Source organism: Oryza sativa, chromosome 9, assembly GCF_034140825.1.
Source record: "Oryza sativa Japonica Group chromosome 9, ASM3414082v1".
Classification (NCBI taxonomy): Eukaryota; Viridiplantae; Streptophyta; class Magnoliopsida; order Poales; family Poaceae; genus Oryza; species Oryza sativa.
Window position 1 is genome coordinate 5,982,621 of NC_089043.1, and position 72,089 is coordinate 6,054,709.

At 41.6% G+C, this 72,089-nt stretch overlaps 2 protein-coding genes, 1 long non-coding RNA gene and 1 pseudogene across 5 annotated transcripts in view; 2 read left to right on the plus strand and 2 right to left on the minus strand.

The window, feature by feature from the left end:
• The first annotated feature begins 628 nt into the window (after positions 1 to 628).
• LOC136351847 (uncharacterized) lies at positions 629 to 16,389 on the plus strand (annotated as a pseudogene).
• A 7,233-nt stretch (positions 16,390 to 23,622) lies between these two features.
• Positions 23,623 to 28,986, plus strand: LOC9268907 (HSP-interacting protein). 2 transcript variants are annotated; one of them, XM_066304405.1, is made up of 4 exons: positions 23,742 to 26,570; positions 27,092 to 27,182; positions 27,488 to 27,721; positions 28,653 to 28,986. In XM_066304405.1, exons 1-3 carry the CDS (start codon positions 24,110 to 24,112, stop codon positions 27,504 to 27,506), a joined length of 2,571 nt encoding a protein of 856 aa, XP_066160502.1. In that variant the 5' UTR covers positions 23,742 to 24,109; the 3' UTR covers positions 27,507 to 27,721; positions 28,653 to 28,986. The 2 variants fall into 2 exon arrangements, with proteins under 2 accessions (XP_015611526.1, XP_066160502.1); XM_015756040.3 differs by lacking the exon at positions 27,092 to 27,182 and having other exon boundaries at positions 23,623 to 26,570.
• A 16,749-nt stretch (positions 28,987 to 45,735) lies between these two features.
• Positions 45,736 to 59,403, minus strand: LOC4346436 (ABC transporter G family member 1). Of its 2 annotated transcripts, XM_015755262.3 has the most exons (8): positions 58,858 to 59,403; positions 51,233 to 51,312; positions 48,961 to 49,425; positions 48,775 to 48,861; positions 48,161 to 48,289; positions 47,864 to 48,052; positions 47,674 to 47,760; positions 45,736 to 46,518 (listed from the first exon to the last, which is right to left on the minus strand). In XM_015755262.3, exons 1-8 carry the CDS (start codon positions 59,288 to 59,290, stop codon positions 45,859 to 45,861), a joined length of 2,130 nt encoding a protein of 709 aa, XP_015610748.1. In that variant the 5' UTR covers positions 59,291 to 59,403; the 3' UTR covers positions 45,736 to 45,858. The 2 variants fall into 2 exon arrangements, with proteins under 2 accessions (XP_015610748.1, XP_015610749.1); XM_015755263.3 differs by lacking the exon at positions 48,775 to 48,861 and having other exon boundaries at positions 58,858 to 59,398.
• A 7,650-nt stretch (positions 59,404 to 67,053) lies between these two features.
• Positions 67,054 to 72,089, minus strand: part of LOC136351672 (uncharacterized) — a 7,011-nt gene continuing 1,975 nt past the window's right edge. The window contains exon 3 of the long non-coding RNA XR_010734857.1: positions 67,054 to 67,624. This is a non-coding gene — a long non-coding RNA (uncharacterized lncRNA). The remainder of the gene's footprint in view (positions 67,625 to 72,089) is intronic.

The following is a 72,089-nucleotide window of genomic DNA, read 5'->3' on the forward strand; positions in this document are numbered from 1 at the left end:
CTATAATTTTGCACAAGTTGCATCTAAGTTACCATTCTATGATGGAAAGTATGATTCCGCTGCATACATTAATTGGGAGCTAGCAGTAGAAAAACAATTTGATGAGTATGATTTTTCTAATGCTCAAATGATTAAGGCTGCTAGTAATAAGTGTACCGGTTCTGCATCTTTTTGGTGGCATACTGTGGGGAATAAGCTTGAAACTTGGGATGAATGCAAAATACTGATGAGAAAAAGATTTGTGTTTTCATACTATAGACGTGCTCTCCTTGAGAAATGGGAACATCTAAAATAAGGTGACAAAACTGTTAGGGAGTACTTTCATGATTTTAAAATTTGTATCACTTATAGTGGTTTACAAGAATCTAATGAGAACACAATGACTAGATTTTTCAGAGGGCTTAATTTCAATATTCAGGCTGGGCTTGTTAATGTGACATATAATCATATAGGCCAATTGTTCATGCTTGCTTGCATTGTTGAGTGCAAAATTTTGGAGAATCCAACGGAGCAACAAGATATGCTTGTGCCTCCTATCACTGATGTTTTGCAGGAAGTTCAGAAAAGTCTCCAAAATGAGAAGAACGATATGTTTGAGATGTCACTTCCATCACTCGCGAATGAGGAGATGGCTGATGCAGCTACATTATCTGAAGAGGGCATAAAAGGTAAATTAAATGGTGCAGAAATTACTCAAGGTGAGTATGCTTCTGATGAATTACATTTTTCCACTTTCCATGCTGACCTAGAGCAAACTTTAGTGGAACCTACTTCTGAATTGCCTTTGTCACAAGTTGATTTGTATTCTGTTCCTTGTGATAAAGAAGAGTTGTGCGATAGTACTTCACTTATATCCATGCCACAACTAGTGAATGAACATACTATATCTAGTGTTTCATTGTGTGCTGATTTTAAACATGTTGTTCACATTGATGATGAAGTAGAGGAGAGTGAATTGAGATCTTCTTTCAATATTTTGGGCTATATTCATTTTGATGATTTTTGTGAGCTCGATAATTTGAAGGAGAAATTATATGCTAAGTCTGATTTGCCATGTCCAACTAATGCTATTTTCCATATCTTTGGCGAATATAATGATAGAGGAATATATTTGGTGCATAGAGTTTTCATTTGTTCGGATTTAGAGAAACATGTTATTGCTAATCACACAACATCGAGTTTCTCTAGTTTTGATTGGATGAAATAGGTTATTTTGAATGGACTATGTGGCGAGCACCATATGGAAAAGCCGAGGATGGTTTTCCGTGAAGAAGGGGAGGATGATGTGACCATGGCTACTACAGATACAACCATAGCTCACATCATGGATGAACAAGATGATATCAAGATCAAGTCCTCTAAGTGCTGGAATCCGATTCGGCCACCTGCTACACTGCTGACTTCAAACGGCTACCGAATCTGCATACGACCTCCGTTTTCGGCCCATGAGTACTTGATGGAAAGTTCTCGGAGTCCTCTTTCCAACAGATCTGGCTTTATCAGCAGACTCCATCTTGTTTGGCCGCAAATACAAAAACAAGTTGTTGCGTCACCTGTCATGGGCCAATGGGCTTGTAACTTTGTTTGGGACCCCGGCCCAAGTGGGGCCCATGTGGGGTGCGCCCCAACTAGGTGGAGGACGACCTAGAGGTCCTCCCACCTCCTTAAATAGCTAGGTAGCCTTTAGAGTTTCTTGGGTTTTGATAGATTAAAATTTTGCCATTGCTACTTGCTTGCAGCGCGCGTGTCGGCTAGACCGTCCGTTTGCTTGTTCTTCGGAACCCCAACTTATCATTTGTATTAAATTCCTATTTGCAATATAAGATTGCTTTTATCTTGTTCTTGCTTGTTTCTTCGATTTGCTTGCAGGAATAGGGTTGATCTGCACCGGCAAGATCAACAACCCACGGAGAGGTGTATCGATTGCTAAGGCGCAACACAACGTCTCGTACGGTTGTAGTCGGATCGTCAACGTTTCTCCCAAATCGTAGTTATCACAACTCACCAAAAGATCGGGCCAACAACAGCCTTGAGTGTCGAGAGGAACTCAGGGTTCATCACCATAAATCTAATTCATAGTTTTGCTAAAATAATATAAAAAATCTTGGCAAATAGACTAGCACCAATATTACAAGAGATGGTTTCCACTAATCAGAGTGCTTTCATAAGGAAGAGAGCTATACATGACAACTTCATGTATGTGCAAAACCCGGTCAAGAGACTGCATAGAAGGAAAACACCCACCTTGTTGCTCAAACTTGACATCTCAAAGGCATTCGACTCTGTAAGTTGGCAATACATAATAGAGGTGCTAACAACTTTTGGCTTTGGGCTGAGATGGAGAAACTGGATGTATTCACTCTTTAACTTCAACCTCTAAGATCATCCTAAATGGATGCCCAGGCCAAGCAATTCAACGTGCAAAGGGGTTAAGACAGGGAGATCCTCTCTCACCATTACTATTTTTATTAGCAATGGAGCCCCTTAACTTCATTATAAAACAAGCTGAGCATCACGGAATCTTATCCCCACTCAATGGTGGACCTTTGAGGTTTAGAACCTCTCTCTTTGCAGATGATGTAGCTTTCTTCTTGCACCCAACAGCCCAGGAATTATCCAATCTAAAAACCATTATGGAACACTTTGGCATAGCAACTAGTCTCAAGAACAATGCGCACAAAACTCAAATTCTCTCAATTGCTTGTGAAAACATTGATGTGCAACAGTTGTTGCTGGATTTCCTAGGAGCTGTTCAAGGCTTCCCAACCAGTTACTTAGCCTACCTCTTCACCTTAGAAAACTATGGAAGGTAGATTTCTGTCACGCCCAGAAATTCACTAGTAATTTCCGAACTAAGTTGTGCATAGAATCCTCGTCCAGGAATCAGCCGAGGTACACAAACTGACAATTTAATATACAAATCCATCATAATAATAACGTTACATACTTACAAACCAAAAGAAAAACAGCAGCCGAATAACGGTCTAGCGATTGCTTCAGCTCCACTCCCATAGGCAGCTCAATTGGGGTATAAGCCAAACGTCTTCTCCTTCTGGATCCTTTTTCTTCAACTGAGGTTGATTGATTATTGCAAGGTGAGCATATGACATACTCCGCAAGCCACACAGCAAATATGCAAGTGCACAAGGATACCAAAGAATGGCGTAATATAGGCTCATTTGCAAAAGCAGCATTTAACAAGCATTTGAGAATTGAAAAACAGTAGAGTAATTAATCAATGTTATTCAACACTGAACAACACACCCATGCTGCTCAGGCCCAACCATCCTGAACAACCATACCCGGCTGTACAGATCTAACTCCAAACCAGGAGTTAAGTAAATTATTACCAGTTATAGCATCAATAATTATTGTGAGAGGTGTGAGACTAATCACGAAAAACATTGCTCAACTTGTCCATGACCGCGGGCACGGCTATTCGAATAGTTTTACTCTGGCCTGAGGTGTACCACTGTACCCACAAGACACAGCTCCACGACATGTCACCATGCGCCTCAATACCACCACGATACCTCGGAAAGGAACTGTGACAATACCCCTCGCACAACACAACTCACCACAGTGCACCATTCCTGCATCATAATCACCCCCTCTATAAATATAACCAGAGGCATGGACTCCCCAGCGACCCCCATGAACTTCTCGCCGCTTCTCAGTCTAGCACCCCGTAATGAACCATGCTATACAAAAGGTAAAGCCGTTGCCCACGCTGGCTTGTGGTTGGTACGGTTAATGTCTCACAACAGTAGCTCGCGAACCGGTCCTTAATTGTCATGAGCACGACCTACAAAACCATGTGCTCACAACCCACCATTGACAAGTTTTAATTATCAATTAATTATCATAACACGATTAACTATCGTGAGATACCATTAAATATAATCATAAATAATAATGTAGTATGATTCATCCCATTAATGAGCTAATGTTTCTAAGCATGGCTAAGCAATTATATATATATATATATATATATATATATATATATATATATATAGCATTTAGCTGAACCAAACTAATATATAAGGTTCAAGCTAATCAATTTATTACCCGAGGTATCAAGGAATAGAGTAATCAATGCAAAGTGGCCATAACAAAGGAATAGGTTCACACCACCCGGTGACATTCGAAAATAAATGCACAGTTGAAATAAATAGAGAATTTAAATATAGGATCAACATGCTCAAAGGATTTTGTTTGGGATCTGTGTGACTTGCCTTGCAATAATCGGTCTTCAATTAATCTTCTTGAATACTTCCGACGCATTCACAAACCTTCGCAACGACGGAAACGACAAGCTAACACGCAAAACAGAGAAAAAGACTAATAAAAACCAAATAAATAATACATAAAAAGTAAACAAACATGTAGATCATGATTTTAGATGAATTTAGAGACTTGAACGGCCTCATTCTGACTTCATATGAATTAGTTATGAATTTTACAAGATTAATTCCAATTAAACCTATTAAAGAAAAGACTATTCCAAATTAATTAAACAATTTACAAATAATTTATAACTGAGATATAAGACTAAAGCATCCTCCGAAAATTATTGGAATGAATTTAGTAGACGATATATAGTAAAAAGAACTAATATGCCATTGAAAAGGGATAACAGGATTTATATTGATTTTAGACGGCTGAGATCAACTTTGGCCTGACCAAAATTGGATGGCTCGGATTGATCTGATCTAACATTTTAGATGGCAGCCCCGTGGGATCTGAGAGATGACGTGACACTTAGATGGCAAGGACGGCAGCTGAAAAGGCGATGATATGGCAACCACGTGGGATCGACGCCGGCGGTGGCGCTAGGGTGGAGGCGGTTAGGGTGCTACGGGCGACGGCGAGCTCGGGCGAGGGTAGCAAACGAAAGAGGAGAGGGAGGAGACTCTATTTATAGCCACGAGAGCTAGAGATTGACCCTACAACGAGAGAATCGGAGCCGGGATTTTCTAGGGTTTGGTTTGGAGAGATAAACACGAATCGAGCTCGATTCCGCGTTGATTTTTTCGGGATAAAGTCCGATTCTTGGGGGAAAAGATAGAGGAGGATAAGTGAAACAAATCCCCTCAACAAATTTCGGAAAAGATCGAAAGGAGAGGCCGGATTTGTGGAGAAAACGGCGTCGGCTTCACAGGCACAGGACGGGCTCGGGCTCTGTCTGGAGCTGGAAGATGAACAGTATCTGAGGAGCTAAAGTAGACTTTCGCTGGGCTTCCTTTTCCTCGGCCCGATTGAACGAAGGATAGAAAATGGACTTCGGGAAAGAGAGGGAGAGCAGGCTGAGAGGAGACTGGGCCGAGAGTGAGAGGACTTTTCCTAATTCGGCCCGAAAAGGAAAAGGGGGAATTTAATTACTTTTTCCAATTAAATTAATCACCAAAATGATCTTTGAATTGTTAAAAAATACTTCCAATGCTCGAATAATTTCAAGAAAAATCATGAAAGTACTTGAACACCATAAATATTTAGCAAAATTATAAGAGGGCCATTTTATGATTAATTTAATATATGATTAATTACTGAAATGTTCTGTGTATCATTAAAATTAGGAATTGAGCTCCGAAAAATCCAGGAAAATTTCAGAGAGTATAATTAACCATGGAGAAGTTAATGAAAATTAAATCCAGCCATGCTTTATATTTAGGAAATTTTATTTCCCACATTTAACATCACTTGTAAATTAATGAACATTTAATATAAATTCTAATAATAATTTATTAAATAATTTATAAATCATAAGAAGAAAATCAAGATGTGACAATTTCATCCCTCTCATTGAAAAAATTGGCTCCAGAATTCCAGGTTAGAAAGGAAAATATTTCAGCTCAACTAGCAGAGAAACCTTAGTGAAATTTGTCCTAACCTCTATTCCAATATACCACCTGTCAGCCTTACCATGTTAGGAAAGTGATGCGGACATCAACACAATCGATACATCCACGTTCCCCCCATATACACCATCGATACATCCACGTCCCCCCATGTACAGCATGATGATCCTATTACCCGCGCTCGTGCACGTCAACTAAATTATCAGGTGAGTTCTTTCTTGAGTTCATATTCCTCTTCTTTATACCCCGGAGACGCGTGCACTCGTGTCTTACTCAGGAACGATGGAGAGGATCCAAAGGGAAGAGGATTCGCGCGGGGTGGATTCGGACTGCAGGGCAGCACCAACTTCTGACGGCCGCCATGACTTCATGCGAACTCCGATTTGGGCGTGCAAGTACTTCATGGAAAGCTTATCAAGTCTACTTTCAAATGGATCCAGCTACATTTCCATATCTGTTCTGGAGCGGCCGCAATTGTCATTTTACTCCCGACTGTTTTCTGTCCATGGTGCTGCATCACCTCTTTTGGCCCAATGGGCTGTGTATCCAAGTTGGGCCCATTAGGGGCGCGTCCTAGGGTTGGAGCACGACCCTATGGTCGTTCTTCCCCTCTTCTTATACCTCTAGTCGCCGCCAAGAACATTCGGGTTTTGATGATAGAGATAGCTACTTGCTATTGGCTCGCAGCGCGCGTGTTGGCTAAACCGCCCGTCTGCCTGTAATCGGAACCCCACCATATTGTGTTTGATAGTGAAACTTTCATCTTTATCTAGCAATTTCAGTGCTTGTTCTACTTGTTCTTGCTTGTTCTTCGATTGCTTGCAGGACGAGTGCCCTCGTGGCCGGGTTGACGCGCACCACAAGTTCGCGGCGACCATTGGAGACGGTGTATCGGTTGCTAAGGCGCAGCGTCTTTGGACGGTTGTAGTCGGGCCGTGAACGTCGTCTTCATCCAATCGAGTTATCCCTTACCTCTCATCGAAAGATCGGGCCACAAACCCTAGCGGGTTCGCATCAGATGGTATCAGAGCGTGGTTCATCGGTGAGAGAATTTACCCTTCCCTTCGTCATTAATTTTTTTTTCCTATAGTCCAGAAAAGGCCAACAAAAAAAAATAGTAGATTAGTTTTCCCGTGATCCTATAGACCATTGTGCTTTTTTTTACTAGTACTGCTTAGTTAAGGCTTGTTGAGTTTTCGATTGCATCGGTTGTGTTAATTTGCTGGTCTTAGTGTTAGGCGATTAGAGTTTCGAGTTCTTGCCACCACCGCACATCGCCACCTTCATCAATTTTTCCGTCATCACCACCGTCATTGCCGTCGCAGTCACCCACCAAATCACTTTCTATTTGTGTTTGATCTGTTGCCGATAGCTTTTGTGAGTTGTCTTGTATCTTGCCGCCACTAGAAAAGAAATAGAACACTGATTCGAGTGACCTTCCTTAAAACAGTCATATCTTTTTCAGACGGACTCGAAATTAGGCTTATAATATATCCACGGACATCTAAAAAAAAAGTTACATCCGATTCTCCCCCACTTCGCCGGGTTCGGCAAATTTAAAATTGCCAAATTCCTCTTGCAAAATTTTGTTTTTGTGGCGAGAAGCTTCGGGACCTATTCGCATAGAACTTTGAAAAAATTCTACAAGCTTCATACTTTGTCCGTTTGAGATAAGATTTTCTGTGGTTGGTTCCAGTGTGCTCCTGGTTGTGAAAAAAATATCAGAAAAATAAAATAAAAATAAAAAAAAAGTTGTGTCTCTCTCCTCAGCACTAGAGAGAGCAAGCAAAAAAAAAAGAGGATCCAGCGAGCACACCCCACCATTCCCCCTTTGTCACCACCTTCCACCACCGTTTCTTGTTTTCGTTGCTGTTTGGGTTTGTGTTTTGTGGCGTCCTTTGTGGTTAGGCTCGCGTCTCTACTTCGACTAGCCTAGGACCAGCACTGTACACTATACCCTTGAGCGATTATTCAATTTGCTTTGGCTAACGTGGTTTCTAGTTTTCTCTTGAGCATTGCTTTCAGCCCACCAACAGCTCCACCACAAACCCGACTACAGCTTGACAGGTCTTGTTGCTACAGCACCGATACACCTCGTTCCACGGTTGCTAACTTATGGGTTGCTGTCCCCCTCCTGTGGGCAAGGTAAGAACTGGTAAGAGCTTGTGAGACAAGTTGCGAGTGAAGTGAGAGTGAGCATCTTGCAAAAGCTAAATCCCAATAGTTGTGTAGGGCTTACATTACATACTCCATTGTTTTGTTGTCCTTCATTTCTAAATCATGGCAGGTCCAGAGAATAAAGATGAGGAGGGTGCATCTCATTCCCCACGCACCAAAGGCACCATCCAATACTTTACAAGGAAAGTGAAGCAGCACACAGAAAGACTTGAGACAGATTTGCAGGTGACAAATGAGAAGATTGGACAATTGGAGTCCACGCAGATCTTCACCAACACTAAGCTTACAGGGCTGGAGACAGCGGTCGCCCGCATTGACACTAGCCTTGCTGCACTTGTGAGGCATTTTGATGCTCTCAATGCTGGAGGCAATGGTGGGGGTAATGACGATGACATTGACGGAGAGTACGTCGAGGATAATTTGGAGGATGAATATATTGCTGACACTGAGCAAGATGATCGAGATGCTCGAGATCATCGACGGCTACACAACAATCGACGAGGTATGGGTGGTCGCCGTCGACGCGAGGTACGCAACAATGATGATGCTTTTTCTAAAATTAAATTTAAGTTTCCTCCTTTTGATGGAAAATATGATCCTGATGCGTACCTCTCTTGGGAGATTGCTGTTGACCAAAAATTTACATGATATGAGTTTCCTGAGAACACTAGAGTTAGAGCTGCTACTAGTGAGTTCACCGATTTTGCTTTGGTTTGATGGATAGAACATGGCAAGAAAAATCCTAATAACATGCCACAAACCTGGGATGCTTTGAAACGGGTCATGCGGGCTAGATTTGTTCCTTCTTACTATGCACGTGACTTGCTGAATAGGTTGCAACAATTGAGACAGTGTAGAGGAATATTATCAGGAGTTACAAATGGGCTTTCTTCGTTGTAATTTAGAGGAAACTGAGGATGCTGCCATGGCTAGATTTTTGGGTGGGTTAAACCGCGAGATTTATGACATCGTAGACTATAAAGATTACACTAATATGACCCGATTGTTTCATCTTGCTTGTAAGGCTGAAAGGGAAGTGCAGGGACGACGTGCTAGTGCCAAGGCTATTTTTTCTGCAGGTAAAACTTCATCATGGCAGACACGCACCACTCCTCCGGCCGGCCGTACTGCTTCTCCATCTTCCACACCCGCAACCAGTCGGGCAGCACCTCCTCCATCTAGTGACAAGTCAGCGACAAAGGCTGCTCAGCCAGCACTGAGTGCTTCTTCAGTGGCATCCACAGGCCGAACGAGAGATGTTCAGTGCCACCGTTGCAAGGGCTTTGGGCATGTGCAGCGTGACTGCCCTAGCAAGCGAGTTTTGGTAGTCAAAAACGATGGTGAGTACTCCTCTGCTAGTGATTTCGATGATGATACACTTGCTTTGCTTGCGGCTGACCATGCAGATAATGACCACCGGAAGAGCGCATTGGGGCTGCATTTGCGGATCACTATGAGAGCCTCATTGTGCAGCGTGTCCTTAGCGCACAAATGGAGAAGGCGGAGCAAAATCAGCGACACACGTTGTTCCAAACAAAGTGTGTCGTCAAAGAGCGTTGTTGCCGCATGATCATTGATGGAGGTAGCTGTAACAACTTGGCTAGCAGCGAGATGGTGGAGAAGCTTTCACTTAGCACGAAACCGCACCCACATCCATACTACATCCAATGGCTGAACAACAGTGGTAAGGCTTAGGTAACAAAACTGGTGCACATTAATTTTGCAATTGGAAATTACCATGATGTTGTTGAATGTGATGTTGTGCCCATGCAAGCATGTAATATTCTGCTAGGTAGACCATGGCAATTTGATAGGGATTCTATGCATCATGGTAGGTCAAACCAGTACTCTTTTCTGTACCATGATAAGAAAATTGTGTTGCATCCCATGTCTCCTGAAGATATTTTGCGTGATGATGTTGCTAAGGCTGCCAAATCCAAATGTGAGAGTGATAAAAAAGCCCAATCTAATGGCAAGAAACCTGAGACAATCAATTTGAAACCCAAATGCTTACTTGCTACTAAATCTGATATTAATGAGTTGATTGCATCACCTTCAGTTGTCTATGCTTTGGTATGCAAAGATGCTTTGATTTCACTTCACGATATGCAGCATTCTTTGCCCCCTGCTGTTGCTAACATTTTGCAGGAGTACTCTGATGTGTTTCCCAAGGAAGTGCCACCGGGGCTGCCACCGGTGCGCGGCATTGAGCATCAAATCGACTTAATCCCAGGTGCTTCCCTACCCAACCGTGCGCCATACCGAACCAACCCTGAGGAAACCAAGGAGATTCAGCGTCAAGTTCATGAGTTGCTTGATAAAAGGTATGTACGCGAGTCTCTTAGTCCATGTGCGGTTCTGGTAATTTTGGTACCAAAGAAAGATGGTTCATGGCGTATGTGTGTTGATTGTAGAGCTATTAATAACATTACCATTTGATATCGTCATCCTATTCCTAGGTTAGATGATATGCTTGATGAATTGAGTGGCTCTATTGTGTTCTCCAAAGTTGATTTGCGTAGTGGTTACCACCAGATTCGTATGAAGTTGGGTGATGAATGGAAAACAGCATTTAAAACGAAGTTTGGGTTGTATGAGTGGTTAGTGATGCCTTTTGGTTTAACTAATGCACCCAGCACTTTCATGAGGTTGATGAATGAGGTTTTGCGTCCTTTCATTGGAAAATTTGTGGTGGTCTACTTTGATGATATCTTGATTTACAGTAAGTCTATGGGTGAACATTTTAATCATTTACGTGCTGTTTTTAATGCTCTTCGTGATGCACGTTTATTTGGTAACCTTGAGAAGTGCACCTTTTGCACAGATCGAGTTTCTTTTCTTGGCTATGTTGTAACTCTGCAGGGGATTGAGGTTGATCAAGCCAAGGTTGAGGCAATTCAGAGTTGGCCGACTCCTAAAACGGTCTCACAAGTGCGGAGTTTTCTAGGACTCGCGGGGTTCTATCGCCGCTTTGTGCAGGATTTCAGCACCATTGCTACACCATTGAATGCGCTTACAAAGAAGGGAGTGCCTTTCACTTGGGGCACATCACAAGAGAACGCCTTCCACATGTTGAAAGATAAGTTGACCCATGCACCTCTCCTCCAACTTCCCGATTTTAATAAGACTTTTGAACTTGAATGTGATGCTAGTGGGATTGGATTGGGTGGTATTTTGCTACAAGAAGGAAAACCTGTTGCATATTTTAGTGAAAAGTTGAGTGGGCCTGTTCTGAATTATTCTACTTATGATAAGGAATTGTATGCTCTTGTGCGAACTTTAGAAACATGGCAGCATTATTTGTGGCCCAAGGAATTTGTCATACATTCTGATCATGAGTCTTTGAAGCATATTCGTAGTCAAGGGAAACTAAACTGTAGACATGCTAAATGGGTTGAATTTATTGAATCTTTTCCTTATGTTATCAAACACAAGAAAGGGAAGGAGAACATCATTGCTGATGCTTTGTCTAGGAGATACACTTTGTTGACACAACTTGACTATAAGATTTTTGGCCTGGAAACAATCAAAGACCAATATGCGCATGATGCTGATTTTAATGATGTGTTGCTGCATTGTAAGGATGGAAGAATATGGAACAAATTCGTCATCAATGGTGGGTTTGTTTTCAGAGCTAACAAGCTATGCATTCCAGCTAGCTCCGTTCGCTTGTTGTTGTTGCAGGAAGCGCATGGAGGCGGTTTGATGGCACATTTTGGTGCCAAGAAGACACATGACATCCTTGCTAGTCATTTCTTTTGGCCACAGATGCGAAGAGATGTTGGCAGGTTCGTTGCTCGCTGCACTACATGTCAAAAGGCTAAGTCACGCTTACATCCACATGGTTTGTATATGACTTTTCCTGTTCCTACTGTTCCTTGGGAAGATATTTCAATGGATTTTGTGTTAGGATTGCCTAGGACCAAGAGGGGGCGTGATAGCATTTTTGTGGTTGTGGATAGATTTTCTAAAATGGCACATTTCATACCATGTCATAAAACTGATGATGCTTCTCATATCGCTGATTTGTTCTTTCGAGAAATTGTTCGCTTGCATGGTGTGCCAAACACAATTGTTTCTGATCGTGACACAAAATTTCTTAGCCATTTTTGGAGAACTTTGTGGGCTAAATTGGGGACTAAACTTTTGTTTTCTACTACTTGTCATCCCCAAACTGATGGACAAACTGAAGTGGTGAATAGAACCTTGTCTACTATGCTTAGGGCTGTTTTGAAGAAAAATATCAAGATGTGGGAAGAATGCTTGCCTCATATTGAATTTGCTTATAATCGTTCCTTGCATTCTACTACAAAAATGTGCCCATTTCAGATTGTGTATGGTTTGTTGCCTCGTCCTCCAATTGATTTGATGCCTTTACCATCTTCTGAAAAACTGAATTTTGATGCTAAGCAACATGCTGAGTTGATGTTAAAACTGCATGAGACAACTAAAGAAAACATAGAGCGCATGAATGCTAAGTATAAGTTTGCTGGTGACAAAGGTAGAAGGGAATTGAATTTTGAACCTGGAGATTTGGTTTGGTTGCATTTGCGAAAAGAATGATTTCCTAATTTGAGAAAGTCTAAATTGATGCCTAGAGCTGATGGACCATTTAAAGTGTTAGCAAAGATTAATGAGAATGCATATAAGCTTGATTTGCCTGCAGATTTCAGGGTTAGTCCCACATTTAACATTGCAGATTTGAAGCTGTATTTGGGAGAAGAAGATGAGCTTGAGTCGAGGACGACTCAAATGCAAGAAGGGGAGGATGATGAGGACATCAACACCATCGATACATCCACGTTCCCCCCATGTACACCATCGATACATCCACGCCGCCTCCATGTACAGCATGATGGTCCTATTACCCGCGCTCGTGCACGTCAACTAAATTATCAGGTGAGTTCTTTCTTGAGTTCATATTCCTCTTCTTTATACCCCGGAGACGCGTGCACTCGTGTCTTACTCAGGAACGATGGAGAGGATCCAAAGGGAAGAGGATTCGCGCGGGGTGGATTCGGACTGCAGGGCAGCGCCAACTTCTGACGGCCGCCACGACTTCATGCGAACTCTGATTTGGGCGTGCAAGTACTTCATGGAAAGCTTATCAAGTCTACTTTCAAATGGATCCAGCCACATTTCCATATCTGTTCTGGAGCGGCCGCAATTGTCATTTTACTCCCAACTGTTTTCTGTCCATGGTGCTGCGTCACCTCTTTTGGCCCAATGGGCTGTGTATCCAAGTTGGGCCCATTAGGGGCGCGTCCTAGGGTTGGAGCACGACCCTATGGTCGTTCTTCCCCTCTTCTTATACCTCTAGTCGCCGCCAAGAACATTCGGGTTTTGATGATAGAGATAGCTACTTGCTACTGGCTCGTAGCGCGCGTGTTGGCTAAACCGCCCGTCTGCCTGTAATCGGAACCCCACCATATTGTGTTTGATAGTGAAACTTTCATTTTTATCTAGCAATTTCAGTGCTTGTTCTACTTGTTCTTGCTTGTTCTTCGATTGCTTGCAGGACGAGTGCCCTCGTGGCCGGGTTGACGCGCACCACAAGTTCGCGGCGACCATTGGAGACGGTGTATCGGTTGCTAAGGCGCAGCGTCTTTGGACGGTTGTAGTCGGGCCCTGAACGTCGTCTTCATCCAATCGAGTTATCCCTTACCTCTCATCGAAAGATCGGGCCACAAACCCTAGCGGGTTCGCATCAGAAAGTATATCTCTCGGCATGGAAATCGAGAGGAAATCTCGGATGGCGGTTTTCCACCCGTTGCCAAAATCTCGGACGCCGTTTTCCATCCGGGATTAACGCGATTCAATTTCCATAACTACATGATTACGCGCATTGATCGGTAGCGCTAAATCCTTCCATAATTTGGATTGCCCTCGATCTCCCTTAGCGCTATACTAATAGGAGAGGCCGGTGTCGTGGTTAGGTGACGATCTCTCCACGACCTTCTTCTCCCCGAAAATCCCAAAACCCTATCCGATCAACTAAGCGCTGGAGGGAGAACGTGTGGTGGTTCCGGGACAGTGTAGGTGGCGACCGGAAGGCCGTCGCTACCCCGCAAGTGATCGCCGGCAACCCCTTTGGGATCAAGCCGGCGTACCTACTGCTACCACTACTTCGTCTACACCGACAAGGACAAGGACCGCATCAATGGCTTCAAACAACGGTCAGTAATCTAAGAATTCCGCATTAGGGTGATCATGTTAGGCTTATCACTCATGTCAGTAGATCGCATAATCTACATTTGGTATCAGAGCCACTGCTATAGCCTAATGATCCCATCATTCCGTTTAGAAGCCATAAAATGCATCTAAGCCCTCGTTCTCATGTCGGTTTTGATGCAATCACATTCTGGTTCATGTTGATTAATCATGTTTTATTCGGATTAAGTTTCGATTAAGCGCTGCTCAAGGCTCGCCGCCATGGCCCCGGCTGCGCGCGGAGGAGAACCGGGGACGGTGGGCACCGGCACGGCATCAGACCGTGCGGCATCAGCCTGCCACACGGGGCGCCGCCGGCCGCAGCCCTCTCCGCTGCGCGTTGTCACCGCGCCGCTCCGCCACCTATCGCCTGCGCCGCCCCCTTGTGCGCACCGCCGCATCACGCGCCGTTGCGGCGCCGCCTCGCGCGCGCGCCGCCGCCGCAAAATCGCCGCCGCCGCCGCCGCATATTGACGAGAAAGAAGGGGATCGGGGAAATGAAGTAAAGTAGGGTTAGGGTTAGAACCGGCATGTTTTATGTTTTTTTTTTCTCACCGATTCGAGTTAAATCTAAGCTGTCCATTAGATCGGACAGATCGGATCGTTCCTGCATCGGGCTGGCACCGTTAGCAGGCCGCCAAGCCCCTTGGGCCGCCGCAATGGACCGCGCCACACTACACGTGCATTATGGGCCGCACATGTTCTTTAAGCAGGCCGACTTATTAATGGGCTGCGCTATTAGATTTTAGCCTTTTTCACTTATTTATTTTTAGAAATTGCATTAGTACCATTTATATCGCTTAAAATTGCTGAAAAATTATGAAAAATTTTATGGAGGCTTATTAATTTAATTCTAGCTAAATGGAACCAACGAGAAATTTGGCTAGATATTTGTTTTTCATGATGTGAATTTATTTTCTGACCAACGTTGATTATAAATTCACATAAATTTATTCATAATTATGTTTCCCAAAATTATTTCTGCCCAACGGTGATGTAATTAGGGGAATTTATTTCTGTTTAATTATGTAACTAATTGAGCCAACACAAATTAATTGCATATATGTACTTATGTATATTTTTTTCTTCATGATTTTTCAGCTTTTGGTCAGATCCGACTCATTAAGCCTCTTGATGGGTCAAATTATGCTAAGTGGAAGGCTGACGTGTTACTCAACTTAGGCATACTCGATTATGATTATGCCATCAGAGAGGACCGTCCTGAGGAGCCTTTTAGTGTTGAGCACGATTATGAGGAGAAACTGAACTTATATCATGAGAAAACTAATGAATGGGAGAAGTCCAATAGGATTTCTCTCATGTACATCAAGAGTGCCATATCAAATGTCATTATTGGTGGTATTGTGGACTCTGATGATGTTAAGACTTACTTAGAAAATATTGATAGGAACTTCAGGAGTTCTTCTAAGTCTTACGCTAGCTCTATAATTAAGCGTCTAATGTCCATGTGCTATAATTATAAAGATGGTGTGAGAAAGCACATTATGCAGATGGGTGCTATGAATGGAGAGCTTAAGAGTATGGACATGGGAATTAATGATGATCTTCTAGTCCATTTTATCTTGAGTTCACTTCCTTCTGATTTTGAGTCTTTCATCATTAACTAGAATAATCAGAGGGATAAGTGGTCCATTGAAGAAATCATTTCTCATTCTGTTGAGGAGGAGGATCGTCAGAAGGCTGACAAACAGAAGCATAAGGATCAGCTGAACCTCCTTCATGGTGCTAAGGGCGGTAAGAAAAAGTTCTATCGAGGGGAGTCCAGCAACTCCCAAAACAAGAAGAAGAAGCCCAACACTCCTTCCACTCAGGCTTCTAATGGTGCCCATAAGGGCAAAGCTCAGGTTCTAGCAGGTCAGAACTCTGCTGGTAAGTTCCTTTGCAAGTTTTGCAAGGCAGAAGGTCATGCACAGACAGACTGTGAAGGCTTTCGGGCTTGGCTTGCTAAGAAAGGTACTAATGTTGATATTGTCTCTAATGTTGATGAATTACTTTACGTTGAATTTTCTCATAAATCATGGTGGATTGACTCAGGTGCCACTGTGCACGTTGCGAACTCATTACAGGGATTCCGTTCCGTGAGGACGCTAAGAAAGGGGGAGTGGATCCTAAGAGTGGCTGATGGAGCTGAAATTAAAGTGATGGCCATTGGGGAGCTTCATCATCGACTTCCAAGTGGTAATAATCTTTTACTTCATGATGTTCTTTATGCTCCCTCTGTTAAGAGGAAGCTTATTTCTGTAATGGTTTTAACAAACAGTGGTTATGATTGTAATTTTTCTAAGGACAAATGCTTTATTAAGTATAATAATATTGATATTGGTCTTGTTAGCGTGCAAGACAAGCTCTATTTGCTCTCTTTGGATGATCATATTATGAATATATTGAATGCCTGTAATGATAATGAGACGTCTTCGAAATTGTGGCACTGTCGTTTAGGCCACATTTCTAAGTGGAGAATGGAGCGTCTCATTAAGGAAGAGATACTTCAACCCTTAGATTTTTCGAATGCGGATCATTGCTTAGATTGTATTAAGGGAAAATTCACTAAGAAAATTAAGAAAGGAACTACTAGGAGCACGTGTCCATTAGAAATAATCCACACGGATATATGTGGACTGTTCCTAGTAACATATGTTGATGGATATGATTCATTAATTACCTTCACAGATGATTTCTCCCGTTATGGATATGTTTTCCCCATTAAAGATAGATCTAAATCACTCGATAAGTTTAAAATATTCAAAGCTGAGGTTGAAAATCAGCATGATGCAAAAATTAAGGTAGTGAGATCAGATTGAGGAGGAGAATATTATGGGAGACATACTCCTTATGGGCAAAGTCCTGGTCCATTTGCCCAATAACTTCAGATACATGGAATAATTGCCCAATATTCCATGCCTGGAGAACCACAACAAAATGGAGTGGCTGAGCGTCGCAACCGTACACTTATGGACATGGTATGGAGTATGCTTAGTCATTCTACTTTGTGTGTGAATTTATGGATAGAGGCACTTAAAACAGCTGCACACATACTCAGTCGAGTTCCAAGTAAGTCGGTACCCAAAACACCTTATGAATTATGGACTGGAAGAAAACCGACATTCAATTATTTGCATGTGTGGGGCTATCATGCTGAGGCAAGAATATTTAATCCACAACTAAAGAAATTAGATCCCAAGACTGTATGCTGCCATTTTATCGGATACCCTGAGACATCTAAAGGGTACCGATTTTATTGCCCAGACCGTGTCTCTAAATTTGTGGAAACTAGACATGTCGTATTCTTAGAAAATAATGAAGTCTGGGGAGCTCACAGGAAAGGGAAATTAATCTTGAGGAAATTCGGGCTAACGTTACACCGGAAATCCAAGAGAATAATATTCCAATAAATTTGGTACCTCGTGTTGTACCTGTGACTCAGACCGTAGTAGCACCAGATGAAAATTCTGGTGATACCGACTATGTTGAAAATAATAATGAATTAAATAATGACACTCAACAGACTTCTGGGGCACAAAATGAAGAAATTCTCGAAGAACCTTCTCAACCGCTAGTGATCGAAAGTGAACCACTTACAATATTACAACGGGAGAGGAGATCTGCCATTCTAAATTATTATGAGGTTTATTTAGGTGAAGATATTGGGAATGTAGATGATCCCACCTCATTTAAAGAAGCAATAATGAGTGAACATTTATCCAAATGGCTTGAAGCCATGAAAGATGAATTAAAATCTATGAGTCATAATGGAGTCTGGGACTTAGTAGAAATTCCTAAAGGAGCCAAAACAGCAGGCTGTAAGTGGGTCTACAAAACTAAGCTTGACTCCAAAGGGAAAATCAAAAGGTTCAAGGCAAGGCTTGTAGCAAAGGGTTTTTCACAAAGAGAGGAAATAGATTACAATGAAATTTTTTCTCCCGTCTCTAAGAAAGACTCATTTAGAATTGTCATGGCGCTTGTTGCTCATTATGATTTAGAGCTCCATCAGATGGATGTAAAGACTGCATTTCTTAATGGTGACTTGCATGAGGATGTATACATGGCACAACCCGAGGGTTTTGTTATGGAAGGCAAGGACCATTTGGCTTGCAAACTTAAGAAATCTATCTATGGACTTAAACAAGCGTCAAGGCAATGGTACCTTAAATTCGATGAAATAATTAAGAGATTTGGATTTAAGGAGAATGAGGTGGATAATTGAATTTACATTAAGACTAAGGGTGTAAAATTTATAATACTAGTACTCTATGTGGATGACATACTGTTAGCAAGCAGTGACATTACTATGTTGCATCAGACTAAAGAATTTTTGTCATCTAATTTTGATATGAAGGATCTCGGTGAGGCATCTTATGTTTTAGGCATTGAAATACACCGAGATAGGTCTAAAGGAGTACTGGGATTATCTCAGAAATCATACATTAACAGAGTACTAGAAAGATATAATATGAGTAAGTGCTCTGCAACACCTGCTCCAATAGTTAAGGGCGATAAATTCGGATATTTCAAAGCTCGAAAAATAAATTAGAATCAGATCAAATGAAAATGGTACCATACGCTTCAGCTGTCGGAAGCCTAATGTATGCTCAAGTCTATACGCGTCCAGACTTAGCATTTGTTATCGGGATGCTTGGCAGATTTTAGTCCAATCCTGGTTTAGACCACTGGAAGTTTGTTAAAAAGGTCTTGCGTTATTTGCAAGGCACTAAGGATTACATGCTCACATATAATAAATCTGAAGAACTTGAAGTCCTAGGTTATTCAGACGCAGACTTTGCGGGATGTGTAGACACTAAGAAATCTACATCAGGATATCTCTTCACTCTTGCAAAGGGAGCAATTTCATGGAAAAGGTCTAAACAAACTTTGACTGCATCGTCGATAATGCATGCTGAATTTGTGGCATGTTATGAAGCAACGGGGCAGGCCATATGGCTTAAGAATTTTATCCCGGGTTTAAGAGTGGTCGACAGCATTTCTAGACCAATTACATTATACTGCGATAATAAAGCTGCAGTATTCTATTCAAGTAACAACAAGTCGAGTGGTGCTGCCAAACACATCGACATTAAGTATCATGTTGTGAAAGATAGAATCCAGGATCAAACCATTAAGATTGAGCATATTAGCACTAAGTCAATGCTCGCGGATCCACTCACCAAAGGCTTACCTCCCAATTTATTTAAAAATCATGTAGCCGGCATGGGAATAACTGATTGCCTTTGATTAAGACTAAGATCCTGGAAATAGGGGCATTAGTCCTAACTAATTCCCATTAAGATATAGTGAACTATATAGTGAACTATAGGTACCGGAGTCTTGGTAGGATATGATAACTACCCTGACGCGTTGCCTTAGTAAATCTATTTTTCTAAGAATAAACTCATTTGCCTCAAGATCGGGGGGAGAATGTTAGGAAAGAATATCTCTTGGCATGGAAATCGAGAAGAAATCTCGGACGGCGGTTTTCCACCCGTTGCCAAAATCTCAGACGCCATTTTCCAACCGGGATTAACGCAATTCAATTTCCATAACTACGTGATTACACGCATTGATCGGTAGCGCCAAATCCTTCCATAATTTGGATTGCCCCCGATCTCCCTCAGCGCTATACTAATAGGGGAGGCTGGTTTCGTGGTTAGGTGACGATCTCTCCACGACCTTCTTCTCCTCGAAAATCCCAAAACCCTATCCGATCAACTGAGCGTTGGAGGGAGAACGTGTGGTGGTTCTGGGATAGTGTAGGTGGCGACCGGAAGGCCGTCGCTACCCCTCAAGTGATCGCCGGTGACCAATTCAGGATCAAGCCGGCGTTCCTACTGCTACCACTACTTCGTCTACACCGACAAGGACAAGGACCGCATCAATGGCTTCAAACACCGGTCAGTAATCTAAGAATTCCGTATTAGGGTGATCATGTTAGGCTTAGCACTCATGTCAGTAGATCGCATAATCTACATACCAATCCCCAAATGGGCCATTAAAAGGATTGATAAATTAAGGAGGGCCTTCTTATGGAAAGGGGATAAGCCAGAAAACATTAAGCCTGGGGCAAGCTTGGAATTCTTTATCATCGAAAATTTATCAATCCTTGGAGGCCTTGGAATTCATTATCTTCAAAAATTTTCTTCAGCTTGGAGGCTCACATGGCTTTGGCTGAGATGGACTGATCCTTCTAAGCCTTGGGAAAAATTGGATTTGCCCTACAACAAGGCTGATGTACAGCTCTTTCATGCCTGCACAAAGATCACCCTAGGTAATGGGGAGAAGACTCTTTCCTAGAAAGACAACTGGATCGAAGGCCTGTGTCCAAAAGACATCTCACCAAACCTTTTCAAGGTGGCAATCAGGTTGCGTCTAAAAAGGTGGCAATCAGGAAAAACAGGCATGTCAAAACTGAATTTACAAACAATGTCTGGCTTGCTTCATTCAGACAAATAACAGACGTTGAAGTCCTTCATGAGCTGGTACAACTAGGAAGCTTACTACACCATGTTGAGCTATTAGTGAATACTGAAGACAAGATTGAATGGACACAAACTACAGATGGCCTCTACTCTGCAAGAAGTGCCTACCATGCCCAATTCTTTGGAACTGAGAGAAACAAATCATTTAAAATGATATGGACAGCTGAGGCGCAGTCAAAACAGAGATTCCTGGGTTGGCTAATCCTACACCAGAAGACTTTAACGGCTGAGAACTTACTAATCAGACATTGGCCATGCAATTGGATTTGCCAGCTCTGCACAGAGGCTTTTGAGGACACTGATCACCTCTTCAGACAATGCAAAGTAACAAAGCAAATATGGCAAGAAGTCTCTCGACAAAAGCAAATCCCTGCCTTCTCTACTCTGGAAAACATCTAGGATTACGTGCTGAACATCAAATCTTCATCATCGAAAGTACAGGCAAGGCAAAGACTTGGAGCGCTTGTACCAACCTGGTGGCATATTTGGCTCATGAGAAACGCGAGGATTTTCAGGGACCAATCACCAAACATAGCCCATACCATCTCTGCCATCCTGGAGGACATCAGAGACAGAGATTTTGCTTTTAAACCACCTTAATTCCTATTTTATTATACACGCGATGTCAAGCAGTGTACCCATTTGTTTTTGTTTCTATGTACCCCCGATGTAAAACTTTATTTTTCCTCCTAATATAACCGGCAATTCTCTTGCCGTCTTCTATTAAAAAATATATATAGGAAATGATGCTTATTTACTTGTTACCATAGCTTTGGTCATGGAAAAGTTGACTTGTTCGCGCTCGTTTGTTTGTATTATTAATCAAAAGAGTTGATTTTACTTTGTACTATGTATATAGACTAAAGTTGCAAATACACAATGGATGTAGCCACTTTCACTTAATGCCACATATTTACAATTTATTGTATAGGTATCCACTGCCGCTATGCTTTGCTCATTCATGTCGTTGCTGGTGATCTTTTCTATCAGTGTAGAAGAACTATCGGTAGATCTAATGTGCCCACTCTTAAAAAAGAATAGTACACGTCTAATGACAAGTTATTTATATAATATATAGAACATAATATATAGACACATGGATGACCGAGAAAGCTTACCAACCATCAACGGCAATGGTTTTTTAAACTTAGGAAATCATTACATCCTGATGACTATATTCTCTTTATGAAGTATAAAAATGAAATCCTCATTACCTAGAATATGTGCGCACGTCGTCGTCATGAGTCATGGTATTGAGATGGTTATAATTACAATCGAGGACTTATGGAAGGCAAGAAAACTAAGCTCGTTCTAGCTAGATCACTAGAAAACAAGCGTGCCGACGCTTGTTTTTATAGCCCTTGCATTCGTTTTCGTGTTATTAAGAAGCATTATGTTTGTTGCAAAAAGACGACATCCTCAAATTTCCATATCATAAGCTATTAAATTGTAAATATCATATCGATAGATTTTTGATGAAAACTTAGTTGTATTTTAATTTGTATAGATATGTAGTTTGGGAAAACAATGATAAAATATGTATAATGGAGTCTGTGTTGATTATTAAAATGACATTATGTTAAATACAAAGTTAATATAAATTTTGCAAAGTTTTATAAGAATCTAGTTCAATTTTTTGAAACAAAAAGAAGGTACATTCGAATAAAAATTTCAATCAATTTTTAAGTTAAAATTTAGTGTAGCAAATCACATTATTTAAAGGTGTTCTAAATGTTGTTTAAAGGAGCCACAATACTCGTCATTTTTTCGTGGTACCATATGAAAAGTTGCAAATCTATAGAATTTGTGCCATGAACTGTACACACTTATTTACCATGATGTGCACGGGAGTGTTACCTCTTCATCTTCTCCAACGACCAGGTAATCTCTCCGTCGGAGAGTCTTCGAGTTTTCTAGAGATTTCTGATAGGTGTATCATGTATGTGTACAGGAGACAACTTCCAACGAAGCAGACTCTTAGCTCCTCTTCATGGACACGTGGTAGTTTTCTGGAGATGTCTTACTAAATTTTTATTGTGCCACGTGGCTCAATAGGAGGCCAGATTTTTGACCCTAAAATCGGTTGTAGAGATTACGGGAGGGGATGTGAAGCTTACATAAATAGGATAAGAATATCTTGAAACATACGAGAACACATGAAATTGGATTGACCCCTAAAATTTTAGGCCCCAAATTTTTGGGGCGCCTGTGTGGTCGGGCATCCCACACTACTTATGTATGAGCCTTATGTAAAAGGGTTAATTTGTCATCATCATTTCGTTCTTGCTTAGTGTAAAAGAGTTAACTCGGAGAATTATGGTTGGAATGCAGGGGTTTATAAGATGGCCCAAACCTATCTAAATTGTCATATTGGCACTAATCCCACCACACATGAATATTTGGCCCAAATGGGCCTGAATTGGAATATATTGATGGCCCAATACATTAGAGATAATTGGCTAGATTACGCTAAATATAGGCAATGGCGGAAAAACAGTGTTTGAGGGTGAAGTGTCCGACGCTATGTCGTGACCTGACCACTAGAGGATTTGGTTAGAGGTCAGCTTGTGTTTTGGGTTTTGAGCAGCTCGTTTTTTAGCATGGTTGGACCAACCACATCATGGCATTCTAACTTAGATTGGCCACAACGAGGAATTTTGTGATAAATTTCTACTTTATTTGTGACAACTAACAAGTGTATATTAAAGGAAACTAATTTTAGATAATCTATTTTGAACCGGTCCTAAAATTAGGAAACATAGTTTGCATGCGCAGACAGCCCCTTCTTTCTCCAATGTGCTAACCAGAGAAGCAAAAGTTGCGCCAAGTTCCAAACACAAGGATTTAAAACCAGCTGAACTTAATGGCAGTTAGAGACATACCAAAAAAAGCAAACATGGATGGCCACTGCTAGGTGGCACCCAAAAAGTGTGTGGCTTCCCTTCGCTAGCATCCCATCCTACGTCCGCTCTCCTTCGTTGTAGTATGCTTCCTTGTGCTTTGCTTTCCCATTTGCTCCTTTCCTTCTTTCCTTCCATTTCCATTCTGATCAAATTTTAGGACACCAATTACCAGCTTGATTTCTTGTATAACTATATTTCGTGCATTCTCGATGGGATTGCCAGGATAGGGTAAGGTTTCCATTTGCATGGGAAAGAGGGAGGAGCGAATCGTGCTGCCCAATCTCTCTTTCCCATCCATATCAATTGATTTTTCTTCTTGTTCCAATTGCAAATTTAATCGGAAAGAAGAGCGGGAGATTCCGCGGTTTCTTGATTTTCAGCAAGAGGAGGAGAGGTGGTGCTCCAAAAGAAATTATCGGATCATCATCTGAGTCAATTCTTTTGTGTGGGAGATTGAAAGGCTTGTAGCATGGAGAGTACTACTACACCAAGAGGGAATGAAACAAGTGAATTAGGAGCAAATGATGGTGAAAGCAGCTCGAGGAACAGCCAACCCAACAACATTGAAGAGACTAATCCCCTCCCAGAGGTCAGTAATGATGATGCAGTCCTGATCATAGGACAAGCTATTGAATTGAAGGATGAGGGGACGAGGCTATTCCAGAGAAGGGACTATGAGGAGGCAGCCATCAAATTTGGCGAGGCGATAAAGCTCCTTCCAAAGGAACACAATGATATCGCCTTTCTCCACTGCAACGCTGCTGCTTGCTACATGCACATGAATCCTGAGGACCTTGATCATGCAATTGAGGAGTGTAATCTGGCATTGGAGGCATCACCAAAGTATACGAAAGCATTACTGAAAAGAGCACGGTGTTTCGAAGCACTGGATAAGCTGGATCTCGCTTGCAAGGATGTACAGAAGGTGCTGAGCTTAGAACCAAGCAATGTAACTGCATTGGAGCTATCAGAGAGTATCAAGGAGCTGATGGAGGAGAAAGACGTTTTGCTGGAGAAACAGATTGTTTCGCCTGTGGCTGAGGAGCCTAAGGCTATTTTAGCAAAAGATAAGATCAAGAGGAAGGTATCCCGCAAATTCAGAAACTCCATAGTTGAGGAAGAGGTGTGGGAAATGATTCATGAAGAGGATATGCAAGAGGATGATGAGGCTGCCGAGGAAGAGAAATGCAATGGGAACAACCATGTGCAGAATGATGCAAGACCCGAAGAAAACGACACTGAGCAGATGCACATAAAACAAAACCGGAGCAGCGAAGAGAAGTACAGAGAGGAGACCAGGCCGAAGCAAGGGCAGTGCAGTCGAGGAGCCAGCAACGATGGGAAGACAGTACTGCAGCATTCTTCACTGAATATGGAAGAGATGTGTGTCAACCTGAAGCATGGTAAAGAGAAGCATCAGAAGCATCTTAAAGAGATACATGTTAGAGGCAGTCATGGGCAGGAAACCCATCCATTCTGTAGTGGTGTGGACAAACGCCAAAAGCATATTGATCAGATACAAACCAATAGTCTCGGCATGCAAGAAAAGCACACGGACAAGTTTGAAAGGTATGCCAACGGCAGCCGAGAAAAGCATTTTCTAGACAGGCATATTGGTCGTGGTGAGGATAAGCAGGAAAAGCGATCCACGCTCAAGCCAACAATCCATGGTAGAGACAAGCATAAGAATCACAAAGATGTTAACAAGAGGGCAATGAAGAGCGTGAAGTTTGTTTGTGGAGATGACATACGGATCGTTGTAATTCCAGAACATATAACTCTGATGCAGCTGATGGACATAGCTCGCTATAAGTACACTCCTCACTTGAAGTCAATCCTTCTTAAATTTATGGACAAAGAGGGTGACTTGGTGACAATTACCTCAACTGAAGAACTGCGATGGGTTGAGGAACTAGATCCACTAAAGCCTGTCCGATTGTATATAAAGGAGGTAAGTCCTGATCGTGAGATCACTAGGGATCTTGTCATGCCCACTACCTCCTACAGTAAGTTAGAAAGAAATCACAATTCCATGTCTGAATGTGGAAGTTCTAGGCATGGCGGTGAAAAGAATTCTTATACAGATGACTGGATGGTACAATTTGCCCGTCTATTCAAGTATCATGTTGGTTTTGATTCTGATGCATATGTGGATCTACGTGACCTCGGTATGAGGCTGTACTATGAAGCCATGGAAGAAACCATCACAAGTGAAGAAGCCCAGGAGATATTTCAATCCGCGGAGGCAAAATTTCAGGAAATGGCAGCTTTAGCATTGTTCAATTGGGGCAACGTCCACATGTCTCGTGCAAAGAAGCGATTACTTTTATCTGATGATGCTTCACAGGAATCAATACTTCTGCAGGTCAAAAATGCATATGAATGGGCATGCGCTGAGTATGTCAAAGCTGGGAAAAAGTTTGAGGAGGCAGTGGACGTAAAACCAGACTTTTATGAAGGTCTCATTGCACTCGGACAGCAACAGTTTGAGCAAGCAAAGCTTTCATGGCGTTACGCAGATGCATGCAAGATAGGAATGGGAACCGAAGTCCTTGAACTATTCAACCATGCTGAGGACAATATGGAAAAGGGGATCGAAATGTGGGAAGGAATAGAATATCTGCGTGTAAAAGGACTATCTAAATCCAAAAAGGAGAAAGTTTTACTGGATAAATTGGGTTTGAATGGACATTTAAAGGAGTTCTCAGCAGATGAAGCGTTTGAGCAAGCTTCAAATATGAGATCACAGCTGAACATTTCATGGGGTACCATTCTCTATGAGCGTTCGGTAGTGGAATTCAAGTTAGGATTATCCAGCTGGGAGGAAAGTCTTACTGAAGCAATCGAAAAATTTAAGACTGGGGGAGCATCTCTGCCTGACATCAGTGTGATGATAAAGAACCACTGTGCAAATGAGAAAACGCAGGAAGGTACGCGTTACTCAATATTTATTTATTGAAATCCTGCTAAATCATCTACTCCCAAACATCTTGTCTATGTAAGCAAATTTTCCTGTACATTGCAATAATTAGTTCGTGAAATGTTCAGTTAACATTGCTACTTTTGTTTTGCAAGTTTTCTGACCTAACTTTTGGTAAAATGTTACTTTGGGTCGATACTAAACGGTTTTGTTTTGGAATAGCTAGTGAGTAAGAAAAATTGGTGCATGCATAATTGTCATGGTAGATGAAAAACAACTGACCTGTTTGTATTGTTCGACTTGTTTCTTATTAAAATTACAAGTTGTTACAAACACTGGGCTTCTACGACTGCAGCAGTTTATGAGTAAGTAAAAATGTGAATGAGTGAAGAAGCAAAGTTCTCTGTAACCTTTGTATACTTTGTTTCCCCCTCTTCTTAATAAACTTCGGCTGGCTTTCGCCAGCCCTGCGAAAAAAAGAAGAAGCAAAGTTGTTTCCACCTGATTTCCCTGCAATTGGATTCTTCACAGGTGGAAGACTTACCGAGCAGGGTTACAAGGCTAATGTAATCTATCAAGAATCCATTACTGAGACACAAATGCATAAGATTTATCTATCCAGGTTGTAGTTTACCTCTAGCCAAGAACAATTGTAGTTTACCTCTAGCCAAGAACAATCAATTTCAATAACATAAGGTGAACTATGTGTGCAAACCACGCGGTACAACATTGCATTGTTAGATATCAGGGTTCACTAGCATAACCTGATAAACTATTTATGGTTGAGAAACTGGGACTTCTTGGACAATTTGTAGTCAGGTTATATCATACAATTAGTAAAACAAACATGTGAGTTTCAGATTAACATTCTGTAACTAGCTATAAGGTTGGTACATGGATAGCTGATACATTTTCTTTGTTCTGCAGGATTGAGCTTCAAGATTGACGAGATAGTTCAAGCATGGAATGAAATGTATGACGCTAAGAAGTTAAAAAATGGTGGTTCTTCTTTCCGTTTAGAACCTTTATTTCGAAGAAGGCCTTCAAAGCTGCATAATATATTAGAGCACATACATTACACTTGAGGTTGTATATCTGACATAGGACTTGGATGCTGTAAACATGGATAGGAAAGTTGAGACTTATTTCTTTCTGAAAAAGGTAATCTGATCCTTTACGAAAAAGTATTTATTTCATGTGATTCTGCAAAGTGAGTTAACTTTTACCCTGTGTGGTATGCATGCATCCAAAGCAACAGGAAATTGGGTTTTGAGTTTTTCTTTTAATCTTTATCCACTTATATTACATTGCAATCAGTACAGTACATAGACTTACTCTGATCCTTATACCGTATCAACCAAAAGCAGGGCAGGGCCAATTTATATCTTAGTAAAGAACAGTGGCCCTGCAGAGGTGCTAAAACCTAAAACATGTAGTATAAACTAGTACTTACAATTCTAAAAAACAAAAAACTAAGAAAAGAAAAAAATATAAATCCCTCTGTGCATGAAAACGAGCCATTTTGTACAATGGTACTGCCTGAAGTATAGTTTTCACCACAAACTCTTATTTGTAAAACAAATAAACTATAATATTATGATTTAGTTTCAAAAGACAAATCAACCAATATAATTTTCATACATCTGATCTCAATACTTTTAAAAGTTCCTGATGCTTAAATTTTGAAATTTAAACTAGACGTATCTCCAAAATAGCACCTTTCAGTAATTGGAGGTGATACAATAATATGATTACCACCCATGTTGCTACTAGAAGTGCAATTGTGGCAAAATTGATGTCAGTATGATATATTAATATTTTTCAAAACACACCGCTGAAAGCTCTCATATTTTTCACACACATATACTTATTAGGTTTCTTTAAGTCTTGTTTTGTTTTTATTAATGTAACTTGAGCTGCCAAGTAACATAGAACTTTTAGATCCTGAATAGCTAGCGTCCCTCTACGTAAAAAAGATGATCTGCATGAAATTATCATGCATGTTTTCCAGCTTATTTGTTCAGTGGATATCATTAGAGCAATAAGTCATCCCCTAATTTAAAATATCAATGATTTTGACATGTTCCTGCAGACTGGTTATTTTACGGAACTGGAGTACATTCATGCTTCCCCCACCAAGTGATCTTCCCATTCAAGCGAACAGAACTGCTAGGAAGGCAAATTATAAAGTGAAGATGATATTTCACTAGCTTCCCACCTATTTCAGATGTGCAAATGTCCAAGTGTGTACTCATAGAAAAATAGGAAGGCTCAGCTAAATTGTAACTTTTTTGTAGATGAAACACGATAGTGAATTGTTCATAGTTCTCAATTGCGTGAAAGTTATGTAATTTGTTGGAAATATTTTGTTATATGCAGCAGCGATAATCGATAAATAATACATATCCAACTGATTACTGATAACATTTCCCAGCTAGTCTGAGAACATATCTGAATTGTACCAAATCACTTAATATAATAAGTCTGAATGATTCATTAATAATACTGAGTCTGGAAACATACACTATAGAGAAAATGCCTACTGGTCAGTGAAAACTGTGTTGCGCGCATTGTATTCATCGGTCCGGCCATCTTAGACTAAGTTTCTATAAGTGTAATTGCTTAAAATTGTAGGATCGAATAGCAAGAACTTAGCCAACCAGAGGGGGGTGAATGGTTGGTGTACCCAAAAACCAAAACTTTTACCGGAAATAAAAGTTACCCTCAATTTCGACGGATCGCGGTCTGACCGAAGTAGTTGCACCGGTCTGACCGCCTGAAAGCCATCGGTCTGACCGATATTGTATCTTTGGTCTGACCGCCGAGATCAGCTGTCGTCGCCTGAAGCCGCCGCCAGTCTGACCGCTGCTACTCCGCCGGTCTGACCACCGCGATGCCATCGGTCTGACCGCCAGTGTCTCGTCGGTTAGACCGCCAAACCCAAGCAAACACAAATCGAAGAACTCTTGATGTAGATGACAACTTTATTACTTATCTCTGTGTTTACAAAGTGCAACAACAGCACTCCTCACGAAAATCTCGACTAAACTCGAAACCCAAACTCAACCCTCAACTCAATGCTCTCAAAAGCGATACCGGGAGGCCACACCCTCCCTCTCTATTTATAAATGAGGTAGGCAGCCTAAAACCATGAACCAAACTCATACAAGAAGTCCTAATCCTCCTAGGAAACCTTTCTGTACAAGAAACCAACTTTACAAACTCCAATCATACCAAATTTGGACTCCTTCCAAATTCGACTTCGCATCCCATACGCACACAATATCTCCATCGTATGCCATATGGAATCTTCACCAACCACGTGCATTGATCTTTAGCCTAAGTATCTCGTATGATATATGACCGTCCGGATATCGCCTTATCTCCAAGTCGACTCTCGATCCATCACCGGCAGTACTCTCCCGAGGCATCAAGACACCTACACATGAATCAAACAAAGAAACCATATTCCGAGATCAAGCTATCTCCAACTTGACTCATTGTTAGCAAACAACAGTATTACATACGCATAGTATCCATCTAGAAGCCATAAACATGAATCATCTATGGATATCTGTTGTCAAATAGACAACCGCTTCACGTCGAAAGGCGTGGTTCTCTCAACAATAGTACTGCTTAGTGAAAAATAGTATACGCATAGTATCCATCTAGAAGCCATAAACATGAAACATCCATTGATAGTTGGAAAAGAAAGACAATAGTATTGCTTAGTGAAAAATTTTTGGATCACCCTATTATCTGGCCCTAGGGGGCTATTTATAGCCCTATTACAGGTTCCCCCTATTAGGATTTAGACTTTACAAGTGAATTTACATGGTTACCTTTATGATAGGGACATTATTGAGGGCACACTGTGTCCTTTACATGTATGGGCCCCTATTGGGCTTAAATGGCTTGGCCCATCTATTTGCCGAAATCCCCCGAAGGCGTAAGTAGCCCGCTGGGCCTCCTGACGGTGAGGTTCGGTACTTTGGCGAAACCCGTGCCTTTGTGCCGAGGCTTTCGCCTCATCATCTTCGCTCGCGCGGCCCTCTGACAAGGTCTTCGCTTGGTGAAGTTGGCACATTCCAAGCCACGGCTTTCGCCTTGTGGCTTTCGCCCATATGGTTTTCTCCTCGACCTTCGCCGCTTGCCTCCGGTCTGGGCCTGTTGCCCAAGTTCTTGGTATACCTCCAACAATATCCAAACAAGCAACCCAAAATCGAAATGGACACAGAGTCGGCCGGTCAGAACGCGGGCTGACCGGTCTGACCGCACAATACACACCGGTCTGACCGGCAACCATTGGCCTGTCTGACCGGACCCGACAATCAGCAACACCTGCAGATCACCAGCAAATCCAATCATCTCCAAAACTACTTCGCCAATAATCTCCAAATATCAAAACCAATAATCACATATGTCGATTGTTCATCACAGAATAAGAATGAAAAACACTTTGATTTTACAATCTTTCCCTTGATGAACACATTGGCAAACCCATCAAATATGTTTTGTTGTTTGGAAAAATAAAAACAAAAGTGGTAAAAAGCAAAAAACACACTGTGTACTCCATGCTCAAAATTCAAAAGAAAACTTCTCTCACTTTTGAAAACAAAGAAATTATCCCTTGACTTGAAAAACATGCACAATCTCTTCTCTTCTCCCCCTTTTGACAATGATTTCATGAAGCATAAGAATTATGTTCATTTATGTTCAAGAGCTTAGCATACATATAGCATATCAAGTCATGTGTTGCAATAAAAAGAAGATGAACCCATCCATAATATAGCAAGCATGCATTAAAGTATAATCATGAACCAAAGATTTTACAACTAAGTTCAAATCAACAATCAAAATTCATGATTTCATACGATTTATAATGCAACATCTTTAGAAGCACATAGGTTGAAAAATAAACACTACACATATATACCTATTGCAATTATCACTCTTTCTTAAATTAGCTCTAGCACAAAACAACCAAGAGAATTTATAACTTTTATTTTAGCATTTTTGCTCATATTTTTCTCTCAATTATTCCGGGTACGTCCTTGTCATCAAGACTGTTTCCAAGGATTCGGCACCCATTATTTTTGCTCACATCGAATACGTCCTTGTCGTCAAGACTGTTTCTAAGGATTCGTATTCATTTTTTCTCTCATAGATAATTTTATTCGCTTGCACAATGAGACATTACAAAGCTATTTGAGGAATAACAATTCAATAAAGCACATATATAAGCATTTATAAATCAAACCATATGCTAGCATCAATATTGCATATTTTCTTAATTCAAGTTATAGAATTTAAGTGTCATGCATCATCTCCCTTAAAAACAATATCTAGGCCTTATAAAAAGACTAAAATACATACAAGCTATGCTAGACACAAATAAACCTTCATAGTATTGCTAGCATGCACAAGAAAATACCATATGTATAAAGCAAAGCTCTTTGTTCTCAATATTTCTTATTGTCAAATTTTGATTGATAAAACCATGATGTACAAAACTCCCCCTCAAACCATGCCAAAAGAATGAATTATTCCCAATTCTCCACGAAGAAAAGCAAAGCGAGAAGAATCCAATGGTTTAGTGAAAATATCAGCAAGTTGCAACTTTGTGTCCAAAAACGTCAATTCAACATCTCCTTTCTCAACATGATCCCTCAAAAAGTGAAAGTGAATATCAATGTGCTTTGTGCATGAGTGTTGTACATGATTCTTAGCAATGTTAGTAGCACTAGTATTATCACAAAAAAGAGGTACTTTCTCAAAAGTAAGACCATAATCTTTCAAAGTTGATATAAGTCAAAGAATCTGATCGAGAACAACAACTAGCAGCAGCAACATATTCAGACTCAGCATTGATTGAGCAACAGTAGATTGTTTTCTAGAAGACCATGCAATCAATGATGTAACAAGAAAATAACATGTTCCACTACTACTTTTCCTATCAATTCTACAACCAGCAAAATCAGCGTCGGAATATCCACTCAAGCATATAGAAGATGAAGTAGAATATCAAATTCCAAACTCAAGTATATGATTCAAATACCTCATTATCCGCTTGACTGCTTGACGATGTGAAGCATGAGGAGAAGCTTGAAAGCGTGCACATAAACACTTAACAAATTGTATGTCTAGCCTAGAAGCAATTAGATGCAACAAAGATCCAATCATACCTCTATACTCCTTCTGATCAACAGCTTCACCATCTTCATTAGGATCCAACACAGCTGTAGAACCAATTGGTGTTGAAATTGGCTTGCAATTCTCCATCTTGAAAAATCTCAAAAGATCCTTTGTGTATTTCGTTTGATGCACAAATGTACCTTGAGGTGTTTCCTTAATTTACAATCCCAAAAAGTACGATAACTCACCCATCATGTTCATCTCAAATTCCCTGCGCATAGTCTCAGCAAACTCCACAACCAAAGCGTGAGTTGAACAACCTAAGATGATATCATCTACATAAATCTGAGCGAAAAGTTGATTATCACCATGCTTAAGAACAAAAAGCATTTTGTCAACCTTTCCCATTTGAAAACTTTTTGCAAGCAAAAAGTTCTTAAGCCTATCATACCATGCTCTAGGTGCTTGTTTCAAGCCTTACAAAGCTTTAGACAATTTAAAAACATGGTTGGGAAAATCAGGATTTTCAAAACCTGGTGGTTGTTTGACATAAACCTCTTCTTGTATAAAACCATTTCGAAAAGCACTTTTCACATCCATTTGATACAATTTAAAACCTTTTGAAGCAGTAAAAGCTAACAAAAATCTAATTGCCTCAATTCTAGCAACATGAGCAAAAGTTTCATCAAAATCAAAACCCTCCACCAGAGTAAAACCTTGAGCAACAAGTCTAGCTTTATTTCTCATAATTAAACCATTCTCATTTTGTTTATTTTTGAAAACCCATTTGGTTCCAATAATATTATATCCACAGGGTGGTTCAACTAAAATTCAAACTTTATTTCTCTTAAAATTTTTAAGTTCTTCATGCATGACGTTAATCCATGATTCATCAGTTAATGCATGAGTAACATCTTTGGGTTCAAAAGTAGCAACAAACGCAAAATTTGCAAAAACATCATGAGTCCTTAGACCTTGTAGTCCGCTCACCAAAATTTCTAATAATTTGTTCCAGCGGATGTCGTCGTTGAATATGCAAAGGAGCAACGACTTCTGAAGTTGTTTCATGTTCTGTACCAGTACTAGTCGAAGTTGTAGCCTCTGGAGGACCATCACGATCAATATCAACAAAACCAGAACCCGACGAACCTGGCCGGTCTGACCGCACATCCTACGCCGGTCTGACTGGACGTGTGCTAGCGGTCTGACCGCCTGGCGCCCAATCTGACCGGCCGAGCCAACCTCATTGTCAAAGTCGTCGCTCTCGTCTTTAAAAATACGACCATCCTCCCCTGAACCTGTGACAATGTACCTACAATTTCTGGTATAGTACCTGGACTAGCCTCATCAAAAGCAAGTCTCAACTATTTTGTTAGTTTCCAAAACAAGTACACGATAGCCACGTGAATGTGCAGCGTAACCAAGAAACATTCCATCGGTAGAGCGTGCCTCAAACTTATCCAAATTTCTAGATTTCAAGACAAAGCACTTGCAACCAAAAATACGCAAATGTGAAACTTTAGGTTGACGTCCAAATCGAAGTTCATAAGTTTTTCCAAGTTTTGACCTCAAGAAGTGTTAACCGCCTCAGCCCAAAATTTTCTAGGAGTATGATACTCATCCAAGATCGTTCTAGCCATCTCAACCAAAGATCGATTCTTTCTTTCAACAACACCGTTTTGTTGCGGAACACGAGGAGAAGAAAAATCATGTTCAAGACCTTTTTCGTTGCAAAATTGTTCAAATGAAGCATTCTTAAACCCACCACCATTATCACTTCGAATTCTTTTCAAAGAACCAGGAAATTCAAGATCCAATCGAAGATACAAATCATGAAAATATTGAAAAGTCTCATCCTTAGTTGCCATGAAGAAAACCCAAGAATATCGAGAAAAATCGTCAACAATAACCAACACATACAACTTTCCTCCAACGGATTGCACTCTAGCTGGACCAACAGTGTCCATATGTAATAGCTGTCCCGGTGCATCCGTCATCATAGAATCAATAGGAGCATGTGAAGAAACAACTATCTTAGCATGACGACATGGTGTACAAATCAAATCAAGATCTTTCTTAAGTTTAGCCCAACCACAAACAAGATCCAAACCACTTAACCTCGTAAGATGATCAAAATCAGCATGTCCAAGTCCACGATGCCAAAGCATCACATCCTTTTTAAACTTAGCAACCAAACATGTTTTCACAGGTGAAACAAGATTTTCAAAATCAGCTTTAAACACTCTTCCATAGCGAGAAATATTCAGCACAAAATCACCACAAGAATCAAATACTTTACTTCCAGTTTTCTTAAAGTGAACCTCAAAATTTTCATCAACAATTTGTGAAACTAAAAGCAAATTATACTTTAAGTCCTCAACCAAAGCTACATTTTTCAATTCGAACTTGTCATTTACCTTAACAAAAACCTGTAACAAGAATGGCACTAGTAGAAGCATCACCAAAGATAATCGATTCAGTCTTGGATGCCTGTTTGAGGGAGGAGAACCAATTTTTATCACCGGTCATGTGCCACGAACAACCGGAATCCACGATCCACACGTTCTCCTTCCTTGCCACCAAAGCCTACACACAAGAAGACGTCAAAGCCTCAGTACTAGGGTTAGATAAAAGAAATTTAGGAATCCAATACTGAGACACACAACCAGTAGATCAAATAGGCATACATCCACATGCAAAAATAGTTTGAGAATTTTTAGAAAAATCTCTCCGAAGCTGGTCTGACCGATGGGGTACTGCTGGTCTGACCGCCTCTGTACCGCCGGTCTGACCACCGCTCAGTAGCCAGTTTGACCGGTCACCGGTCTAACCGCGGGACCCACTGCGGTCTGACCGGTTTCCATGAGGGAAAACCAGATTTTTGCCACTTTAATTTTGCAACTGCAATTTCTCTCTCCTTTTTCTGTTTATGAGCTAATCTGAAACAAAACCAACAAGATGTTCATCTTTACCACAAAAAGAACAAGTATACTTTTCTTTAGAAGAAGATGGTTTTGAAAGATTTGTTTTTGTTTCTTTTAGTGTTGTAGAAAGAGAGGGCATAATTCCAGTAGACTTAAAAATTATTTTCTTAGAACTTAGTTTTGTCAAAATTTCACCATGTTCAGTCACACTCAAAACATTAGGTTGATTTTTGGTGAAATAGTCATGAACATCAAAACCAACACCCATATTGTAACTAGTCACTTTAGATTGATCCAAAATCATGTTAAGTTGTTTCTTACCATCAGAAAATCTTTCCAAATAACTTTTCAAATAAGAAATCTCTTTTTGCAAATTAACTCAATTTTCACAATCTACCATGACACCTTTGCTTTTACGACATTTGGGGGAAGAAAGCACTTCATTGATTTTCACAATTTCCTCCATGTACTCAACATGACCTAATGCATCTTTTAGCTTCATCTTGTTTGGTGTACATGTTGAGCAATCCAAAACACCATGTTGTTGTTTTAACTTTTTGGCACAAATCATGTTAAATACCAAACTAGCATGAAAAACAATTTGATATTTTTATAACAACTTTTTAGTCAAAAACAACTCATCCAAAGTGTGTGTGTGCAAGAGAAATCCAAGAGAAAGAGAAGGTCTTTTTTCAAATGATGTGCAACATTGACACCTCTAATTTTTTTTTTCAATTTCATGTATTAAAACTTCACAATTTTTGCAGTCTTCATCATTACGAATAAGAGATTTTAATCTAATAATTTGAGAATTAAGAGATTTAATAATATATTCCTGTTTTCTATACATCTTCTCACATTTCTTATTTTTTGTACTTAAAATAAGAATAGCTTCCTCAAAAGAACTCACATCATTGTCTTCACACTCTGAATTCGATTCACCACGTGCCATGAAGCAAACACCGGAGATGTTCTTTCCCTTATCTTCATCTTCACTCTCACCATCTACATTGGTTAGTGGCTCAAAAGCAGCATAGACTTGTTGACAACCAAATATGGTAAGTCATAATCCGGGTTCGACATTGGGATCAAGGTGGATTCGATAAAGAGATTGATTCGAAAAACAGAGTATGCATCGGTTGCGAAGGCATCAGCTGGAGTCTGCATCGGCTGAGATGGATCGGACAGAGGATGATTGATACAGCCGATGAAGGTGATGCAGCCGATTCTGATAATGGCGGTTTCAAAGATGTTTCTAGAATCAATCAAGATGCTTCACGAAGATTGCCGCGATGGAGATAGGGCTCTCGGATAGGCAATTGTATATATTAATTAGGATATTTTATGTAATTTCCTTAGAGATATGTTTGGGCAAGAGTCTGCCGCAAAGACTTATGGTATCTTAGAGTTTGTTAGAGATAAGCGTCGTGTCCGGTAAGGACATATCTTGTATCTCAGGTATAAATATGACCCGAGCCCATGTAATCAATTAACATTCGTTCAATACAATCTCGGCGCATCGCCACCCTTTTACTTTCGTTTTTTTCGACGAGTTCTTGCTTTCGAGTTGAGCTGCATCGATTCGATCTTCAACTAGAGGTAAAACTTGTTATGGCGGCTTGCGTTATCGGGGTTAATACTTCCATCTTTATGATACTTGAACCCTGTCTAAGTAATCCGTCGAGTTATCATATACATGTTTCAATCTATGCTAGTTGCATTATATAACTTGTTATCGGCTGGTTCTGGTTGTTAGGAAACAATCAGTAGAGTTATATTTTGTTATTAATCTAGATTGTATCATGTATCTATCATCTCCTGTAGATTCTCATCATCTTGTCTAGATTTCATACTTGCCTTTATGCTTAATGCTGTATCGGTTGAGTTCGATCTATTATGTGTTATTTATAATTGTGATATCTAGCTTGTTTTATGATTATCAAGAGAGATAGTATCGGGGTTTCAGCTGATCTTACCTGATTTAGCTTTATGTTTTATATGTTTAATTGATATGCTAAGTCTGCCCTTTGCGTTAAGATCTTATCACAATAAATTATATTAGGCTTTTGTTTGATATAGTATATCTGTTTTAATATCTTAATGTAGAGTGGTATCGGAGTATTAGCCGATACATGCTAGATCTATCTGATCGGCTATGATATAAGCGTTTATAATCTTCATGTTAATGTATATTTCGACCTAAGTGGTTTGTACTGTCTCGGCATGGCGACTGATCTATCCCAATCACTTGATTTAAATATACATCGACAGAAAGATTGTATAGCGTTAATATATGTACTCGATCGAGTAGATTTAGTCTTACCTTGCTTATTTGTAACTGCCGATCGATTCACATATGACATCGGCTCAAGAATAAATGATATGTCATCGGCTGCTGGCCGATCGGCTATCGTTTATGGATTTAACCGTGGTTTCTTTTGTTTTGTTTCTTGTTGATTGCAGGATCAAATCAACTGGCATGCTCACGAACCTAAAGGCAAGATTTTGGACCTGCACTGAAGTTAAGCAGATCTTCCAGGCCAGTGTGTGTTTTTCGCATCAACAAAACTTGATCAAACATCTTCTTGAGATTCTCCTTAGTCTTCTTCCCCTTGAACGTGCTCTTGGGGTTGTTGTCCTTGGTCTTCTCTCCACCATTGTCTTCCTTCTTGCCTCTCCCAAGCTTCGGACAATGCAGAACGAATGTGATCAAGAGCACCACATTCAAAGCGATGAGTTGGACCACCTTTTTTCCTGTACCTAACATTATTCATAGCTCGAGAAATCTTGTTAGCGGCCAAAGCCAAGTCCTCCTCGAACTGTTTGAGTTGCTCATCGGACATGGAATGAATCAAAGCAAGAACAGTAGAATTTGATGAAGAAGCACCAACATCCAAAGAAGTCGCGGAAGAAACCAAAGCACTAGACTTAGAATCAACTTTACGAGAAAGAATATTCATCTGATGTGTTTTGATCTTTGTGTAAAGTGAATCCAAAGTCAAAGTAGACATGTCAACAGATTCCTGAAGTGATGTAACTTTCATCTCCCAAATAGACATATCAAGACCATTCAAAAAGTGACGAGAAACCTCAGATTATGTGTAATTAACATCATAAGCAGAATCAACAGATCGAAGATCACTCAAAATCTTATTAAATCTACCAAGATAATCATCCAAAGCTTCTCCAGGTTTCATCTCAAATTTTATGTATTCCTTTTTCAAAAGATCTCGACAAAGTTCTTTAATGTTAGTAGTTCTTTGATGAATGTTTTTCAAAGCATTCCAAATTTCATTGGCAGTTTTATGTTGCGAAACTCGATCAAAATCCGAACGAGAAATTCCACTCAAAAGAATATTGCGAGCTCTGCAATTATTATTAAACTCAGTTTTCAAAGCAATAGTGTCAATCTGTTCAGGAATAACATGTGGCTGTGAAACTTTTTGCCAAACATCATAATCCTCAGCCATAATGTAAGATTGCATCTTATCACACCAATAAGCAAAATCCGAACCATCAAAAACATGAGGCTTAGTAGTAAACTTGTTTGCCATGGCTAAAACTCTAGATCGGTTAAAATCCAAAGAACAAAACAAGGCTCTGATACCACTTGTAGGATCGAATAGCAAGAGCTAAGCCAACCGGGGGGGGGGGGTTAATGGTTGGTGTGCTCAAATACACACAACATGCCAACTACCAAACTAATCCTTTGGTTCCACTATGAAGTTCTTTATTTTTTTAGTGAAGGAAGGGCAAAAGCTTTGCCACTTTTATATTGATAGAGAAGGAGAAAAAACCAACTAAGTATTAACAGGGTCCGAGACTGAAAATCGGACCCAAAAAAATAAAACAGAAAGGCACTACTCTCCTGCAGAGATTAACTCAATGATTTTTGCTGCTCCCGTTGTGATCTAGGTCCGTGCCTCCTCTTTAATCTTGGCGATGATGGTGGCGGGAGTTGAGGCCGCATGCCTGAAGATCCTGGCATTTTGTTCGCATCACAGCTCCCAGGAAATCAAGATGATCATCAACTTAAGGGCCTTTGTTGGGCAGTTCACCGTGCGTGAGATTTAATACCACCATTCTTCTACCGTTGCGCACCCATCCCAATCTTGCAACCGAAGGTCTAACCCTGTCCACCTTTGTAGTTCAGCCCAAATCCTTCTGGATAATCTGCAATTTGCTAGAAGGTGTAGAGCCGATTCTGGCACGGTGCGACAGAGGGGGCAAAAATGTTGATTAGCCCACCCTCTCTTTTGCAACCTATCTGCCATCCATACTATGTTTTGGATGACTAGCCAGAAGAAGAATTTGCATTTAGGCAAGGCCCAACATTTCCAAATGGTCTGGATATAGATCGTTCCTGCTGCTCCATGGAATTGCAGTCTATACGCTGAGTTAGAAGAGTAGGTTCAATTTGCTGTCAGCTTCCAGACGATTGAATCCTTCTGATCAATTAGGGGGGCGGCACGTTGTATCAATGTCCATAGGCAGATGTACTGGCACAGATGATCCGCCTCAGTTATACGCAGCAGATCAATATCCCGGATCCATGTGTTGAGGTCAAGGGCATCATGCACTGTCCTTGTTTTGCGTTTGGAGGCTGCGAAGATAGCTGGAGTGATATCCTTGGGCTTCTTATTCTCAAGCCAATGCGAATCCCAAAAGCTGGCCGTCTACCCATCCCGTAAAAGGATTGTCGTCGCCGTTGCGAAGAGGTCTTTGTCTATCTAGTCGCAGGAGAGTGCAGTGCCATTCCAAGGCTTGTTCGGTTCCGTCCACTCATACTACAACCACCTTAACCTTAGCGCTCGGGTGAACCAGTCCAGGTCTAGCACACCGACTAACTTTGTCCCAACTAACTTTGCATTTCCCAACTGAGATATCCTCTCCTCCCACTCATAGGAATTTCCTCCTCATCTTATCAATTGAATGGAGCATACTGTTCGGGATTTTAAGCTATTAGATAGTAGATTGTTTGCGATCTTAGGACGGACTTGGTTAAAGTTGTTCTCCTTGCCGCTGTCATCATCCAACCTTGCCATGGCGCCAATCTGGCCTTGCACTTATCCAACAGAGGCTGGATGTGGACTTTCTTGAGCTTGGAGACCACAAGCGGGAGACACAGGTATTTCATTGCGAAGCCAGTGATGTTTGCAGGGAAGACTCGTAAGATCTCTTGTATGTCGATGCCAACACAACGGATGGGCGTGATCTGGCTCTTTTTCATATTTGTCTGAAGGCCGGTTACGTCCCTGAAGGAGTGTAGGATTTGAGCTAAGTGGCTCATGTCTCTGACTGTCGGCCGGACGAACATTGCAGCGTCCTCTGCATAAAGTGACATCCGTAGGCGTGGTGTTCTCCCATTTAGTTGGGTGAGATAGCCGAGGTCGGTGGCCTTTTCCAACACGGCAACTAATGGGTCAATGGCCAGGATAAAGAGGAGAGGGGATAGCGGGTCCCCTTGATGAAGACCCCTGTCGTGCTTGATGGGTGTGCGCGGTGAGCCGTTGAGCAGGACCCTTGTGGAGGGTCAATCAGACTGATGGTTAGACCGAGAGGGTCAATCAGATACTGGAGGATATGTTGAGAGCTTGCACTCTTGATTTTGGCGGAGTTTGGAATAAAAGCCTACCTTATAGCGAGTTCTCCTACAACAATAGTTATCAGGCCAGCTTACAAATGGCCGTCTATTTTGGGACCAAACAGGAGAACGCCAATTGTTTGGGACCGAATTATTGAGTGATGTAGAGGAAAAAAGTCAGAACCTTCATGGAAAGGATAAGAATTTCACGGTCTCGGCAGAAGAGCTACGCGAACAACAGCCGAAGATAGCTTATCTTTGAAGCCCGGGACTATGTGTACCTTCGAGTTACGCCACTCCGGGGAGTGCACCACTTCCAACCCAAAGGCAAGTTGGCACCACGCTTTGTGGGACCATACAGGATTTTGGAACGCAGAGGTGAAGTCGCTTACTAGCTTGAGCTCCCATCTAGCAAGGCTAGTATCCACGATGTGCTTCATGTATCTCAACTGAAGAAATGTTTGAGCGTACCTAAGGAATAGGCTAGTTCTAAGCACATCGAGATTCAAGAGGATTTGACATATGTGGAGAAACAAGTCCGCATCCTTGAAACCAGCGTGAGAAGAACCAGAAACAAGGACACCAGGTTTGCAGGGTCCAGTGGAGCCACCATTATGAGGAAGAGGTCACCTAGGAAAGAGAAGACGAGTTAAACGCCGCCCATCCGCACCTCTTTGCCAGCTTTTCCGAATCTCGGGGTCGAGATTCCGTTTAAGGGGGCTAGGTTTGTCACATCCTGAAGTCCTCCTTCCTTTAGCTTTGAATTTCATCAAGCCTAGAGCTAATCATTAATTAATAAATGCGATTAATAATGGGAATCGACATGGTGGGATTTTTGTTGGATTCTCCATGTCAAAATACATTAATAGGATTTTTAGCGGAATTTTTCAGAGCCCTGGAGATAATTTAAACCAATTAAAATCAGTCTATGTTATTAAAGAAATCCCTAGAAATCCTTTTTCCTTTTCCTTTTTCCTTTCCCCTCCCTTTTTCCTCTTTCTTGGGCCGCAGGCCCCAATCCTCCTTGCTGCCTGCGCCCCCTCCCGAAGTCCGCCCTTCATCACTCTCTCTCTCTTGGGGCACCGACAGGCTCACCCCTGCCTCCGCGCCACATCCCCCACCTCCCCGCGCATGTCGCCCACCTCCCGCACCCCATGCGCAACTCCCCCACGCACCCATGCCCGCGAGATGGCCAGGATTCAATTTTCGAATCCCACCTCTCTCTCTCTCTCTCCACCTCCCCCACTACGCCGGCAAAATCGGGGCCGTTCCTGGCCACGCCCGACCTCCTCGCCCCTATAAATGTCACCCCCGCTCCCATGCACCCACCACTCTAATGCCGTCGCCCCCATCTCCGCCGCCGTCGCCACCGCTCCGGCTGCCACTAGCCGCCGCGCCGAGCCGAGCCATGTCATCGCTGCCGCGGGTTCGAAAGCGCGAGGGCCACCTCGTCTGCAAATTGTCCGTCGTCAACCGCCACCGGGAACAACCTTTCACAGCACACCAGTGAGCCCCTCCATTTCCGCTGCCTTCGGACGGCATTTCCGCTCGCCTCGCACCTCTTCTCTTCCTCTAAGTCCTCTCATTAGCTCCCTTAGACCGCTCCGGACGTCGTCCACCCACTCATCTTGCCGTCGCCGTCTACTGTCGTCTCCCTCCGCGTCGGCCGAACCCCTCGGTGAGAACCCTCGGTTCTTCCCCCTCTCCCTCCTAGCGCCACCACTACCGCATCGTGCGCCGCTGCCCGCCACGGCTGGCCGGCCCAGGATCGAGCTGTGCCCGTGCCGCTGCAGCCGTCCGATCTACCGCTCGGTAGATTGGGGCCGTTCGGCTGCCGCCCACGTGGCTGCCACGTCAATGCCACATGTGTGTGCCATGTGGTGCGCCGCACCCCAGTCCTTGGACTCGGTCCACTGCGGACCGGCGCCCTTGTGCACCGACAGGTGGGGCCCGCCGGCCGGCTCCGCTTCCCTCCTGATGACATCAGCAGGGTTCTTTATTGCGCAATAAATCATTAAGGAGTATCTGTTAATAGTAATAAAATAGAGAGAATATTCTAAAATTCATAGAAAATTCATCCGAGCTCCGTTTAAGCCCATTGAAGTCTCAGTAAATCTAGGAAAATGCAAAGAAACCATTAAAAATAGCTTTGTTTCATGTTTCAGTAGTCTCATCGGGTGTTATGGGTGGCCAATCAAATTCACCGTGATTAGTCTCATCTATAATAATTTGACCTAATGGAACTTGTGTAGTTCAAGTGGTTGGTTGGGCCTGTTGCAACGTGGTGTAGTGTTGCGCAGTGATGATTAATATTGCTTAATTCATTAAAACGATTTTACTGCTTTCAACACCTACTTTTAAATGCTAGAATTATGCAAATAAACCCTCAGCTCCCTTGGTATATATACACTACATCATACCTCTCTTCCGGTATGACTTGCTGAGTATAGTGGGTAGTACTCAGTCTTGGTCTGTCTCCCACCCCAGAGTTGGAGTATGCTTCAGATGGAGGTTATGTTACTCGAAGGAGTAGGCTTCATCCGTGCCGTCAAGGATGCTTGTGGAATGGTGTCGCCCGCTGTTCATGTCAAGCTCTAGAATAAGCTCGCTTTTATTTTGTGCTGCATTTATGTAAGACTTTTATATGTTTGTAAGACGTGAATCTGCATGTCAACTTTGTCATTTGTGTACCCTAGCCGGTCCTAGACAGGGGTTTAATGCACATTCTGCTTGGAATTCTATTCGGGAATTTCTGGGCGTGACAGTCGACAACTTCTCTCCCAAATTGTAGTTATCTTAACTCGCCGAAAGATCTAGTCAATCAGAGCTTTGAGCACATACATTCGAGCTCAGGGTAATATCAAGTGGTATCAGAGTTTTAGTTGCTCGGTGTGTTTTTATCTTCCTATAACCAGAAAATAGCCATTCAAAAAAAAGGTTTCATCCATTACCTAACCATCTTTGCGTTGTTGCGTTGTTCTTTTTAATTTTTGCTTTGTTGATTTTTGCGTTGTACCGTTGTGTCATGTTGCTGGTCTTAGCATTAGTATGTTTAGAGTTTTAAGTTCTGGTGAGGTTAGTACCATTGTCACCGTCGTTGCCGTGTCTTTGTTGTTGTAGGGACTAAAAAATGGAATTTCGGCTGTCAAGGTTCTATTTTTTAGTTTTCAGAAGGTGATCTAAGCAATCAATCTTAATTGGCTTGCTAGCTGAATTAGATCCTATCACCGCCAAAATCAGAAGTTACTTTATTTGTGATTCATGATCAAGGTGCTGCTTCGACTATTAGAACCAGATCTAGATTACCAGAGGCTCGGTGCACACGTTGCAACAAAATGGTGGCAAGATAATAAATATATTTTTCTCCACATATATCATGTAGAATCAAAAATATTTTTGATATAGCATCATTATGTGCAAGGAATCACTACTAGAAAAACCATCTTTGGTCGGTTGCCCAAAAACAACATTAGTCCCGATTGCTTAAAAAACCAGGACTAAAAAGCATTTTTAGTCCCGGTTTAAAAGTGCAATGATCTTTAATCCCGGTTGGTAACGGGACGAAAGATCATCTTTTGTACCGGTTTATTCATTGTCACGACGTGGCAGGTCCCCCACTATTTTTAATCCCAGTTGGTATAAACAACCGGGACTAATAATCAGATTTTTAGTCCCGGTTGTTATAAACAACCGGGACTACAAATCAGTTTCCCACGTCTCGCGCTCTCTCTCTCTCTCTCTCTCTCTTCCATCGTTCTCTCCGCGCGCATCTGAGAGTCCTCACCCTTATCTCTTCCTCCCCTCCACTCTTTATCTCTCCCTTATCTCTTCCTCATCTTCCTCTTTCACTCTCATCTCTTCCTCTCCCCTTCCACTTCCACACTTCTTAAGTTTTCCTCTCTTCTCTTCCTCAGATCTGCGGGAGAAGCAGACGGCGGCGGCCGGGCCCGTGCTGGGTGGGGGCGGTGGCGGCCGGGCCTGTGCCGGGGAGGGGCGGCAGCGGTCGGGCCCATGCTGGGCTGGGGAGGCGGCGGTCAGGCGGTGGCAGAGCGACGGCGGCCCGGCGCGGAAGGCCGTGTGGTGGCAGGCTTCATGGATTTTTTTTTCTTTTTTCCTTCTCGTTATGTGAATGATTGTTTGTTGATTTGATCTGTGATTTGAGAATGATGTGTGAATGATCTGTGATTTGTTGTTGTGGATGATTTGGGATGTTGAGATATTGAGTTGTTGATGTGGATGATTTGGGATGTTGAGATGTGTGAACAATCTGTGATGTGCGAACCCAATCTATGATTTGTGATTTATTATTTTCTAATGATTTGGAGATATTTGGCGCCAGAAAAGAAAAAAAAGAAAAAATTAACTTTAGTACTGGTTGGTAGCACCAATTGGGACTAAAGATTTAGTCTCTTTATTTCAACCGGGACTAAAACTGGACATCTTTTAGTCCCGGATTCGTAGTCCCGGTTAGAAAACCGGTACTATAGGGGGTTCCTAACCGGGACTAAAAAGCGTTTCTCCAGTAGTGAATCTGTTCACAATATAGTCACATACTTATATTGAGTAATATAAATACAATACTACATTTTTTTCTCGCTGTATATAAGTGCACCAAGCAATATTACAATATTAGATATACTATTTTCCAACAAGAATCACGAGGGGGCGCAAAGGTTCTCTATGCCATGAATGCATTTAGTGTTGCACCTAAATGTCATCCCCTTAAGTATGGGCTTGACTATATCAAGAACCTTGATAATCACTACAAACAATAGTCTATAGGTCATAATCATACCACAAAGTACTGCAAGATCTACCCATTTTGAATGACCTGTTTCCACTTGAAATAACTCAGCAATAACTTTCTCGCCACTAACTGTTATGGGTCCTTCAAGGTTGAGTACTAAACCTAAGAACTCATTCTTGTAAAACCCCTGCAGTGCATACTTGTGAAAGGAGATGTAGTACATTGGGTACTTCCATACTATGTTTGGAAGGCTATTAGGAAGTTGGAAGAATCCACTTGTGAGCATCATAATACCTTGTATACCAGCACCTGTTATGATCCCCATTAGGAAATCTGGTACGATGGTTGCTACGATCATCATCAGGCCTTCCACTAGCATTGTGCATGAACAAAGTACTAACGTAAAATAGACAAAATGTTCAATTTGCCTTTGTAAGCCACTAAGATAATACGCAATTGCACCAGGTATTATGGCAATAAGAAGAAGATATGGTGTGGATGACAATGTATTGGAGATGACAAATGTGGTTACACCATAATGTCCATTTAGCCTTTCCCTGCTAAAGATCTGAGCAACAGGAAGAGAAAGGTAGATATATAAGACCACATATTAAGAAAAATGTGATGCACAAATGCAAATTCATTTGATAAATCAACCTTGCATATTTCGATTTTTTTTATCTACATGAAATGTAACCTATTGTACAGATGCGAAGTATTTAAATTATTTTAATAAAATTATTAAATTTTCACTCTGGAATTTTTAGTAAATAAGTTGGGGGTTTTTTTATATATATAATAAGTAGAGGCTTCACAAGAAGCCCTGCATTAATCCTACAAGCTAGAAAAGGTAAAAATTCCCACATTAATCATGTGTGCATCTATCAAACCTATGGCCAGAGAATGTCCAACAAATAGTGTTTCGATTTGTTAAGTTCGGAGTTTATAATATAGGTAGGTGTACTCAGTTGGAGTTATGCGTTGTAGTAGTTTTTATTTAACAATCTAAAATTTACGAATTGACAAATATTAATAACAAATTAATAAATACTGAGTTGTAGTTGGTATGTAGTCTCAGTTAGTTTATTTTTCACAATCTGATTGTCTTGAAATTCGAAATTAATGAATATTAAGCTGTGCTCCATTGGATCTCAATAATATTATTTTCATGATTTACTAATTCTAGAATCTGATTTACTATATTGTAAGCTGATATTGATTGTTTACAATATGTTGTAAGTGCGGACGGAGTGTTACATGGCTATTTAAATATTAGTAATGGTAATTGAGTATAACTCAATTCACTAAATGAAAGCTGTGGGTTTGAAATATTTTTATCCAGAGTCAAAAGACATTGCAAGTATTTGTGAATTTTATTAGGATGCATAAGAGAGATTATTTAAGGCTTTTCTATGCGATGCTTCACATGATTTCTTAATATCCTAAATTGAAAATGAATTTATTTCCATTACTCTCTCTTAATTAAATAGCACTATCCCATGTCCTTGATGGAAAATTTTTATTCGTGTTGATAACTTTGTTGAATCTTTTGGTACAGTAGTATGAATTTGAATAATCAATTCCAGACATCGTATCCAAGTTCACTGACTTAATTTTACTATTTATGCCCGTTGGTCTATATGTGTGTTCAGTCGATTTTAACAAATTATATAGAGTAAACATGTTTGCTCTTTCTGCTAATGACATATCAATTCATAAATACCTTCATATCCTCCACGAAGGATGGGAACCCTCCAATTGCCATTAAGGTTAGCATGGTGCTAATAAACATTAACATTGATGACCTAGCCTGAAATGAAGAATCAATTAAAATTAATTAATAAATATGTTTGGTACATGCATACTCTATCAGCCATTTGTGTGAAAACAGCCAACATTTTATCTTCACTTACTCGAATTGAATCGGATCCATAGCCCATATTGTAAAATATGGTGCCAAGGCAAGCACTTATGGAAATATAAATGGCCATCCGCAACCAATAGTATCCAATATCTCTATACATGTTAACAAATGAACGTCTGGTAAGGACAAGTGTCTTGGTAATAAAACCAGCTCGGTTTCTTCCAATCGTCACCCGATCCTAAAAGAATATGAACATAACTTGTGACATATATCCCAAACATGTATAATTGTGAATAAGTATGTTGTACATATAAATATAATATGTACACAAGTTTAGAGCAGAAACCATCTCGTTTATGTGACGCATGTCCTGTTTTGCGACTTCCGAAGTGTTGGAGGATTTGTATGAATTCACCAAAATGTCTATTGCTTCATCTGCAACAGCTGGCATGCACCGGAGTCTGTCTTCACTCTCCTGTGTGTTAGCAAATTGAAAGGTAACAGGTCAAAAGCAAGCAAATTGGTGTCACCCAGTTTTGTTGCCGGACATTTGATGGTGTACGCATCAACGAGCAAATGTGAAAAAATTATAGAAAAATTAGACATGTATCCCAACAATATTATACATATATGCAAATTTGAAGATAAGATTTTACACATAAGTGTAATATTATTGGAAGTATGTGTCCATGCTTTTATGGAATTTTCTGTGATATTTGCTAGATGATGTACACGGAGTATGCATGAAAATTTTGTGCGCATAGGATATATTCCCGTACTTTCATAGCATCTTTTTTATTTTATTTTTGTTCTTTTCTCTTTTGTTGCTGGGCTGCTGTGACATTGTGCAGATACTGTTTGCAGAGGACAGATTTGTAAATAATTACTCATTATCCAAAAGAACATGATATTTCATTAATAGTGCTTGAATTGGAGTCTTGGACCAACTATATATCTAACCTTGTCAAAATCTTTGTTCACAGTCCTCAAAAAATGATCTGATGGATTCCTCATTGGAGGGCAAGGGTAGCCATTTGAAGCAAAGAACTGCAAATTAAACCAACTATTGCAAGCTGAAAACAGCGATAACATTTAACTAATTAAACGACTATATACACAGAATGATTCTACACTAGATCGACTAACCTCGGCAGCCATTGAAGCTGGGCCAAAGAAGATGGTGTTCCCAGCGGCGAGCAGGCAAAGGACATGGAAGAGCTCGAACACCTCGCTGCATGGCTGGTGCACGACAGCGACGACTGTCATGCCCTCCCTGGCAGCGAGGCCTATGATGCGACTCATGACATGGAAGGAGGCGGCGCTGTCGAGGCCGCTGGTGGGTTCGTCGAGGAACAGCAGCCGGGGACGTGTAAGGATGTCAAGGCAGATGCTCAACCGCTTTTGTTGCCCACCGCTGATGCCCTTGCTTGACCGCCCGCCGATCCGAGTGTCCAGCGTGCCGGTGAGTCCCATCTCCCTCACCGTTTCATCGGCGCGCCGCAACTTCTCTGCCATAGTCATGGTGTCTGGCAGCTGGATCTGTGCCGAGTAGTAGATGGCCTCGCGCACTGTTAGTGTCGCCATTAGCACGTTCTCTTGTGTCACGTACGCCTGATTGATTCATGCATTCACAATACATTCATGTTTTTAGATCAGACACCAGTTTTTCTCGTTCTCTCTCGCTGGCTCTATCCTTAATATTTGAGCTACGTTAATGTTTGCAGTTAATGTTTGCAGTGTCATGATTGTAAATCCCCCTAAGTCTAAAGAAGTTCGGTAGCATATTGGATTGATTATACTATTACACTAGCTAAATATATATCCCTGTTATTAATAGTGTAATTTTTTACCATGTGAAATTTCACAACATTTTTATTGTAGACAAAATTGCAATCATCATCTATACACGGCTAAAAGATTTGGCTAGAATCATATGTTAATTTATTTTTATCGTAGTGAACATGTTCGCTTCTTCTCGACTATGGGGGGATTAGAAGGGGAAAAAGTACGAATTATCTCTCCCCCCCGAACTATCGCGGTCGTCCGAATTACCCCCCTGAACCACAAAACCGGACATTCTTCACCCCTAACTATGCAAACCGGACGAATTACCCCCCACGACCCAATCCGCAGTGGTTTTGGTCTACGTGGCGTACACGTGGCAATCCAGTCAGCGTTTTATTGTGGGGCCCACCTATCATATATATACTCTATCTATCTCATGTCTCTCTCTCCCCCTCTCTCTCGGGTCGTCGGGCTCAGGGCGGTCGGCGCGCATGGCGCCGTGCGGGGGCCGGTGGTGGGCGGCGGCGGCGGGTCGACGAGCTCGGCCGGCTCCGGTGGCAGCGGCAGCGGCGGCGACGGCGTCCGCGGCGAGATGTGGAGCTCCGACACATCGGCAGTGCGGTGGACGCCCCCTTCCCCACGCGCCGCTGTCCACAGCAGTTGCTGCCCCGCCGTCGACGCGTAGTTGATGACCCCGGCCACCGTGGCGTTGTACCGCAGCTCGTACGCCTGCAGGACCTTGAGCGCCGCTTCCACCGCAGTTGTCGCCGCCGCCGCAGCCTCGCCCCACCCCAATGAGTGCGACAGGGCCACCGTCCATCGCCTGCCCCCGTGCATCGCCATCAGGCGCCCACCGCCTGCTCCCACGCGCCGTCGTCCACTGTGCGCCCCCGGGCGTCACCGTCCGCCGCCCGCCCCTCCGCGCGGCGGGCAACCGGTAGGTTGCGACGGGCGCGACGCTGAGGCGGGAGGCCGCCGGGATAGAAGGTGGGCGCGGAGGAAATGGTGAGCGGCGGTCGCGGGAACGGCCTCCTCCTCCGCCACCACTGCCTCTCTCTTCAGCCTCTCTTGTTCCTCCTCCCCGTCCTCCTCCTGACGCCGCTCCAGCTCCCGACGTGCGCCTCCGTCCGCCGTCCCCCGTCCTCCTCCCGACGCTTCCGGCCATGGCTCGCCTCTCTGCCATGGCCGCCGGCGCCCGCCTCTCCCCCATCCCGTCCACCTCCCGCGCGCCGTCCGCCAGCCCGCCCCCGCGCCGCGCCATGTGTGCCAGCCACCGGCGTGCGCACCGCTGCTGACCAACAAAGAGAGAGAAAGAAAGAGAGGAAGAAAGAAAGTGGTGTCTGACATGTGGGTCCCACCATTAAAAAAATAAAATGCTGACTGGACTGCCACGTGTACGCCACGTAGACCAAAACCACCGCGGATTGGGTCGAGGGCGGTAATTCGTCCGGTTTGTATAGTTGGGAGTGAAGAATGTCCGGTTTTGTTGTTCGGGGGGATAATTCGGACGACCGCGATAGTTCGGGGGGTAATTCGTACGTTTTCCATCAGGAGGTGACAGACTCTTCAATAATACTAATCAAAATGGGCTGTATTAATTAGATGCTCCAATAGTTTTCTCACTTGAACTCACCGAGGTTCCAAATGCAAGTTGCTGACATCGACCGTTAACCAGAATTTGCCCTTTCATCTTCAAGTTTGAATCCAATCTTCCTGTGTATATCAATAGAGTACAGATCGATAAGATGTTATGAACTGAAATACGGCGTATTACAACAGAAACTCAGCTCGAAAGACACAATTTAATATAACCGTGAGAAAAAAAGAAGGAACTCTATAACTGAGACGAAGAAGCACTAAGACTCCCATAAGGACGACCGTCCCAGTGCTGTAAGACACTGTTAATATATAGTGTCTATATGCCCCACATCATCTAGAAACTATATATAGCACTATTCTATTGCACACATATCACCAATTTACTGTGCTAATTTAACATCAAATATTTGATCAATACCCTTAATATTATATAGAAACTGGGTCTCAATTCAAGATCTAGTTTCATCGTTTCATTCATTTAATCTGATGCCACATTATCTTTTACAATAGGTGGCATGCTATTTAACACTATAGACATCAGTGTTGTTGGGAACTTATTGCATGCCATTGGTGGCATGCTAACATTATGGACATCACCATTGTTGGAGCTTAATGCATGCCTCGTAATATAAAGTTGATGATACGAGATAGATAAACAATATAATTGGGGGATCAAAATAGCTATATATAGAGGATAGAGGAATTTCTAATTTGCTTCCATACATAAATGGAGAGCCAAATCACAAATAAAATAAAGTAAGAGGAGAGAGGAATTTCTTTTTTTTTTCAGTTTTCACACATAAAAAAGATACATTAGGAAGTCATGATAAGCACGGAAACTCTAATGGGCGATCAATCGCCCTAGCTATTGGCTAGCGATCGCCCCATTCCCCCCTCCCTCGCTCTACCTGGTTTTCTTTTTTGGCACCGCATTACTTTCCTATTTTAGTAAATTTATGCACCTAAAGTTTATACACCTAGGGTTTATACATCTAAAGTTTAGAGAGCAAAAGTTTATAAGTCAAAAGTTTATATATCCGATTCAAATTTGAATTTGAATTCAAAAACTTTTTATATATAGTATTTCTATACATCTAAAATTTATAGACCTAAAGTTTATAGACCCGTTTCAAATTTGAATTTGAATTATATCTGATTCAAATTTGAATTTGAATTCAAATATTTTCTATATATAGTATTTCTATGGATCTAAAGTTTATACACCTAAAGTTTATAGATCCAAAGTTTATAAGTCAAAAGTTTACATACCCGATTCAAATTTGAATTTGAATTTGAATTCAAATTTGAATTTGAATTTAAATTCAATTTTTTTATATATAGCATTTCTATCCATAATTTTTTCTAACTTTTGTTTTTTTAAAAAAATTTTGTGGTGTACTGTAGTAGGAAGATAAGATGGGGAGGAGAAAGGGGAGAAGAGGGAGGAATCGGCATAGGCGGAGGGGAGTGTGGGTGATCGCTCACTCCCAGCGATCATCCGCGCATTAGCAGGACCCTGATAAACATGGTATAAGTACAATATCAAGATCTATAAAGCAAAATTAAAAGCAACCACAAGCCAATCTTAGTTGCTTGTACTAACGGATAAGGTGTCCCTATTTTAGAGGGAATACCTTATATGCCATTTAAAAGATATTGAGTTTCTATGTATAAAAGAAAATATATTTTCCTTTTATGCCACCAAATGAATTTTTGTTACTCGTAGACGCCACTATTGGTTGATTTTTCGGATGAGCACACAATCCGAACCAAATAAGAAGATAAGAGATAAGGTTGTTTTGTGATCGGTTAAAAGAATTTTTGATTCCTAAATTCAAGATAAGCTCCCGGCCTCACCAATGCTATAAAAGAGAACAAATTGTAGGAGGAGAGGACACTCAATTCTTGCCCTATCTAATCTAAAACCCTAATTCGCCCCCGATCGGCTTAAGCACTAGAAGGGGTTCGTTCGGCTATCTCAGGGCAGTGCCGGTGGAGACCTAAAGGCCGACGTGATCTAGTGAGGTAAAGAGAAGAGAAACAGAGAGAAGAAGAAGAGAAAGAAAAGCAAAGACAGGAATTATCAATGTCTTCAAATCCGACAGGTCAGAAATTAATTTGTAATTTGAGAGTGATTGATTTATAGGCTAAAGTTAAGATCTTTCTAATTTAGAACTCCAACAACCACTACCATCTTTTTTGGGAAAATACTTATTCTCTGATGCCCAATTAAGAGAAGAAAAATTGGGCACCCTGACATTACCACAGACCGTATATGGCTAGTTTCTTCTCATTCTCTTCTCTTCACTTTAATTATATTTTATTTTAAACTATTTATCTAATATATGATCCGATCATACTATTCTATTTATTTATTGTAATTAAATCTTCAGAAGAAGATATCAGATGATTATACTCTGATAAAAGAAAATCATGTGTTTCAAATCGTTAAAACTGCCATTCTTATCACTTTCTTTCTTTTTCTCCCTCCCTTTATAGTTCATATTTTCTGTATTAATAATTTTCACGCAGAAGAAGTTTGAGATGGGTATTCTCCAAACATGTACCACCATCGATCGATAAATAAATACATATAAATAAATGCATATTTATCGATAAATATATACATAGATAAATGCATACATATATTTATTTATTTATTTAAAATTCAAAATTTTAAAATTTTGAGTGAATTTTTTTATTTCATACCTTGGTGCCCGGAGACCATGGTGCCCATATGGGTGTTATACATATAATCTCTCCGTTTCAGGTTACAATACGTTTTGATTTTGGTCAAAGTTAAACTGTTAGATAAATATAGTAATATAATACTAAATTAGTTTCATCAAATCAATAATTGACTATATTTTCATAATAAATTTTTCTTAGATTGAAAATGTTACTATTTTTTAAAAAACTTGGTCAAACATAAGACAGTTTGACTTTAACCAAAGTCACAACATCTTATAACCCCGAAATGGAACGAGTATATACATAAAGAAGATTAAGTCTGCAACCACCTCAGTAGCACCTGAGGTCCTGGGTTCGACTCCCCATGGGAGCGAATTATCCAGGATTTATCGGCGCTGTGCTTTCAGTGGTAGGCGACGTACCCGTCGACAGCGAGGCGCCTGTGGTGACTTCGTCAATCTCTCAAGAATTTGCTAGCCCAGTCTTCGAAGATGCTCATAGAGATAGGGTTTACGTGCGTGTGTTCATAGGGGTGAGTGCGCGTGAGTTATGAGTGTCTGCGTTGTACTGTGTAATTCTAAAAAAAAAAGAAAATTAATGGCGGGCTGGATAAGTTTGCTAATAACAGCGGGTTGGCTGACTTAACTTCAGTCAGCATCAGAAAATTAATTCACCCTCCAACTGCCTCAATGTGAAATAGTTAACGGGTACGATTCAGTATGGCCGAGCAGCGATCAGCATCGATCGTGCAATCATTTTCCACTTCCACCACATCAACTTGGTAATCAATACGTTCAACACGTAAGTTACGTGCTGTGTATCTGTGTACACGATATCGACGTGTTCTTCGAAGAAAAGCCATTCTCTTTAATTTCCTACCGGCCCAAAGATTCGCAACAGGAATGTGCAAATATCTTTCTATCTCGCTCCAACAGTACCAATTCCAGAAAAAAAAAATTAAATTTTACACAATTTCTTCCCTCACGCCGTCCCCTCGTGGGTGGGTCGGGGGCGAAAACCTAGCCACCATAGGCATGCCGTGCAGCAGGCTGAGAAGGCGGTTGCGGTGCATTTGGTTGCTGCTGATCCGACACCGTCTTGGCTGGATCCAGTTTCCCAATGACTGGATTTGGCATATCCTTGGTGGGAGCAGTGGGCACAAGTGGGTTGAACGGTAGAGTTGGCTGCGCGACCGAGACCACCGGTTGAGTCAGGTGCGACCGAGGCGATGCGGGCGATAGCAAGCGCTGCAGCTGGTGGCAGGTCTGTCCTTCTAGCCAATCAGACCTTTATTTTCTCTCCATGAAGCTCCTCGCCTGCTATGGCTAGCCCCTTCCGATCGAAGGGAGCTCTTTTGGCAAGACGATGACGGTGGTGATTGGGGAAGAGGGTGCTCTATCTGCGCGGCCTCGTGGGAGATCGCGTCATGCTAGGCGGTGGGAGGTGGTGCTGGCTGGTCTGGGCTGACCATCACTGTGGTGCCGATACGATAGAGTTGTAGGCTAGCGGAGGTCGTTGGTTGGTGGAGCTCTGGGTGGCGATGACAGGTGCGGGAGAGGATGTAGCAGGTGAAAGCCTAGCTTGGAGTTATCTGAGGATGACGTGTTTGGGTTTCGTGATCCCTCTTTGTGGAGTTGTCGGGCTGCCTTCCTCTCCCCTCCTGACCATATTTATTAAGACCGGGCCGGTAATGAACCATTAGGGCACTCAGTTAACTGGTTTGTTGGTTGGACCGGTCAAACCACCAGTTTAAAATGGTTTAAATAAATGTGTGCTACAATACTACCACAATAGGCGACATGCCGTGGTGGATGAGTCTTTCCATGGGAACAAGGAGGTCTTGGGTTCAATCCCTCATTGCAGCAGCCCTCAGCAGTCGAACCACCTCTAGTTCGGCAAAAAACCACCCGGTTTGATGGGTTTTCGCCGGTCCGTTTGCGGAGCCGACGCAGCCTTAGTTCTGGTTTTTTCTGGTCGAACTGCCAGTCCGGTCCCGGTTCTTATAACCATGCTCAGTCCTTTTGGAGGGGCGACGTTGGTGCCAAAGGCGTCTTGGAGGTCTACATTTCCCCACCTTTACGGCCTCCCCTCAGCTTGGTCTTGGGTGGTCTATTGGTTGTTGTCACAAGCTTGGCGTGGGGGATGAGCGGATCTTCTTGTCTCACCCTCTCCCTGCTCAACCCCACTACATCATTAATCTTTTGTTTGGAGTTGGTTCTCGGTGGTGCATTGTGATCCCCTTTCTTGTCCCGTAACGATTGGTCACGCTTAGCGGTAGTCGGTTTGGTACTGTGCCATCTTCGAGGTTGTGTTAGGAGCCGCTAGCAAGCAGTGGTGGTGTGTTTGTTTTTGGTTTTTCCTAGTTACACCCTTCAGTGTTATAATTTTGTGCTCCCTCCATTCTAGATTATAAGTATTCGTAGGTAGAAATGAATGGTGGAGGGTTGTGATTGGTTGAGTAGTAGAGTTAGGTAGAAAAAGTGAATGGTGAAGGATTATGATTGGTTGGGAAGAGAATATTGATAGAGAAGTTGTTATATTTTAGTACAAATCTTTAGGGCTAACAGTTTTAATATTTTGGAACGGAGGGAGTTTTTTTTTTTCTTCTATATCAATGTGAAAATTCGCATTATATCGTGCAGGTCGTTTCGAAAATAAAAGTGTCAATTCCTGAACGCCGTTAATTTTCATCAGGGGAATTATCGACAGTAATTATGCATGGTTACCGTGATAAAAAAGATTTGCAGGATTCTTTAAATTTTTTATATTCTTTTTAGTTTCCTCTGGTAGAGTTCCATTCTTATAAAAATCCAATTAATGTGTTCTTTTTTTTTATTTGAGGACGATGGTGCCAAATTCGGAGAATTCTTTAATATGCAACAAATTAAGTAATGGACGGCTTCTTTTTCTTTTTATTCTTCGTCTTCTTCTTCACAAATCGCGGGTGACCGCAACCAAACTACAAACAGGAGCACCGTGCATATATTTCAAACGTGGAAAATTACAGGAGGGAAATGCAAGGTGAACTGGAAAAGGACGTGCCTCCCAACCACACTAGGAGGACTAGGGGTTCTGAACATGGAGATGTTTACGAGGGCCTTGCGACTGAGATGGCTCTGGCATGAATGGAAACACCCCACCAAGCCGTGGGTGGGACTAGAGACACCGTGTGATGAAACGGACAAACTTCTCTTCGCCGCAGCTACCAAAATAACAATAGGGGATGGAAACACGATCCGCTTTTGGGAGTCCGCCTAGCTGGATGGGCAAAGACCAAAGGACAGCATGCCGCTCGTCTATGCAATTTCCAAGAAAAGAAGCAAATCGCTACGTGAAGGCATTGAAAATGACACCTGGATCGATGACCTGGAGCTAAATTGGAGCTAAATGGGAACACTACTTTTACAGTGGAACTGATCAGCCAGCTTGTGTCCCTATGGAGCGCAACCCAGGACATCATGCTAAACCAAAATGAGTCGGATCACATCGTCTGGAAGCTCTCGAATCATGGAGAATACTCGGCCTCTTCGGCATACAAGGCTCAGTGTCTAGGAACAGTCGGCACCAACTTCAATCCCCTAATTTGGAAATCTTGGGCCCCTGCAAAATGCAAACTTTATGCGTAGCTTGTGATTCAAAATAGAGTCTGGACTTCCGATCGACTAGCTACAAGAGGATGGCCAAATAGCGGAGTGTGCCTCCTATGCCGTATGACGAACGAGACGGCATGCCACCTTTTAGCTTCCTGTAGATACACCAGAAGGATCTGGAGACTGACGGCCAACTGGGTGGCTTATCAGCAATTGGATCCGAGCAATTGGGAGCCATGCCAAAGCGTACACGAATAGTGGGAAATGTTAGCCAATAAAAGGAAAGTGCCCAAGAAAGGGCTGCGATCCTTAATCCTACTCATAGCCTGGGAAATCTGGAAAGAAAGAAACCAAAGGATCTTCGAGCACAAGAAAACGGCGGCCCCCAACCTTATGGCAAAAATAAAGGAAGAGGCAAGAACCTGGATAATGGCAGGCACAAGGCGACTTGGAGAATTCTTACCAGCTTAATCATAGCGCTTATGTAATTTGTACAGCTCTTTTTTTTTTTTGCCTCTAGGGGTTGTATTTTTTTACGCCTATATCTAATGAAATAGCACAGTCTCGTGCTGATTCCTTTCAAAAAAAAAATATTTCAAACGTGGAAGACTCGTTACGGTTGGACCCAAATCGCGTCATGTTCTGACTGAATTTTACAGAAAGGTCAGTGGACAGGGATATACACATTTGTCACCTTCTCAAATTGATTTTGCTATTTTTTCTACAACATATTTCTTCCTTGGTTACGTTGTGCTCGTTTTTTTTTCCCTCTCTATACTTGGTCACTGACATATGAGCCCAAGGGTAGTGAGGCTCAAATGTCAGTGACAATGTCCCACTATCCACAGAAATGTTGAAAAGTATTGTATATTCCGGTGTTTAAAGGTATAAACGACCTCACATTAGCAAAAATCTATTCTCAAAAAGATAACGTCCTATGCATATAGTTAAACCTCCAAACGTTAAATTAATAATAGAAGAAAAATACTACAATTAAATTGATCTGTGAAAATGATATATATCAATACATTTGTCATTGGAAGCACTTTAATATAGTTATTTCTTTAAAAACTTTTATGAATATATAGGATGAAATTCTGACTAGTGTATTGTAGATTACGTTGTGATCTGTAGAACTTTAACAAATGAAAGAGCACCCCAGGTACGTAGTTTTTTTTTTTTTTTGCGGGGAGGTACGTAGTTTTACTGATGTATGGTACTAATAGTGTGGTTGGAGAATATATATTATTCGACAGTTTATTGCTATAAGGATTGTCAAATATGTAGACACACACACAAGACGAGTGAAATTGTGTAAACCTCAGGTCGATAGAGAGATGCATATGGATAGAGAGAAACTGAGATCGACAAGTGTTACCGGCAAGGGTGTCGAGCAGCGTAGTCTTGCCGCAGCCGGAGGGGCCCATGATGGCCAACACCTCGCCGGGGCGCGCGCTGCCGCTGACGCCGTTGAGGATGGTGGCGGCCTTCCCCCCGCTGTCCACCGCCGTCACCCACACGTCCTCCCACGTCAGGAACACGCCCCCGTCGAGCCGCTCCTCCCTCCCATCTCCAGCGACGACGGCGATACCGTCGAACGCGCCGGCGCAGTTGTGCTCCGGCGCCGGTGGAGCTTGTACAGGAGGCGGCGTGTCGTCGGGGGCAGCACGCCCGCGGACAGCCTCGAGCACGGTGGTGAATGGGGAACGCAGGAGTTTACTGACGATGGCGCCACCGCCGCCGGATGAACGCCACAGCGGGCGCGACGGGCTCGGCGTCGCCGCCCAACGTGGCAACGGCGATGTCGCCATGCTAGCTGGTGAGACAGTACGTGGCGAGCTCGTACAATTAGTCAGTGCAAGTGACACAAGTGAAACCACTAGTGTGCTCTTCCGTTTTAGCCTCTCCAATGAGGTTATTTTCCACTTGCAGCATCCATATCCCTATATATATAGGCATCAAGTTTAATTAGAGTTTGTTGTGATGTCTGCGTCCGTCAGTGTTATGGTGGTTCGTTTGTAGGTTAGGGGTGGTTTGGTGTGAAAATGAAACCATATCTGGCGTAAATGTTCTATTTCTTCGAATAATGGAATTTATGGAATTCAATTTAAAAATATACTGTTCATTCAATTTTTTTTCACATATTCAGGACGCAACTTTTTAGCAAAACTATTCCGTCGATCTCGTACAATCTATACACGAAAACGACGTATGGGTGACGAAACGGATGGTGTGGAAGATGCTAGACCGAACGGTCTCGCACAACCAACATGCGAGACCGAAAGAGCAGTATTAGTGATTAATTATCAATTAGCAAATTAATTAATCACTAATTAGATTAACTAATCACTACTTAATTGCTAATCAGGATCATTAGTAATGATTGGCGTATTGCTGCGGTATCGCTGGTTGGCCGCGCGGTCTCGCGACTTTGCCGCGCCACACCCTGCAGCGCCCCGTTACGCGAGAACGACGTTATATTCCTCCTAAATAAATTATATCCTGAATATTTATGAAAAAAGTTAAATGAACACTATATTTGAAATTTAATTCTTTATTTATGATCTTTGCTTAAAAATCAATACTGGAGAACTGATCTCTTGTGGGTAATTGAAAAATCACATTTGTCCCGATTCCAATGGGAACCGGAACCTAACAAAAGATAGCTCTTATTCAGTGAGATCTTTTTACTTAACACTCAAAATGAAGCAGTTTGTCTTCCCTTATAAAAAGATTTGTAAGGTTAAGATACCTCTGAAGACTAGAGTCTTTCTCTGGTTGTTTCTTAAAAACAAAATTCTTACCAAAGATAACCTGTACAAGAGAGGTTGGAGAAAAGGAGATAAGTTGTGCCAATTTTGCTCTAGGGAAGAATCCATTCAACACTTTTTCTTCGATTGCCCTACTGCAAGAATAATATGGAACATTGTGATATGTGCTTTAAACATTAAACCAATTCTGAATAAAACTCAGCTATTTGGTACCTGGTTAACCAGTTTTGATAAAAACATGAGGAATATGATGATGGTGGGGGCTGCTGCTGTCATCTGAGCTATTTGGAAAACAAGAAATAAAGCCTGCTTTGATAACATTCTCCCAAAAGATCCCATTGAGGTGGTCTATTTAGTCGGTAATCTAATTAAATCTTGGGCTATTTTGCAGAAACTGGAAGCAAACTGAAGAAGATTGGAGCTGGGGGCCAGGCTGGTAAAGCAGGTGGCAAATGACATCTTCAACTAAAGATATGAATGGAGGCCCTGTGCAAGAAGATTGGAATGATTCTGTCTCTGAAATCTTGTCTTTGTCTACCGATGTAACCCCCCTGAGTTCTCACTCACTTAGCTTTTGTCTAGTCCCTGCTGTTGGGATCCTGGTAACGTTTGCTAGTTTCAGTTTGCTTGCTGACCTGCTGTTTTCAGGTTTCAGCTTAGTTTCTACTGAACCTCTCTGCTTTTCTTTTTTCTCTTTTGGTAGCTTGTTTAAGACTCTATGTGCCGTTCCATTAATGGAAAGGGGGGCTTTCAGGCCCTAGTTCAGAAAAAAAAAAGGAACCGGAACTAAAAATCTTTTTTTCCCCGGTTAAAAAACCCAACACCACTTTATGATCTTTAGTCCTGGTTGGTGTAACTGATTTTTAGTCCCGGTTCAAAAAGCGTCTGGCACCCTACTATTTTTAGTTCCGTATCAACGCGTCGTATATAATCCCTTGCACTTATCCTCTCCTCCTTGATCGCAAACTCCACCCTTTTCCTCCTCCTCATCTTTAACTTCCTCTCCTACCTTTCATCCTCTCTCCTCTCTCTCTTTCCTCTCTCTTATCCGCTCCTTTTCTTTGCAGCACTAGCAATGAGGAAGGAGCGAAGGCGGTGGCGGCCGGGCGCAGCGGCGGCGGCAGCCCCACGTAGCCGTGCTACCAGTGGCCCGCGCGGCCGCGTTGTCGGCTCTGGCGCTGGTGGCGGAGCGGGAGAGGGAAGGTACCTGGCGCGGGTGATGTCTTTGTTGATTATCTGTAAATTTATTGATTTGTGAAGTCTTTGCATCTGTAAATTTATGATGTCAATTTGAGTATGTCCATCCAATCTGGGAATTTGTGGATGATTTTGTGATGTTTCTGTGAATGTGGATGATCTTATTGTTGAGTTTGGTTCGAAATCAATATGCAAACAGCAAAAAACAATGAAAAAAAAGAAAAAAAATGTAGTCCTGGATTCGTTGTCCTGGTTTGAAACCTGAGACTAAAGAGCATTGCAAACCGGGACTATTGTGGGTTTTCTCCAGCAGTGAATGCTACAGCCAATTTATACAGAGTTTGTAGGTTGAATGACTACGAAGGTCAAGAAGGTCAAGGCATCTATTCTGAACATGCAAAAAACTAGATTTTCGCCAGGAGAATCCTCTCCTAGACCTGAAAGTGATTTGGCGCATCATGGCATCACCGACGTTGGTCTGATGAAACCGTAATCGCCGTATCTGGTCACACCGATCAATGCTATTGCTAGAATGGCAACCGCACCGTGATCAAGCGGAGGGGAACAGCGGATGCCGTGGAGCTAACGAGGGCCATCGGCTTCACCAACCCCGTCTGGCCGACAAGACGTCCTTCCGTCCAACAAAGGGGGATGGACACGATGAGGTCCGCCGGCACCATGCTACCGATTGCCCCTAGCCTTTTATCCGCATAGAGCTCGTCTACATTGCCACCACCTTGCAGATCTGGTTCCGCCTCCCACAGGCGTCTACCCCCACAGACAGGAGAAAGCTGTTGGTGTGAAAATCGTCGTACACACGAAGGCCTAAAAATTTTGCTTGCTCTAGTGCAGGTCCTATCAAATAAGGTTCACACAATGCCAATACAACTAACAAGGATAAAATAAAGAAGATTAGATCAATGGGCCAATCGTTCATGGGGTCGATATAGTATGGTTTGCCCATGCCGATACTGATGGAATTTCGGATCGATCGGCTATAACTAATGGAATTCAAAAGTCAGAATAATAAAACTCTATTGGCTGAAACTTAGATACAATATATTTATAAAATCTTCTAATATTATTATAATCAATCTTGATAGATCAGACTTAACCGAGACGGGATAAGAGTGAAAATAATAAGATAGAATCTTGAGTAAATAAATATATCTTTGAATATGAGCTGATATGTTTGAAATAAAACTTATCAACACTCTATATAGAAGAAAGTTAACTGATATCAATCAAAACAAGATAGAATATAAATCATCAAAAACTATGATTATTTATCACAATCTAGATAGATCGGACCTAATCGAGACATTATCACAGTAACTAGCTGATTATAATAAATATTGCAAATTTAATCGATGCAACCAATTATAATATGTTAAGCAGATACTTCATCGGCTAAAACTCTTATGAAACTATGATAAGAATCTATCAACTTGAGTAAATGTAATAAACACACGAAAACCTAGAAGATTAGAGCTAAGCAGAATAGTTCGGGGTTAACATTGTGCTTAACGGATTTAAACGAGTCTATGAACATTTTTCAGGGTGACTGATATAGAAACCATAAACTTAGAAAGCAGAACGAATCAGAGCAAGAGCCAATATATTTGATAAGCAATGCAAGCAAAAGAAGAACTAGTATATCGAACATAACCAAGGAAGTACTAATTCCCAATACAAGCGAAGGATTTTGACAAAACTTACTTTCTTGTTGGAGATTGATACCGATGTAGCCTATCTCATAAACAAGAACTTGTCAAGAGCAAAACTAGGGTGGCGATGCCCTAAAAGTTGAATATTGAACTGTTATTGTTTACAAAGACCCCAGGTGCACATATTTATACCTATAAGCAATACTAAGTCTGACTCTATCACGATCGAATTGATCTAAAACTCTATATCTAATTAAGGAAATTATTACAGACTCCGACTCCCACACTACTCATATCGGCTAACCATTACTTAAACATTTCCGATTCTAACACGACTCCATAGGCTCATAACTCTATTAACAAAATAGAGTTAATAGAGCCCAAACTGATCCCTCATCATGTCGGCTATCATATCAGCCAAAGGCTTCTGTTGAGGTACCCCCTGAAATTGCTGTTGCACTTGGTCTAACTAGTTATAGTGAGGCAAATATTGGGGTAGAGGTGATCCCCCTAGCCGATACTGCACCTAAGGTGAGTGAGGCTGATACTAGAAGTTAACATTGCCCCCCATGTGATGCTAAGGAGACTGATGCACCATATGGATATGTTGATCAGGAACAAATTGAGAGCCAACAGGTTGATGTAGTTACGGAATAGGTGATTGCAGTGCCACGGTTATCTGTGGAATCGGCTCAATAACCGGCTGCCTTGGCCTAAACATAGAGGCGACTTGATCTGGAGTAATTCGGGGGATGTTTTGCCCTATATGTTGCGGTTGTTGTTTGACCAGAACGTGAGGATTAAACCCTGGTTGCCCCGGCGCCGATGTCGACGCACCATGTTTCCCAGGAGCTAAGACTGACACTATCGGCTGTTCTGGGGCCAAACCTGAGATAGGCCGATGTTTATCAGAACTGAGAGTCTTGTATTGTGGAAAAACACCTTCTGGAAGAAAAACTGGTCCCTTAGCCTGATGCTCAACTATCGTGCCATCAACCACATATTTAATCATATTAGTTAAAGTATTGACAAGCACTCCTGACTAGTTGATCAATGCGTGACGAACAACATAACCAATCTGATCTTGCAAGTTTTTGAACTCTTCAGGACTTCCTTCCTGCTTATTATCCTTGGGTTCGACATCTTTAGTTGAGCTTGTCCCTAGCTCTCCATTGTTTGGCAGCACTATCTTGTACCTCTGAATCACTGTACCCAGCGTGTCTAGACAAATGAATGTAAAAGTTGGTTCTGCATGTTCATCATTTGTTAATACTCTAGGGCAGGTCCAAAGAATTGCTTTCGGGTTCTGAGCGTGCTAGTTGGTATGATCCTGCAAGCAACAAGAAACAAAGAGGAAACAAAGTTAAATCCATAAATGACAGCCGATCGGCTGGATTGCCGATGACGTATCGTCCAATATTAAGCTGATGCAACACGTGTTAGATTGGCAATGGAATATATAAGATGAGAAAAGCTAGATCCACCTGATCGGCTGTAGATATTAATATGTTTAAACCAAGTGATTGGGATAGATCGGATAGTATACCGAGATAGTATAAACCACTTATGTGTAAAAGTACTTCAAGGTGAAGATTATATATATTCATAGCATAGCCGATAAGGCAAATCTGACATGTATCGGCTAGTACTCCGATACCACCTTATACTAAGATATCAATATAGACGAAATATAAAGAACAAGGAATCGATCTAATACCAGGATAACCTAATCAGACCGGTAATATAGCTTAATATATTTCAAATGAGCGAGATCTTAATATAAAAGGCAGATTTAGTATACCAAGTAACATATAATGAACAAGATAACTAAACCAGGTAAGATCGGCAGAAAATCCGATGCTATCTCTATTAGCGATCATAAGACAAGCTAGATATTATGATTCAGATCATTACTTAATAGATCAAACCTAACTGATGCAGCATTAAGCATGAAGAGAAATATAAAATCTAAACAGGACGATGATAGCCTTTTCAGGATGGGAGATACACCATATAATCTACCTCAACATCAATATCTAGCCCAATCGTCTATCTTCGATGATACGGGCCGGCCGATGAAGTTAGATAGTGATATCGATCTAGATTATATAGCATATATGATAACTCGGAGATTCACATAAACAAGATTAGAGTGTCATGAAGATGTAAGCACTAATCCCAAGAACGTAAACCGCCATAACAAATTTTACCTTTTCGCCGAAGATCGAAACCGATGCAGCCCAACTCGAAAGCAAGAACTCGTCGAAACAATGAAAGTAGAAAAAGGTGGCGATGCGCTGAGAATATTATTGAACTGATGTTGTTTGTTTACAATGTATCGGGTCATATTTATACCCAAAATACATGATATGTCCTTGCCGGACACGACTCTATCTCTATTATAACTCAAAATATGAACAAGTCCCTTAGGCGGACTCTTACCAAAAATATCTGTAAGGAAACTACTAAAATATCCTAATGAATAGATACAATTGCCCCTAATGAATAGATACAATTGCCCTTTCTGGATTCAATCCATGCTTTGCAATACTTGCGTAGAGTTTGAACCATCCTCGGTAACGATCCCATGACTGCTTTGCCGGGATCGGCTGTATCGGCTCCTCCCCGTCCGATCGGGTAATAGCCGATGCAGACGGTAGCTGATACAACTCTTAGCCGATGCGGGTTCTGTTTCTAAGGCTACAGATCTTCTTCAAATCCGTTTCAGTTCTTACTTTGGATCCAATCTATGATTTACCAATTTTGGTCGTTAATAGCGGCGGCGCGCGGCCATCCTGCGTGGCGCCGCGGCCAGGCGGCGTCGGCTCATAGTGGTGGAGCGGCGGTGGCGCGGTGATAATTTAAATTTAACTAGTATATAGAATGATGATTCAAATGTAAAACTAATTAAGGTGATATGACTTTATGAAAGTAGAAAAGTATTGAGATAGTTTGGACCTAGATTAATCATCTAAAGGCTAAAAATAATTGAGGTAATATAAATTAATGGGAGAAGAAAAGTAGAGAGATAATTGGGACCATAGATTAATCATTTAAGTACTAAAAATAATTGATGTGATATGGCTTAATTAGAGAAGAGAAAAATATCATTAACTAAGTGAGGATGAACTATAGAGGTACACAGTATATCATGTAAAAATAACGAAGATATATATTAAAATATTATATGGATCATGTGGGATGATGATTTAACATGCTTGCATTCTAAAAGCTCTAAAATTTAATAAATTATAAAATTATAGATATTATAGCATGTTTACATGATGTTTAAATTTAATGATTGTTAGTGGATGATGATATAACATCTTTTTAGTGGATGATAATGTGACATCTTTGCATGTTATGCTTTTAGAGTCAGTGGGTTATATCTATATAGTAAGAGAGGATTTTAGACTTTATGAAAGGTTGATGGATGTAAAATTGGCTATTCTCTATTATTTAATTAATGCCATGATTTTCTTTTGCAAACTATTCTGTACTATTTAATTATCCTCGGTTTTCTTTTGCAAACCTATGTTTTACATGATTTTGCATTGAAACGTTAAATATCACTACCTGGAAAACCGGCCGTTGGCCCATTTTTCTAAAACATACTATACACAAACGCTCATATACACACGTACACACTCACTCCTATGAATATATACGCACGTACATCCTACATATCCTGAGATTGATAAAGTCACCGCAGACAGCTCACTGTTGATATCAATATCGCCTACCACTAAATATGGGACTTCAATCCGGGTAGACAGGTTGGTGTTAACATCTAAGCTCCGCCCATTTTTAGCTGTAATTGTGTTGCTATATGTCCTTGTCTTATATAATTGATTAAGTTACTGTGCGAACAATCAAGAGCTTGAAATTATCATAACAGTGGGAGAAAATAAACATTATTTACAATGTTGAGATGGGATGTACTCCGATCATATTCATAATATAACAGTCTAGATTAAAACATAGAGCCACGTTTTCTTTCAAAAAGAAAACAAAAGATCTCCGTCAAAATATATTTTACAAATAATTCAAATTAGGATTAGATTATTCTAGGAATAGGCGGCAAAAAAAATTACATTTTACTCTGTACCAAACAAAACAGATATTTTTCCCATTTAAATGTAACTAGCTAGTTTATTTGGACCACAAGTGTGCAGGAGGCCGCTTCAATGTTTTTGCACAAGAAATATTCGATCTCCAGTCGTTAGTTTTTTCTTCTTCTATATATATGCATGCCTCTCGGACCACATCAATTCTTTGGTGTCCTCATTATTCTCCTGTCCACACTTAATATAAAGATTCGACAGATAAGAGTCCACATCTGTTCTTTTGCCGATCGACATGCTTTTCACATGGCAATGTATACCATATTTGATTGCTGCGGCGACAGATGTGTGTTGGTTCTGAACTTTCTCTTGCTCTGCACTTCTATCCGTCAGAACGTGATAAAACGGCCCAGCCACTTGTTGCATCCCACATCTCCTGCCGCTCACTGCTTCGCCCACAGAAGGATTTGTATTAGAAAAATCAAAACTTGAAGGAAAAATACAACGAAATAGGGAAGGAAACCACATTAATATATATATGGAATTTCAAACCACACGCCCTTAAGAAAATGGTGATCACATATGCACCTGCATACATTCCACATAAGTCACAATTGATCACATACACTTCAGATATATACATCCACGTACTTAGGCCCTATTTGGATCATCTAATCACTAGACTAAAATTAATCCCTAGACTAAAAACTTTAGTACCTACTGTTTGGATCCAGAGACTAAAAGGGACTAAAAGCACGTGGACCGAGGAAGAGAGAAGAGAGAGGCTGTTACTTTAGTCCCTATAAGTACCTCCACGAGGGACTAGTGGATTTTAGTCCCAATATACATATTTAGTCATCCATGTTTGGATCCTTAGGGACTAAAATGGAGGGACTAATCCATTAGTACCATAAACCAAGCAGGGCCTTAAGCACATTGCACAAATATCACAAGTGAGATGGCATAAACCAAACCTCGGGAGTCTTCAATAAAGCAAGCCAACACATGCTAATTTAATTAAAAAACAACTAACTATTAGCGACAAGTCAGAAAATAAAGATAAGAGAAATTTCATGTACTTGAAAAAGTAACTCGAGGTACCTAAATTTTATACTATTTTTTTATATCTCAAGGTAGTACTTAGAGGTACTAGATTTGACCCTAGAAAGTGTGGTACCTTCCGATACTTTTTGATGGACTGTAAAATTACTTAGGCTGTGTTCTTACCCCAGGTTTTCCAACTTATCTCTTTTGTTTTCCACGCGCAAAATTTTTAAACTGCTTAACGGTGCGTTTCTTGCAAAAAAAAATTATATACGAAAGTTGCTTAAAAAATTATATTGATCCATTTTTAAAAAAAAAATAGCTAATACTTAATTAATCACGTACTAATGGATCGTTCTGTTTTCCGTGCGCACTGTACCGGTTGGGAACACTCTCTAGCGAACACAGCCTTAGTTTGTTATCTACTCCCTTTGTCCTAAAATAAGTGCAGTTTTACCTTGGTCATGTCCAATATTTGACCGTTCATATTATTTGAAATTATTTTATGATCAGTATTTTCATTGTTATTAGCTGATAAAACATGAATAATACCTTATGTGTGACTAATTTTTTTAAAAAAATATTATAAAATTTTTAAATAAGACGGACGGTCAAACGTTGGACACGGATATCCACGACTGCACTTATTTTAGGAGAGGTCCGGTCTCAATAACTAACTATGGTATGTACTCAAATACTCGATGGGTGACAATTCAATCATCCCGCCTCCTGCTCACCTCCTGGGTAGTCCAGCCATCTGTCAATTCTGCTACAGGCAGCAGTGCCGCTCTGGGCCAGTTTCTTGTAGCGAAAGCCGGGACCCGATCCGGTTGAGGGCACTCTTGTTTGCTTGCTCCCTGCTCCGGCCTCGGTGCCACCAAAACTGTTGTTCCCCGTCTCTGCAAGGAGACTGCGCAACTGGTCGTCAAGGACACGACGGCTGAAGTACTGATCCTGATCGAGTAGGAGCTGCAAGCTGGGTATCCTCTACATATCCCGCCCTCGAATACTCGATGGGTGACAATTCAATCGTCCCGCCTCCGGCTCCCCTCCCGGGTAGTCCAGCCATCTGGCAATTCTGCTATAGGGAGCAGCGCTGCTCTGGGCCAGTTTCTTGTAGGGAAAGCCGGGACCCGATCCGGTTGAGGGCACTCTTGTTTGCTTGCTCCTTACTCCGGCCTCAGTGCCACCAAAACCGTTGTTCCCTGTCTCTACAAGGAGACTGCGCAACTGGTCGTCGAGGACACGACAGCTGAAGTACTGATCCTGATCGAGTAGGAGCTGCAAGCTTGGTATCCTCTACATATCCTGCCCTGCCCCAAGATGCCATAGTTATTGACACCGGACCGGACTGGCGGTCGGACCGGAAAAAACCGGAACCAGCGCCTCTGCCGGTCTGGCTCATCTAAAAGACCGCCTGTGCAATCAAACCGGTATAGACCGGCTGGACCGCCCGATTTTGCAGAAAACCGCCTTTCCCAGGCATACAAGCAACTATGCCAACCACCAAGCCATGTGCTTCCTTGTGTTTGGAACAAAGGAGTTATTTCTTTATTAGATACTGAACCGCTTTGGACCTCGACCGATCAGACCAATAAACCAGTAAACCGACGGCTTTGCCGATTCAATTGCCGGTCCGGTCTCAATAACTATGGTATATACCAAAGAGCAAGAAGGAGTCGTGTCTGATGCGCCACTAATATCTCACCCCTGTAGCCTCTCTCAGTCTCTCGCGTGATTCGTGGACGATTTTGTTATACGCTTACAAAATTTATCAAATGTAAATGCAGTATAACTATAATGTAATTATATTATAATTTGCATGTAACTATGATATAACTTTCACATAATTTTAGATCATTAGATTTACTTCAATATTCATGTAAGTTGGGAAGAAAAGAAATCATAGTAAGCACGGGTGAGGAGATTCGGTCTTGTGACCTCCGCTTCATGAAAATAGCATGTTACTGGGGATTTCTAAAAGTTATTGCAATTACATTATGATTGTACTGTATTTACATCTTTATCGACAAAATTATAGCTAGTCCCTTTGTGTATGCGCAGTCACAGAAGCAGTACTAGGCTTCTGGACAGCTGGGCCTAAAGCTAATGCTTGTTGGGCCATGATTTTATGAGGTATATTGGCGGTGGTGGTGGTGGGATGTGTGTGCGCGCGGGGGGAGGGGTATCATAGTGGGGTTGGTGGTGCGGAATATAAGTCCTGGCAATGCCCTGGTCCACAGCATAGGGTATCCGAGGCTCATGTTTGCCTCTACGGAAGTGCACGGATACTGCTGTTGCTTTCTCTCAATAGTATCTGTCGATGGAGCGATTCCTCGGACAATGGAGAGTGGAGACCCCTCCCCAAGTGTGAATATTCAACCAGGGGGTTTGTGGTGTACGGCGTAGAAAGAGATCAAAGCAAGAGCGGATCTGTGGAGCCCGAGCTCCCCGCCAAGCAAAAGACACAGGAATTATACAGGTTCAGGCCATCCGGAGGTGTAATACCCTACTCCTGTGTTGGTTTCATTGTCTTTCCTATATCAGCTGAGTACAACGAAGGCCTTTTCAGGCTACAAAGCGAAGTATACTGATCTAAAGAGTCCAACCCTTCATCCGTAGCTTGTCCCCTTCTTTTTATAGTCCATGGAGGGGCTCACATTATTACAAATCTACTCCTTGTCTTGTGTTATCAGTTGTCTTGTTGCCGGTTGGTTCCCTAACACAATCTTCGAGAAACCTGCATTACCTCGGGTACCTAGGCTTCTGTCCGAGACAGCTGGGTCACGCCATGTAGACCCCCGTTTTTATAACAGGAATCTCTCGTGTTAATAGTACCATTTCCCTGGATCAAGTAGTATGGTACTCACGATTACATTGCTGGAATATTAATTGCGATTGTCTAGCGTGAATTATTACATCATAAGCCCGCACGCAGTCTTAGAACATAGGACCAAACGGTCCGGAATACATACCAAAAGCAGAAATAGATAAGCAGCAGAATCAAGGTAGCGGCGACGCCATTGCCACAGGCAACGACCGTAACTAAGACCTACTAAGCGCCGCCATCTTCTTCACCCTCGTGGTCGTAAGCATATGGGTCATCCGAGACATCATCACCAGCTTCTGATGGAATTTGTAAATAACAAGAGTGAGTACCAACCGTACTCAGCAAGCCACCACAACAATGATGCATATGATTGAGGATATTCAATGAAAGGCTAATGGTTTATTTGCATAAAGCCAATTTTGCAATTCTTTTCACAAGCCTAACACCTAGCATAAACTGATCAAATTTTATCTCTATAGTTCATTAAACAGCCATGGTTCTGTCCACCATCCATTGTGTTCCCAAGGATAGCTTCCCGCCACTGGTCGTCATGGTTTTCTGGGGTCTACCCCTTCTAACCTCTCGAGAAGTTGATCCACCAGTCTAAAAATCATCATGCATATCCCACCCAATCAAATTAAGAAATTAGAGTCTAGCCAAGTGTAATACATGTCCCGATGCTCATTAACCATGAGCATGGCTATTTGAATAGATTTGGTTTACTCACACTGTAGTGGATGTACACTTTACCCATACTCCTCGACTACCCAACACATGAGCCTCGTCCCAACACATGAGACGCGTCACAGCAAAGCCTTTCAATTACCTCACTTTTGCAGTATATGCTCCATGAACTTATATCCTCGTGCACTTTAGGCGTCATAAGTTTCTAGCAGTGAGAGGAGTTCTGGCGTTCCCGGGAAGGGAAAAACACACACATTCCTAACGTTGCTTCTTGAAGTTGAACCCAGTCCATATCGACTGTCTTCTCTTGGGTATCTTCTTTTAGTCTTGTCAAGTCAGTCTCTAGCCATCCG

Excerpts from the sequence above, each read along its gene's own strand:
- LOC9268907 (XM_015756040.3), top strand. The coding sequence starts at position 24,110 with ATGGAGAGTACTACTACACCAAGAGGGAATGAAACAAGTGAATTAGGA. Across the intron at positions 26,571-27,487 it reads AAATGAGAAAACGCAGGAAG|GATTGAGCTTCAAGATTGAC; the intron begins GTACGCGTTACT and ends TTTGTTCTGCAG.
- LOC4346436 (XM_015755262.3), bottom strand. The coding sequence starts at position 59,290 with ATGGCGACATCGCCGTTGCCACGTTGGGCGGCGACGCCGAGCCCGTCG. Across the intron at positions 48,053-48,160 it reads TGCGTCACATAAACGAGATG|GATCGGGTGACGATTGGAAG; the intron begins GTTTCTGCTCTA and ends ATATTCTTTTAG. Across the intron at positions 47,761-47,863 it reads ATGGATCCGATTCAATTCGA|GCTAGGTCATCAATGTTAAT; the intron begins GTAAGTGAAGAT and ends TCTTCATTTCAG.